Here is a 72,089-nt window from a genome sequence, read left to right as displayed (position 1 = left end):
CTTTAAATCCATGTGCGCACTGAGCAGCTTTACACTAACTTCCGTAAATACTTTGCAACATGAAGTCTTATCAGATGATAAGAAGTTAGTTAGCCTGAAGTTTATTCAGTAAACGCGGTGCTATTGTGACGTTGTCAGTGCCGAGGAATAGTCACGGTTGTCAAGTGTATTGTGTAAATTTATCGCCTCTTCCGCAAAATTCAACACGGCGGGAAAAAAACTTTAAGACGTAAATTTGTAAATACTGTTTTTTAACATATATTACATGGCTGAGGGATACATATTGCAGTTTTTGATTGAGTTTAACAGGTTCAAAACGTCATTCACTGTCTTACGACACAATCATTTATTTATTTAGACAATAAATTATAGACGGTGGCCAGATACCTCGTCATACGGGACATTTTACATTGACACATTGTATCTTTGACACATTCCATCTATGACTCATTTCATCACAAAACAATAATTTCATTAGCAAACTTTTCGTCTCTATGGAAATTCATCAGTGACCATTCCGCACTATAACATTTCATCATTGCATCAAGAGCATTTTGAGTATATACCTGAATGAATAAGGTTACATAAGTAGCTGTAGGTTACACCATACATCACATATGGTCACACTACAGCACAACAAACCTTCTTCTAACAGTGTGCCAACGTTCCACTTTCATTAAAAGCCAATGTAATGCCATCTGACAGCATATATGGAAAACCCTTAACATGTTTTGAATTATTCAATAATTTTTCATCAATGCGTATGAGATATCGATATTAAATGTGTTTTATCTTGACATGAGCCCGTCATAAAAAGAGATCTAGTCACTTTGATATTAAAACAGAAGTATAAATTTGTTTGTTTATGAGCTACTAGGTCCATCACAAGCGTGTGCTATATACAATTCAAATCATGTACTTACCACTTCCGGCGCCTCTCTCAGATCCTCGTGAAAGAAGAATGATGCTTCAGTTGAGGGACTCTCGTTGCCAAATAAACATCATATCAATAACGTTTTTACTTTGTTTAATGGTCACGGTGATTTCACCAGCGACTGCTTGTTCCGACACCGGAAGTAAGTAGTATTATTATATTTATTACATTGCAAATTTCAAAAATTAATTATTGATTTGTGGTTATAATGGCTGGCTTATAGGAAGATAGTGTGAATGCTGATCTAACAAGCCTCACAAAATTATGTTTATTTGCGAACCTAAAACCAACCTTCAATCAATAAATTTAAAAAATAACGAGATTATTTAAATTTTATCTAAGGGCTTCGATTTTTTTCGCACAGGCTTGGATATCAGGACAAAATCTGGAAGCATTGCGTGGCCAAGCGTGAACGTTACTATAGGACGACAAATCGAGCTGTATTGCTCCATTTTAGGTGACGTTTGAATTCAATCTCAAAGATTCTAACAGTGGAATATTTTTGCACTGATAATTTGAAATTTGGCTTCTCACTAATTCTTTGATGAATCGGATATCGTTGACGTGAATGAATAAGTAAAACTGTTTATATTATAGAAAATGTCGATTATATCAAATAATATCTGTACTTAACACAAGACATTTACGTTCGTTTTTGATGTAAATGTCTTCGACCCTAATCGAAGTTCCTACCCATGTGCAGGTTATGATCCATCAAAAGATTTAGAATGGACGTTCCGCATAAAGCTGAAATCGGAGTCAGTTCCGAAAAAAAGGAACTTGCAGCAACGAAAACTACCATTTACCCCCGAAGCGACACACTGCAGCAACCAGCTTGTCTGCAGATATAACGGCACTAAGGAAATAAGTACGACCATGAATTGCCAAGGTAAGACCGCGCGGGGCAAAATTCGGATAATATCATTGTAGAAATATGCAATGAAACTTCTCCAAAATTCTATGAGAAAAGTGGATTGGGGTTCAATCTTTCTCCTTGTCAATCAATAAATATCTTATTGATGAAGCTTTCCTGTGTAGAAGATCACCAATACAGATGTCGCATACTTGTGAGTAATGTCGCAATTTGATTATGATTAAAAATAAATAACACTTTCAAGAATAGTGATAGTCCTTTCAGTGAATCAATAAATACAAAATTCAATGGCACGTGCTTTTTAATGCAGGAAACCCAAAAGCCATGCAAGATGCGTGTGGGCTGAACTCTGGATGTACACTCAATAAATCTCAACAAGTCAGTCAAGGTGAGACATTTTAAGAAAGTATTATCTTATCGTGATTAAGAAATTATCGTTGAATCGTAAATTTTCTTGTGTGATTTTATCACGCAATGAAATTTCAGTAAAATCACAGAGATAATTTTACAGACTACAATTATTCTGCAGAAACGATATTGGAACTACTAATATACGTAGCTACATTTAACTGTTGTCAACACGTTGTCAGCACTCAATTAAAAACGTAACTCGAACAGAGCATACTTTTCTCTAAATTTTAGGTAAACTAATGTGCGTTTTTGTACCTTTTAACTTTTACGGCGATTAATGGCGAATCTGAAAAATACGTTGGTATTACTAATCCCGTATACAATTTACTGTGAAGACCAGATGATTTAATGATTCGCTGATCTATGTCGAGTATGACGAGTTTTTTTTTTTTTTTGAGCTCCTAAAATGGCATCCTATGATTATTTGTAAGTTAGGAACAGCCGTGCTCTGAATCCTGCCGTTCACTGCCAAGCCTTGAGCTCGCCCAGCGCGTAAATTAGCGGCTCTATATGTCCACTTTACGCTCTGTTGTACGAGTGAAATAAACATCTGATTAGAATCCGGTCATAGACCGAGCGACCTTGGGGCAATCGTGTGGCGCGCGTATTTGGCACCTGATAGCTTTAATTGGCGTAGAAACGGCCGAATTTGAATAGTGCGTTAAAAATGCCCTCTCCCCTGATATAATGGGGGAAAGGGAGGGGCATTTGAATGGCTGTACGCTAGGCTATATACAGTATATACTGGTAGAAGCAGACTAGGCGGAAACAAATGCAAAATTCTCCCACATTGCCCGAACAAAACAATCTCTAATATTCAACAGCATTCGACATTCTCACACATTGCCCACAACCAAACATTCTTCAACATTCACGAGCATTCAACAATCAACATTCCCCAATATTAAACACCGCTCAATATTATCCCACATTTTCCTTGTACGAAACATTCTACCCCATTCACCCGTACCAAACACTCCTACCTATTACGGGGGCCAAACATTTTCCACATACGGCAGAGAAAAAGATTCTTCTTCCTTTACCAGAATTAAACCTTCTCTCATATTCGCCATCACCGAACAGTCACATATACTGTTAAGCATTCTTCTGCAATAACCACTTAAATCAACCACAAAGTTTTCACAAAATATTGCACAACAGCCTAGTGTATCTATAGGTCTCAATTTTAGCCATTTCAACATATAGCGCACATTCAATATGGTAGCTAATGCAGCGAGCTTGCTGTCCTCCAGTGAACAAGGGCAAATTTGGGAGTTTAGTCGCTCATGAGCGAATTGTGGCGAGTGACACTTGATGAGTGCGTTGGATAGACAGGTAAGTGGATTACCCAAGGTTGCTTTTGTATGATCGTAGTCTGCATGAGGAGTTTCCCCTGATGCTGCCACTGAGCATGGAAGTGCGCTGCGATAAAGCGCAAAAGTTCGTGGTCTGAATATAATATTGTCACAGTGTGTGGTAGTGAAAGAGCTTCTCATGCTGCCTTATCTGCGAGTTCATTTCGTTTGATGCCCATGTGGGATAGGATCCATGCTAGGAGGAATTTTTTTATAATGTGGTGATATTAGCTGATTTGAGGAGGTTATTGTTGGCGCTGATGAAAATACTGGTTTTGGATCAGCAGCTTTCTCCTTGGGCATTTTTCCTGGTTGACTGTCTGTGGGTTTCGACCTCAGTTTGGGATTTTTATTTGGTTCATACATTATGATTTGTATAGTTTGGCAGAAGCTGTTCTTTAATGCAATAAGAAATACTCTCTGGTCTTCAATGAAACCTACATTATGATTTCTAGACTTTCATTTCAATAAGGATTTACAAGATGGTTTTTATCACCGGCACTTGTCGCACGCGACCGCAACCTCGAATCTCTTGAACACTTGGCCAAAATTTCAACGTGTACCGTCGTGTAATTATAAGTGTCTATACTCACTCCCTCCAGCTGCATCACGTTACACCGAAATAATATTTAAACATTAAACGAGTCTATCAACAAATTGTACCCTACGAACATAATAAAGTAACCACGAGGAACAAGAACCGTAAAGCATTGACCAGCTTATGTATGTCATCGATGTTGTTTGAACTAATGACTACATTTTTTCAATTCGTTCAATAAGTAGTCAGGTGCCTAAGCATAGTTTGATATTATGACACTCACACCGCGATAAGTGACGTCCAATATGGACAACTGCCATTGAACAGAACGATCATAATTGACTGAAGGAATTAAGTGAGCCTCACCTGAGAATATTGAAATTTTGTAGATCTTGTTTGTATAACCAATTCTTCAATGCCTGCCATAGGCAATGCATTGTCATACAACATCAAGCAGTTTCGTCCCAAAATCATAGTGACCTGACTGAACATTTAATAAAAAACTTGAAGGACCTGAATGCAAAACCGTACGTTCATCTTTTGCTTTTTCTGCCAATTAACAAACAGCCTGCATATTAGTTATGTATGTATTGATATGGATTTGAAATTTATCTCTTGGAGCTACAAGCATTAATTTTTTACAGCCACGTACTTATTAAGTGTTTTTCTCCGCTTGCACCCCTTAATCATATATATCCATATGCCTTCAAGCAGCCTGAGGTTTTAACTATGGTAAAATAAATTCAGATACTTTTGTCCTATAAATAATGAAATCTTTAGCTAACTACTACGTAAGCTAAAAAAATTTGTAAAGTCAATTATAATTTCGTTCCATCGTATGCCGTAACAAACGTAAACGTGTACATACATCGACGCCATTCCATGAGCGGGTGATTGTCATGGTTCGCGCAAATACTAGCGTCTGACATGAGACAGCCTGACCAGCTGCTCTTTTTGTTTTTTTTTTATTAAGTAGATACGGCCTATATCGTGCGTTCGACTCCCGCAATAAGCTCATAATTTCCAGCCCAAAAAGGTATATGGCCGATTTGCCCAAATAAAAATTTAAGGCGCATCTGATTCACCTCTAAACCCAGTCGATAGAGCCGGGGCGACCCTGAATGGAATCCGAAATTCGACTGGATACAAAAGTTAGGGAGAATCAAGTTTTGTTCCAATGAGTGTCTTAAAATTAAATTAGTTTTTCATTTCTTGTCATGTCTATAAGGTCAAATTAAAAACATCAAGAAACCTTGAGTTTTATTAAAACCGTTTTGTACATTTCCTGATTTTTTATGAGGGTTCATTGAGGGCATTTTCCTTCGTTCATCAAGACAAGCTTCTCCTACCAATCATGGTATATTTAAATGAGACGTTTTATTCATTTGCTAATACAATACTAAAATTTCCCTACTTAATTTCCCCGCACAGACATGAGAATCACGACGATATCTGGAAGCACTGCGTGGCCAAGCGTGAACGTTACTATAGGACGACATGCCGAGCTGTATTGCTCCATTTTAGGTGACGATTGAATTCAATTTAAAAAATTCCAGCAGTGGCACACTTTTGCACTGATAATTTGAAATTATGATTTACACTAATTTTATAACGAATCGGGTATTGCTGATTTGAATGAATAAACTGTTTATATTATAGAAACTGTTAATTCTATCAAATAAGATTTGAACTTAACCCAAAACATTTACGTTCGTTTTTGATGTCTACCTATACACGTCTTCAACCCTAATTAAAGTTCCTACCCATACGCAGGTCATTATCCATCAAAAGACATGGAATGGACTTTCCGCAAAAAGCTCGAATTAGATTCATCTCCAAAAAATGAGTATTTGCTGCAGCGAAAACTAACTTTTACCCCCGAAGCGACTCACTGCGGCCACCAGCTTGTTTGCAACTATGACGGCACCAAAGAAATCAGTACGACCATGAATTGTCAAGGTGAGACCGCACGAGGCAGGAATCGAATATTAGTGTATAGCATAAAATATAGAGAATATTTTTCCACACTCGTATACAGAATATATGTGTGTGTGTGCAACTTCTAAAAGAAAAAAAAACAGAGCGAAGGTATTTGGTTCTGTTTAGAGGGAATAGTAAACAATTCCTTCATCTCTGGAGATCTTAAATACAAAGATTTGTAAAGTTTTTTGCGACGTAATTGATCACCCAGACAGCGCATGGTCCATTTGCGTCATACAACGCGAAGGCCGTTCCCGACTCGCACAGAAACATCCAATCAATGATAGTTTCAATATAGGAAAATGATAGAATTCCGTACGTATAGGTTCGAGAGTATCATCAATATTCAATTCAACGTGCGTCATTTTGCTGTAAAGTAACAGTATGTAAAATAGGGAACCTGATACAAATCCATATCAGTAAAATGTAATGCTTGCAGTAGCATCAGATTTTTTTTTCAATGTGTTTCAGCTCGTTGGCTTTTATGTGAACTATTTACTGAGTATTGAATTTCGAATTCTGGTGAAGAAGGCTCAATAATAAATACTTACATATGTCAGGTGGAAATGTAAATGTGAATGAATGCATTTTTGGTTTGCTGCCCGACATAAGGAAAAATTTCTTTTTTGGATATGCTGCCTCAACATTGTAGCATAAACTTCTCCTGTTACTGTTATTTATGATTTTACAATCATGTCACTTTCGTTGAAAGAATCTGCTCCTGAATCTGCAAAGATTGGCCCAACACACGCTCCTTCAACCGCCCACAGGCCTCAAGTTCCCCATTTGAACCAAGTCGCCTATGCAATCCTGGTCTCTGCTACGATCATCCTGCTTGATTAATATTTCATGATTAATTTTAGTGACATTTGATTATTTAACAATATCTAAGTTATTTCCAATTCATGCGATCACAAATCAAAATTTGATTTATTTGTGAGAAATATCTATCATACACTGATTTAATGATGAACTTTTACGGGGCCCGACACAAATGAATTCGAATTTCGCGTCGCTCAAGAAGACGCTCGTCAATTCGGAAACCTTGTTAAATTTTTGGTATCTCATTATAATATATGGTTTGTCATATGCCAGTAATTGCTAATGTATGTTCTGGCAATAAGCTCTTCTCCAGTCTTAATTTTTGCAGTTCATCATAATTAACAAGGAGAGCATTTCAAAAACAAAACGAGATTGCATTCAAATTAGCAAACAAACTCAAATAATTTCAGCAGCCGTAGCTTTTGATGCAGACTTGTTTCGTCGGTCACTGAAGTGCCAGCGTTTGCCATTCATATAATATTGATCCTGGCAGGTGATGTCACGCGAATAGACTAGGCCTAAACTGATAAATATTCCAACATGATTTGTACGGTGGTACCGATTATTTATTGTAATAATCTTAATTCAATTAGTAATCATTAATTACACGCTATTACTTGTAAATTTAGGTTTTTAATTTCGTTCTGTGCTTTCACTGTATTAATTTGTGACTTCTGATTTGTGATTCTAGATTCTGCGAACTGACGCTGGAGCTGGTCTCCGAAACGTTTTCTATAAAGATATGAATTTTTGCGGACTATTCTTTGCTTTTAAATTCTTAGTAAATTTGCGATTTAAGGAAATAAGTGACATCAATTCCATTACACTTTTTTATATTAATGCACTTAATAAATTGTAAAATCTCAATGACGTTTTTGGTCAGTAGCGACAATTAAACTCCGAAATTCAGGATGCATAACTTCAGACCATCGTTGCATGGTGTTCAGCAACCGAATAATACAGGTAATTACAGCACTGCACCTAACATTATTATTAGCATTTTGAATCGATATTTTTTATGTCTGTAAATTAATTAATTTAATTCTATTTGGTGCATTTACTTCACTCTGAAGTCATAAAGATATTCTCTGAAAGCTCTTTTTGTTCGTTCTCTTTTGATTCTGAGAACGATGTGGAGTTAAGTTTTCTCAGCTGAATTCGGATATTAAATTCCATTGTATGAGTAACTGCACTTGAGCTGATGCATCCCACATCATGATATGGCGTTAAATCTATTCAAATATACGGTAACAGTTTCTTCATCTGATTTACTCGGGTTATTCAGTCGGTAGGGTAACATGGGGCAGCGTGCCCACTGCGGGTCATGGGCCCATAGCAGGTTTCTCGCTAAGTATGGCAGATATTGGTCCGTGTTCTCTACCGCCGGTCGACAGTTTCACTGGGATGAAGTGTACGGATTTACGTTTTGCTAAGTGTTTGCGTTATTAAGTAATTTGTGAATAACTGTTTTAGCCCAGATAAAATTTTTTTGCTGCTAAATAAAACTGTTTTCAATAAGTGTAGATGAAGCTTTTGAAATTACTGTGAATTATATTTTGAAAGTAATATTTATAGGGATAATTTTGAGATCAAGTTTAGACTATTAACTTTTAAAATAAAATGTTGACACGATATAAATTGAAATGATAACTAGTGGGGCTTTTGGATGACTATCTCTTATTAAACTGACGTCTCCCCGACACATAGCACGTGATCGTTCTTCAAGACTTTAATAAACCGTTCAGGGGCAAGGATTTTCTTCAATGAATAAACAGTTTCAAGTAAATATAATTAACAATGAATAAATAGAAACAAAACACAACAAACCTAACACCCTAATCCTAACCTCACTTTAACTTGACTTTAACCGTGCGTTCATTCACTTTCAATTCACTAATCACGTCCAAATATAGTTCATAACTTGAGCTCATATATCGAGTTCGAACATCGGGGCCTTCCTCCACGGCAAGAACACTAGACACAATGACAGGTAAAACGCAATGTTGCGGGAGGTCACGGCTAGGGTGATTGAAAACTGAAAATGAAAATAACAAATCCTAAACCTAATACATTGCAACTTAAAAATCAGCAATAAATCTATTTCCTCTACAGGGCAACGGGCCCACGCGTGTCACGGGGCAAAGCGCCCATGGTGAAGACTTGTGTTATACACCATTAGATTTGTCTCAATGACCTTTTCAAACTATGACTAGCTTTTTGAATTACAAATTACACTTCATATTGCATGATTTTTTTATTTCGCGTCAAAGCAGCAGGTTTAGTTTCTAGTTATGCGTATTTATGACCCCTTATCGAGTTATTGACTCTTGCCTTGCCAAAAGTTGATTTCAGTCAACACCAAGGAGCCAAAAGTTGATGAGTTTTCATGGTGTTCGCTGAAATCACGATTAGGTACGAATTCTCTGCACATAATATCTGGATTATGGACGAAACTGGAACGAACTTTTTTTCTGATCAACTAAATATATTTTTTCTAGTCAAGGATACATTTTTTCAGGGCCAATTTTTTATCGCAAGGATATATTTTTCAAGTCAAGGATATATATGTTATGTTAATGAAATATTTTTATTCACGTCAGTGATAGAATTTTTAAGCCAAAAGTATATTTTTTCAAGTTAAGGATATGCGTTTTTGAGTTTTTAATAAATGAATGAATGTCATATTTTGTATTACATTTTTCTTAATTTTTACCTGTAAAGTGATGTCTTATCATTTTTAAACGAAAAATATGCAATTGTGGTAAAGGGACCAAGGGTGCAGGGCGCCTTGCCCCAAGCCCATGGGCCTATTGCCCCAGGGGTGGGGCAATGGGCACATTTTGACTTGACACTACAAAATGGTGTTTCAATAAAAATTGAATAATTCTATAGGCGTCTAATTCACATCATACATTCCTCATTAGTTGTACCTTTAAACGAAACAAAGAAACACCTCGTATCAATTAAAATTTCATCAAATATATAGTTTAAAAAAAAGGGGGGCGCGCTGCCCCATATTGCCCTATTGCTGAAGAATAGTGAGAGGTAAAAATATTTATTTTTCTATTTTATCATAGTGGCTTATTAAGTTTTAGTCAGAAATGCGGAATTCATTTATATGGGGATGCAGATTCCAACTATTTGAATTGGATCTTAAAAATTAGTAATAGAACGCCAGATTGATAATTTCCAACAATAATTCTAAAGGATCCGCAGATTAAAATAAAAATGGCTAACAAATAGGAATAATTTCGAAATTTTTTGACGGAAAATAAATGAAATTCCATGCAGTCAAATGAGGCTGAAGCACGAATTACCTCCACAATTTGTTCATAATATAAGAACTAATTTTCCAAATGAAAAAATAAATAGTTTCCTCTGATATTTCCAACTTCATCAAGTTTATTATATGAGTAACAAAGTGATCTCTTCATTTCACATGTTCCGAAAAACATTCATTCACGTATATTATTAATCTATATTTTATTTGCCTTGCAAGATATAATAGTATGTCATATATTACAAGTTTAATTAAAAAACATTATAATTCCGAATGTTTCCAGATAAAAAGTTAAATGTTTTTACTCATCTTTGGCTGATAAAGGTGCTAGTATACTAAGCGTTAACCGAATCACTGGTTAAAATGTGCACTAAAGGCGAATAAAGGAGCTTACCAGCAAAATTTATAACCATGATCCGATATGAATTGAAATTCAAATTTATAAATTATCAGCGAATAATGCATGAAGATTCTGGATTTGTCGTTTAATAAAGAACGAAATTATTTTCTTAAAATTTATCTTGGAGCAGATTGATGAGAAAGAAATTAAATTTTATGTTATGCTTTCATGGGAAGATAATTTTTTCATAAATATGAGTGACGGCGCCCTGCACTACACTAAGAAAATACATGCAAGACTTCCAAGTGTGATAATAAACAAAACAACTGGAGCAAAAATAGGCAGCGGGAATGTATATATTTAAATTGGAAAACACATAGATTAATTCCAAGTCTAATAGTGGGCTCTAGGTGCTCCAACAGGATGCTGGAATGGTCTCAATTTTACTAGTAAAAGATATATATTAACTGAAAGTATAATATTAATTTCTAGGAGCACAAATATGAAGCTATGATTGTCTCTATTTCACTATTAAATCTATATATTAACCATATGAACTTGCTATCCAGAAATATATCTTCTGCTATCATTTTTATTGTGGACTCAAAATTGTTGAATAAATTATTTGAGATTATTTAAGAATTTATTTTACTTATTGTGTGACTAATACCTCCCTACAATTTAGTGCTAAACTCGTATTAGGCATGAAAAATTCTTTTTATCAGACCGTGGAAAATGGCTTCTGTTAAATCACATTAAATCATGAGTTATTTCAATGCAAATTAAACAGAACTTGAAATATGAATAATAAATAATGTTTATACTATTTCCTCAACTCGATGCCTAAAATTTCGCCAACTTTATTGACATAAATTGCAGGGAAGAGTTCCGCAGACATTTTGGGAATATGCTTCAAGAATATTTTCCTTGAGCTAATTGAGCGCCCATTATTGTTTGAAATGATAAATGAATATATGAAAAAATAATAAGCAAATAACATTTTTACCTACAATATGTGTTTGTTTACAACTGTAGAAGAAATCTAGAATCATCAATAATTACTTAGTGTTTGTTTATATATAAGACTTCGACGTTCTAATTCATCAGCGTATTATTACTATTATATTCAATGTTTTCACATTTTACATTTCTCTTGAGAATGTTTACATCAATTTTTCCATACCACAATTTCATATAAAAAACAATTCGTCATTTAATGTAAACTTGATTCTGTTGATGGTTTGAAAAATTCATCTAATCACAAAAATAAACTATTTCAACCTTTATTAATGCGATTGTATTAAGATGAGGAAAACTTTTTTGTGTGAATACATAAGCCAATATTTATTTCGGATATAAAAAAATTTAAAATAATTTAACATGGCCATAACAATTAATTACGCGAAATTGCCAAGCCGTCTTCTTTTGGTATAAAGCGCAATTTACAGCACATGATCTATAATTTTTATTACATAAATCTTGCACACTTCATCTGAATTGCGACTTTTGTTTCCATTGTCCTTTACATTTTGCTTTGAAATGGTCTCAATAGCAAGATTCCTTATCTTCCGTAAGCACAATAAAATAGATCGTTTTTTATTGTTGAACGCAAACAAAGACTGCATATTGTGAAATCCGTTCAATGAATTGAACTACAAAGTACAATATTATTCAATAGGGAATTCATTAATAAAGCTATTTAAATAGGTTAATAAGCGTTAGGGTGGAAAAAATAAATATTTTTTTAAGTCAGTCAAGAACCAAAATCATGTTGAACGAAAACAAAAAAATAGCAAAAATTCACACGACATAAATAACACGAGACACTGACAGGTTAGAAATCAAGCTAGTTTATCGCCAATTGAATTTCACAAATTCTGAGTCTTCGTATGCTTTGAAATGCATGCGCTGAGCCGTCGTATGCGATGAAGCAGTTGTTTGTTGCTGTCGTGCGCCTGAACCTAGAGTTTGGAAACGTTGTGTGGTCACCGAGATTTGAAAAGGACAAAAATTTAATAGAGAGTGTACGAAGACGTGCAAAAAGGATAATTCCAGGCTTGAAGGGCAAGTCCTATGAAGAAAGATTGAAGATTATGAAGCTTCCAAGCCTCAGTTATCGACGTCTGCGTGGGGACCTCATAGAAGTATACAAGTATACTCATGGTCTATACAAGGTCCCCGAAGGATTACTAGAATTTGAAACAAGAACCAACACCAGGGGCCACGGCTATAAGCTAAAAAAACTGCGCTGCAACTTATCCACGCGACAAAATTTCTTCTCGCTTCGAATCACCGACATGTGGAACAGCCTCCCCGATGACATCGTTGGCGCTCCAAGTATGAACGCGTTCAAGAACAGACTAGATGAAGCTTATGGAAAGATATATGTTCATATTTGAAATGATTATATATAGCACCATATCGAATCCGGTTAAGTTCCAGTAGCTATTTCAAATTATCGTCAGTGTGGTAGTGTGTTTGTTTATTTCGGGGGGCTGTTTTGAGTCTGTCTAGTGCTAGCCATCCCACTAGGTGAGTGATGCAGGGTTGTACCTATGTGGTGCATGTGTATGCATTGGTGTGTCTTAATTGATGTCATATCATATGAATAGGATGAGATGTGTATATTGTGTGGTGAGGCTGGAATGTTATATGCGTGGAATTATTTCAGTGTTATCACTCATGTAATGAGGTTGAATTGGTTATGGCCGGTTGACTGCGGTGACGGGAGATCTGGTCGTAATAATTTAGAGCATTAAGTAATAGGGAGGCGAACGCAGCCTCGTCCTCGATAATCACGTCGCGCTCATTTTTTGCAGCACCGATGAACGCTTCCAGCTGCTCTGTTGAGGAAAAATTATTCAATATTTCTGTTCTCTTATATTTTGTATTTCAGGCCTAATCTGAATTATTATTCAGTCATTTATATAAGCTCCCGAACTTCCGCTGTAAATTTTTCATTCTCAATTTTTGTTTCCGGTCGAAGGTAAATCTATGTTGTATGCCAAATATCGCGCCTCATGTCGGAAGCTTTTATTACTATTATGCCAAATATATTTCGTTGATTCAATGTCTATTGAATGAAACAGGTTATTGGTTGAAATATAATCGCAGATAAAATATGATAATGTGCTGTCATTGTCTTAATGATGATATTTGATGAATATACCATGCTTACCGCGCATGATCGAACGCATCTTCTGGAAATTCTCCTTCAAATCTCGACCTTCCTCGACTGTTATAGCTGAATAAGAAGAAAATGTGGGTAGTTTTACAGATTACATGCTGTATGTGGTATCTAAACTTATTGCTACTTGAATAAAGCTGGGGCTACGCTGCCGATGCAAGAAAAACCTATAATGGTTCACTCCACTATTTAGGTTCTCATGAATAAAATAGTTCTGAATTAATAAATTCAGTAATAAATTATTTATTATTATTATCAATTACCATGTAGCACTTGCCGGCTCCATTTTCTCCGAGCCTCTCCCCGGGCAAGGAAAGACCAGATTAGGGTTATTGCGAATATAGCTAAGCCATAGCTTGCAAGTCGCAGGACAACCGGCAGGCCTGAGACTACAAAATTGAAAGATTAAAATTAAATAATGCGTTACGTCTTTGGTTTCCTACTCCAGTTTTGAAATAGTACGCATTCGAAATGTCTTTAGTGAAACATCAAATTCAAGATTATTCAGACATCCACGGTAATGAATAATTTTTAGTGTTTTCGATTGAATAATGACATCTTTGTTTTTTCGAAACAAAATTCAGGCTTCTGGACGGTTTACGTATAAATTTCTCTTTTCGCTCAAAATCGATTTAGTGTAATGGAATTCAAGTTCAATCCTCATCAATACCATACCAACTCAGGGTCGTTTGGTAGGTTCGTGAAACATTTGCCACTGATGATCATTAAATTATTTGATTAAATCTTACCTGCTGATATGACCCAGGCCGCTAGTGTCACCACCGAAGCTTCCCAAAAAGCTGCCAGTGAGATATAGGTAACGAGTGCCACAATCGTCGCTGTTCCATAACCCATTTTGATTTTAGCGTTCAAAAAAAAGGGGATGGAATTAGTTCTGAAATCTGAAAGAGAATGAATTTAAGAAATTCTTGTAGAATAAAAAATGGCGATTCCTATGGTGAAATTTGAACTAATAATAATTGTTAAGTATTGTCTTGCAAAGATTCAAAATAATTAGAATTTTATTGATTGTAACACTATTTTGAACTCAGACATCAAATTGCCGTGCTGCGATTACGCTTAAAGTGACACGCAGTCGAGGTGGAGTTGCGCAGAGGTGTATGAGACTTCGCGGCAGTCGATCTCTTTATATAGAGGACCTCGCTTCTGATTGCGAGGAAGAGCTTAAGAAAAGTTTATTTAGCAATCCTCGATATAGGAGCTTTAGGGAGAAGATACTGCAGATTTTATCAATTAGCGTAAGTGAAACGTCAAAATTCGTTCGTTCGAAATGGCTAAATAAAGCCTGTGCTAAAGCGATAACAAGTCTCTGTCATATACATAATTACGACATGACTCATCAGGATCACGCGATCGATGTGAGTCAGCCTTGCAAATAGAGCTTTAAGAAAATGATCCTGTGGTTTATCATTGAGCGTATTGGAAAGATTTGAGTTTGTCCGAACACGCAGAGATAAGAAATAAGATCAAGAATATCATAGAACTTCAAACATAAGTGAATTATTAACTTCAGTTTATATTAATTATTCATGTTATCGATTATCAATTAACTTAGTGATTTCAACTTGGCATATTTATGGATTTTATGTCACAGAAATATTTTCATGGTTCAGTATATATCTCATGGATCAGTATATGTCTCATGAATCATTATATATCTCATGAATCAGTATATATCTCACGGATCATTATATATCTCATGGATCAGTATGTATCTCATGCATCAGTATATATCTCATGGCTCAGTATATATCTCATGGATCAGTATAAGTCTCATGGATCAGTATATATCTCACGGCTCAGTATATATCTCATGGATCAGTATATATCTCATGGATCAGTATAAGTCTCATGGATCAGTATATATCTCATGGCTCAGTATATATCTCATGCATCAGTATATATCTCATGGCTCAGTATATATCTCATGGTTCAGTATATGTCTCATGGATCAGTATGTATCTCATACATCAGTATATAGCTCATGGCTCAGTATGTATCTCATGGAACAGCCGTATGCGTTGAGTTGTCGTATCAGTTGAGTCGTCATAAACAGCATTTTTTCTGCACCGCAGGAAAACCGTGCATGAGACCGTGGTAGCGCTACGGAGCGGCTCTGAGAGTCTGTGAAGAGGAAGTCCTGGTGAAGTCGGAGAAGGCATTAGAGGTATGATTTTAATAAAACTTACATATATATGACTTAATTATGACGGGAGTATTGCGCTCAATCGAAATTTATTTGAATTTTTAATGCGAAAAAATTAGCATAGGCAGTAACTTTTGTCGAACTATTCATTTTTTTGAATATCTTTGTATTATATAATCAGAAAGTTAATAAACAGGAAGAGATTTGGGGAATAAAATCTTCTCACTTGCGCGTTTAAATTTTCAAACTTGTGAATGAGTCAAGGTATATAATAAACTGAGTCAATGACTTTGCTGCATCGAATGAGAAAATCAGTATATAATGTTCTGCTGCAGATATTGATTGCTCTCCAGTCAGGAAAATTTTTGGCCTACAATTTACCCACAGCACCCCATGTTGGTGATGGTGTCATAAGGAAACAATGGGCGTAAATAAGTAGCTGGAATGAAGCTGGGGCGCAGCTGGAATGGAATGGGCGCATAGTAGCTGGAATGAAGAAGGTAAAAAAAGAATGACATAAAGAGACGGAGATACGCGCTATATGAGCATAAATTATTTAGGACAGTTGCGCCCAATGTGTTTAAGGTTATTTAGAGGTAATTATGCGGGTGAGGGGGGAAGTAACCAGTTCGGACTTCGGTGGATTGTTACAGTGCAGTGAGAACTGATGCTGGTTAATTATGTATAACATGCACACCATCGGGGGCTTCTATAAATGAAGAATTTAAGTAAACTCTATTTCCCTCGTTTCAATCTTGCAATTTTCATGTTTTACTTGTAAACTTTGTACATAAACTGTTTGTCAGCGCCTCGAAATCCGCGAGATTTCCTTATCACAGACTATAAGTCGCACAGCCGTGGCAAGCTTTGTGGAAACCACTATCTGACTCTTATCGATCATTTTGTATAAGGATTCAGAAAATCTCAAGCTGTATATTAAATTTTATTGGATTGGTTTAGTGCGTTGTATGATAAACAGCGCAAATATTGTAACTCGACCTATTAAATGGAGGAATTTGATATTACATACTGAATGGATGACCTTTATTTCTTAAACACCACTCAAGTCCGAAAGTCATTCTACTACAGGAATAAGTAAATCTTTGCCGCATTACGTTCACATATAATTAAAAAAGCATAAATTGACTTTAATCCATGGAAAAGCCTTAAGATGAAGTTCCCTCAAATCTTCCCTTAGTACGCCTTGTAATTAATATAACTATCTTAAGATCCAGTTAATTGTTCCGTACTTCATTCGAAAGCCGATCGAGTCCTCATCAGCTTATAAATATATTTTTATACTAAATGTATATTTAGCGGCGATATTGAACGATAGACCAGCATTTCAATTTATAATTAGTGTATATTCCAAGAAAATTTATTTACAATCAACAAACCATTCATAATTTCCGCTGAATTCTTGACTTCTATACAAATTCTCAGTTGCATACTGTACGTGATGTACTGTGATCGTAGCAAGATCGCTGCGATCATATGCTATGTAGAAATGGTCATAAATTATTTCTGATCATGAAGCATTAGTAGTATGTAAAGACGGCGTATCAGCACACTTGATCATATCATGGACACCATGCTTGCTTACCTCTCTTTTCACCACAGCTAGGACAACAAGCCCGAATCGCATCAAAAATAAAACCATATTAACACCATAAGGACATAGAAATGTTAATACGGTGCAGCAGGTAGTAAAGGTTATGCGATTGTCAGGTGCTTGAGGGGTTCAGTTATATAGGGTTCAGTTATAACCGCGACAAAAAAATCAGTACGAACACGAACAATTGTCCAGGTGAGCGCAAATGACGGACGCTTGACAAAAAAGTTCGATATTTGAGAAAGTATTTCTATTTTTACGTTGATTGAATATTTTTGCCCGTAGAGATTTGTACTCCATTTAGTGTACGCTTATAATACCTGATAATTTAACAACACGACAGAAACAATTAAGTTTCATCATGTCAGAGATAAGCTATCGAAAAACTTGTGAGTAATTAGGATTGACTCACACAATCGGACAAATAAATAAAGAATAGTCAGCTGATATTTATTCAGATTAATTTAACGTGCAACTGGCGTTGATCGGGCTAGTTTTATGAGAAGCCGAATTGGATAATCCATATGCTGCAGTTAAAAAATCTTTGAAGAACGGGCGGTTCAATGAAGCGATATTGAAGGTAGAATTTCAAGTTCCCCAATGTAGTCCAGGAAACCTAGCGAAAAAAGGGGTCAACCTAGAACAAATTGCAAAAGAATTTTATCCATCACTATAACATGCAGAAAGGCCTCAGAAAAGACATATAAAAAATCCTCTGAAATATAATTGGTGGAAAGGCTTCAAATCAGTGATTTTCAAAATGGCCGCCAAAGTAAACTATATGTTGATATGCAGCGGTTTGAATTAGTAGACTGGAACAGTTTTGTTGCCAAAAACCAATTTTTTAGCTAATAAATAAAATTATATCTATATTATGAGCTAAATTATATAAATTAAGAAATATTGCAATATTTTGTAATAAAAATACCATTTTATCGATAATTTTATGCTTTTTAAAGTCCGATGAATTCTCAGCGTTTCTTTTTTTCTTCTTCTACTGATAAAATTTGGCATAAATGTATTTGTCTGATGTAAAATTAGTAGGGAACAAGTCATTATGCTCAGAAAATCATTAATTATGATGGTCAGCTTTGTAAAACTATTCCTAAGATTAAATAAGAGAACGTCAGCTGTGTAGACAAAAAGATAAAATATCAGACATATGAATGATGAATGGGATAGAAAAACCTTTTTTATTTCAGCTTGCACAATATTTTTTACTTATTTTGGACATAAAATAAAAATGAGAAATTATTATACTGAGATAATTAAGAAGTTATACTAAAAAAACTAGCTATGACGCTTAAGCTATAGAACTAGTAGGTTTTATTAACGTAAAGTTTAACTGTCCATAGTAGGGTAACATGGGGCAAACGGACCACTGCGGTTACCGGCCCTTAGCGGGTTTCTCGCTAAGTATGGCAGATATTGGTCCGTGATCTCTACCGCCGATCTACAGTTTCACTGGGATGAAGTGTACGGATTTATGTTTTGCTAAGAGTTTGCGTTGTTAAGTTATTTGTGAATAACTGTTTTAGCCCAGATAAATTTTTTTTTTTGCTGCTAAATAAAACTGTTTTCGATTACTGTAGATGAAGCTTCTGAAATTACTGAGAATTATATTTAGAAAGTAATATTTATAGGGATAATTTTGAGATCAAGTTTAGACTATTAGCTTATGCAATAAAATGTTGACACGATATAAATGGAAATGATACCTAGTGGGGCAACAGGCCCATGCGTTTCACGGGGCAAAGCACCCATGGTGCGCTCAAGACACCTCTGCGAAGTCTTGTGTTATACATCATTAGATTTGTCTCAATGAGCTTTTCTGCGCTCAAGACACCTCTGCGAAGTCTTGTGTTATACATCATTAGATTTGTCTCAATGAGCTTTTCAAAACTATGACTAGCTTTTTGAATTACAAATTACACTTCATATAGCATGATTTTTTTGATTTGCTGCTTCTAGGAAACAGGTTCTAGTTTCTAGTTATGCGTATTTGACCCCTTATCGAGTTTTTGACTCTTGCCTTGCCAAAAGTTGATTTCAGCTAACACCAATGAAGAGTTTTGATGTGTCGATGAGTTTGTATGGTGTTGGCTGAAATCACGATTAAGTACGAATTCTCTGCACATAATATTTGGATTATAGACGAAGCTGGAACGAAGTTTTTTTCTGATCAACTAAATATATTTTTTCTAGTCAACGATATATTTTTTCATGTCAAGGATGAATTTTTTATATCAAGGATATATTTTTACAGTCAAGAATATGTATATATTTACATATGTCAATGAAAGATTTTTCTTCAAGTCAGTGATAGATTTTTTAAGCCAAGAGTATATTTTTTTCAAGTTAAGGATATTATTTTTTAAGTTGTTAATAAATGAATGAATGTCATATTTTTCATTACATTTTTCTTATTTCTAACTGTAAAGTGTTGTATTATCATTTTTAGACGAAAAATATGCAATTGTGGTATAGGGACCAAGGGTGGGCGCCTTGCCCCAAGCCCATGGGCCCGTTGCCCCAGAGGTGGGGCAATGGGCCCATTTTGACACTTTTCATAAAAGTGTTTCATTAAAAATTGAATAACTTTATCGTACATTCCTCATTAGTTGTACCTTTAAACATAACAAAGAACACCTCGTATCAATTAAAATTTCATTAAAAATTTAGTTTAAGAAAGGGGGGGCGCGCTGCCTCATGTTACCCAAATGTGGTTTTTCTATCCAATATACCAAATTAGAATGATGTCACCCATCAGGAGTATCAGCATTGGCTACATGCTGCTGAACACTCCTATGTATCATATTCGCTCTTATACCATCACCATTACTGTCTTGAGGTCACTCATCGGAAGAGTTAGAATCACTGGCAAATACATGACTTGTGTTACTGCACACACCATGTCACTGGCCACATGCTGGTGAACATTCCATATCCTGTTTCCGACAGGCACACCTTGTTGAACAATCTGTTGAACAATTGCATCTCATCATTTCTAGTAGCTCAGCGAGGGCAAATTCTCGATCTGTGAGAACAGGCATGCATTGTCCATTTCTTATTTCCCATCCCCACTCATCAGGTTTCATTCTGTTGCCAAGCCACTCTTGCACTTGGCAAAATGTCCTCAAACTATGAAACTGGGCAGCTGCTGATGCATGTAGGTGGAAGCACCTGGGGGTCTACAAATGCTTTGCTAACTACAACTTTTCTGTGAAAGTTATTGAATCGAAGTTTGTCCAGAGACTCTCCGGTAGCACCCTTGTACAGAAAGACTAGTGCAATCTCTCCAGCCACAAACTGTGCCCTGGATTTCACCTTCAGGCCCCACTCATCTTCTCTCTCAGACCCCAGGATTGAGTTTTGAACACTGTATTCCCTGACAGGTGTCAGCACTAAGTCTTTCTTCTTACCACCATATCTTTCCCCTGTCCCGCAATAGATACAGTTACTTTTGTAATCAAAGCCGGTTCCAGTAGATCTCAGTTGGTGTGCTCCATCTTCAGAAGACTCATTTGCTCTTTTTCTGTTCTGGGCTTCAATACTGAATGACCTACAATGGTCCTTGTAATGGTGTTGCCCCAACGGGTCCCAGATACTGAAATGAAAATTAAATCACTTACTAAACAATTAACTGATCAGAAACTAGCTATGTAGCAGACAATTCCAAATTATGAATCAACCAATAATCAACAAATAACTGAATTGACAAACCTAAGATTTTGGTGCATCTTAGTGCTTAATGCTTTCAGTAAGAGGCAAATCAGAAATATAGATGAAATCAGTTAAAGGAAGGTACTCCAGACGGAAAAATAGAAAAGGACAGTTTGAGATTTTGACTTTGGAAAATTGAAGATAAAGTTATTAAATCGTGGGTCACAGCAAAGGAAACTAGTCCCTCTGCCAATATCAGAAACCACGTAGCTAATTTGAAATTTGAGGTATTAAGGATTGAATTGAATATTGATTTGTCCAGAGTACCATAGAAAAAAATTGTACATAGAGCGTAAATAATTAATATGAAAAAAAGCAACATTCACACCAATAAAATGATAGTGAAACAGTAATCAGGAAGATAATTAGAATCTGAAGGTCCTGTTGCTGTGCTGGCTGAAGTGATGGTAGGTGCAGAAATGAATAACTGAGAATTAGCTGAGTTGGAGTTAAGGCACGTAGCCAGATTGAACGTCTGAATGGTATGAATGCTTATGAAGGTGTCTCTAACCTAGCGGATACTGCTACCTACTTAAACTACGTAACTAAACTGAATACAACAAAACTGCGAACGCAACATGAACAGAAAACGACATATAGACAACAAATTTACAAATGATACAAAAATTATTAATGGTGGGAAAAATTTCCCACAAACTATCGTTATAAATTTCGCTTCCGATAATAATTAAAGCGCTCGTTTACGAGTAGATGGAAAAAAAATTTGATTCGACTTCATTTTATAATTTGCAAGCGACTCGTCCTCGTATTCTATACGACATTGATTTTCCATACAAACCATTAAACTAACCAAAACCAAAATTATTATTTTGTATGTTTTCGTTTAATTCAAACCTTTGATGAATGTAAATAAAACTTTCTTTGTTTTATTTACGCGTTGTTGTGCGTATAATTTATTTTTACTTTTTATTTTATCACATTATTGTCCAGTTTTGTTTTCGTATTGCGAGCATCTTTCAATTGAAAAGTTTGTTGTATTGGCCATCCAAAAATCATTTGCATAAACAATGAGACCAACGGCCGCGCACTGCCACATGCAGATGACTAACACTTTCCATGACTTATTCCATGGCTATTTATGATTTTTGATACCAACCATTTATCAACCGACGAATACATTTGATTTTAGTTGAATAACGTGATTTATGAATGCAACGTGAACAACGGTCATTTATGAGTGCAAGGAGCTGACGTTCGTCTGCACAAACGAGCGTTATGTTTCTGTTCAGTTTCAATTTAATTGTATATAGAATACAAACATTTATCCGTTCTATATTGGAATTCAGTGATTACCTGAAAATTTTCTTAAATATAGATCAGAGTTAATCCTGCCCTGATATTCGCACGACACCTTCTTTCTCACCGTCATTCCTGCTCTGATATACGCACGACACCTTCTTTCTCACCGTCATTCCTGCTCTGATATACGCACGACACCTTCTTTCTCAGCGCCATTCCTGCTCTGATATACGCACGACACCTTCTTTCTCACAGTCATTCCCTGTCTCTTATACACATCTAGATGTGTATAAGAGACAGAAGCTATATCTGCCCAAATCTACGAAGCTATATCTGCCCAAATCTACGAAGCTATATCTGCCCAAATCTACGAAGCTATATCTGCCCAAATCTACAAAGCTATATCTGTACAAATCTTCGAAGCTATATCTGCACAAATCTAAGAAGCTATATCTGCCCAAATCTACGAAGCTATATTTGCTCAAATCTACGAAGCTATATCTTCACAAATCTTCGAAGCTATATCTGCACAAATCTAAGAAGCTTTATCTGCCCAAATCTACGACGCTACATCTGCACAAATCTGCCTATAACTAGTGTCTAAGCCTCTCTGTTTCCAAACAAAAAAATTACTTACGCATTCATGCTCCGCTTGATCCTTGTCCTTCAGTCGAAAATTATATCATCCATGAGATTTATACTGTACTGATCCATGAAAATATTTCTGTGACATAGAATACATAAAGTTGAAATTACTAAATAATAGAAAATCGATAATATGAATAATTAATATTATCTGAAATGAATAATTCAGTTATGTTTGACGTTCTATGATATTCTTGATCTTATTTCTTCTATTTAAGCGTTCGGACAAACTCAAAGCCTTCCAATACGCTCATTGATTAACCTACAGGATCATTTTCTTGAAGCTCTAAGCAAGGCTTACTAACATCAATCGCGTGATCCTGATGAGTCATGTCGTAGATATAAGACAGAGGCTTGTTATCGTTTTAGCACAGGCTTTATTTAGCCTGGACGTACGAACGAATTTTGACATTTGACATACGCTAATTGATAACATCTACAGTATCTTTTCCCTGGAGCTCTTATCAAGGATTAGTATAATATTCTTTAGCTCTTCATCGCAATCAAAAGAGAGGTTATATATAAAGGGATCGACTGCAACGAAGTCTCACACACCTCTGCGCAACTTCACCTCTCTACTGTGGGTCATTATAAGCGTAATCGTAGCATGGTAATTTGATGTCTGAATTCAAAATAGTGTTGCATTCAATAATATTGTTTTTGTCTCGAATCTTTGCCAGATATTACTTCAAAAATTATTATTTCAAAATTTACCAAAGGAATCACCGTTTTTATTCTAACAGGATTTTGTAGATTCCTTCTATTTCAGATTTTTTAACATTTCCATCATAATTTTCTAAACGCGAAGAATAAAATGAGTTTTAGATCAACGGCGGTTGTTGTGCTCGTTGCCTCTGTCTTCCTGTCAGGTTCTTGGGAAGCTTCGATAGCTTCACTTGTGGCACTAGCAGCCTTGCTCAGGATAGCACGTAAGATTTATTTCAATAATTTAATGATCATTAGTGGCAAACGTTCCACGAAAGTAATACACTACATAAACTCTAGCAACATTGGCATTATAAGAACTGACAAAACCTGGGTGTTCCGAGATGGCTTTGTGATGGATATTGTTCCTGAATTTATAGTGACAATTTCAATACCTGATATGATGAAATTTGATATGATAGCAGAATTGGGATTAATTCTTGATAGTGAATCATATGTGTATGTTATTAGATATATTTTGTGAGGCATGATTATAGCATATTATTATATTTCTTGAAATTTTTTGTTCTCCCTTTGCAAGGGAAGTTACAAAAGTTACAACTTGCATGTTAATTTAATTTATTCAAAGCTCAGTTTGATCATTTTAAACGCTCTTGAAAACTCGCTATATGCGGCTACAAGTGCATTTAGGAGGCGGGCGCTCCAGATAGCGTGGCCTGGGACTGCTACGTCCTAAACACAACTGCGGATGATGAGGAACATGGAATTTCTACATGGAGTTCATGATTAAATTCATTATTATTTATGATAAAATAAAAACTGACTTATTTAAATAATTTAAATTTCAATTCGGTAATAATTTACTTATTATTAAATTTATTCATTCATGACCATATTTAATGAAAACCTAAATGGTGGTCTGAACGATCATCGTTTTTTTCTGTTTTGGATTGTAGCCACAACTTTATTCAAGTAGTAAGAGGTTTAGAGTCCACATGCAGCTTGTAATATTCAAAACTGCCCACATTTTCTTCCTACTCAGCTATAACAGACGAGGATTGGCAAGAGGTACGTGACTTCATACGGCTGTGACCTGAAGCCTGGTACATCCATGCACCAGCCAACCCGCCGTAACCAATTCAGCCTAATTACTTGAGTGATGACACTGAACTGATTCCACGCATGACATTCCAGCCTCACCACACAACATACACATCTAATTTATGCATATGATATGACATCATGACACACCGATGCAGACACATGCACCACACAGCTAGGTACAACCTTTTACATCACTCACCTATAGTGGGATGGCTCACGCAAGACAGACTCAAAACAGCCCTCACGAAATCAAGAAGCACTCTACCAAAAAATCAGACAAAGAAACATGAAAACAGACCTACAGTCCCACATCACCACCATGCAACATTCACATACACACGAAATTAAGATTTTTGGAGTCACTTCAATAGCTTTTGGTCTGCACATTCGCAACAACAAAACAAAAGGCAGATCTAAGATAAACACTTTAATAGCCCTAATAGGAACAACATTCGGATGAAAAAATTAAACCTTACAGTAGTATTGAAATAGTACCTACGCTCAGTGCTGGACCTGAGCACCTGCCATCTAACCAACGCTCCACAACCACATACAAACCATACAAAACACAGCACCCAGAATCGCATTATAGGCAGCACACAGACCTCACCGTACAGTGCCCCCACTGCCAAATACTCACCCACACAGCACCCACAACTATACAGTCATTCAGCTGTGTGGTCCGAGCGCCTCGGGTTGTGGTCTTTCTTTGCGACGCGGGCTTCCTGACGTCGCCGGACCCGAGCAACAATTAAAAACAGATTCAGCAAAGCAGCCAACAAACCCAACCAAGCAGCCAACAAACCCAACCAAGCAGCCAACCACCTCGGCCAACCAGTCAACCCCATTATCTATCTAAGCATCCAGCCAATTCAGACAAGCAGCCAACGACCTCGGCCAACCAGTCATACACAGCCAACCAATTCAGCCAAGCAGTCAACCATGCACCTTCGACAAGCGGCAATGCCATCACTGCCTCCATTGCTTGTTTAATGTTTTTTATCTCTAAATAATATTTGCGGACTAGGCTCATCAGCCAATCATGAAATTACGATTATCCTGGTTGAATATAATTTTATGAATAATTATCGGAACATTTTATTATTTAACAATATCTAACTTATATCCGATTCGCGTGATCAAAAATCAAAATTTGAATTATTTTTAAGAAATGTCTACCATGCATTAATATAATATTGATTTTTGGAGCCCGACACAAAAGAATTAACATGATTAACATGATTTGTTTTGTTGTCTAGATTATTTATTGTAATAATGATAATTCGAATAGTAATTATTAATTACGCTCTTTTCTATTAATGTGATTAATAAATTTTAAAATTTCAGCAACGTCTTTGATCAGCAGCAACAATTAAACCCTGAAATTCAGTATACATAACCTTAGACCATCGGTGCATGCATGGTGTCCAATATCGTTGCATGGATGGGGTAATTACAGCACTGCACCTAACATGTTATTGGCATTTTTAATCGGTATTTTTTTAGACTGTAAGCTAACAAATTTAATTTTACTTTGTTCATTTATTTCCCTCTGAAATCATAAAGATATTCTCTGAGAGATTGTTTTTTTATTCTGAAAATAACATGGAGATATAGGTCATCAGAAACAATGAATTTTTTGTAGTATGTTAAATGTATACTAAAGAGAGAGAATTTTTCGAATTCTGCCATTTACCACTAACTCGAACTCAAGAAGAATGATATGAACATCGAACGTTTAGAACCTAATTGTTCCATACAAAAAACAACGACTAGAATTATCGCAGGTTTTCAAAAATCAAGATTCATGAATCCAATTCCTGCATGAGAGTCTTAACAGCGTCGCTAATTTTTATACCGCTGCAACCCAGCGCTCTCCTTGAAAATGGTTTTCTCATCCAAATATATTGCTCAGAATTCTTGGAAGCAGATCTAGCATGCGAGTCTAAACAGCGTCGCTCATTTTTCTGTTGCCTCAAACCAGGAGTGTTGCGTTGTCGGTGGCGGGCGGCTAGCTAAACTTTACAGATACACTCAGTAAATGTATATGAGCCTTTGTCCAAATCGCGATGTACTTTTTGCCTTTGAGTGGGACAAACTAACCCAGTTTAAACTAGGAAATGTACTAGGTGCAATGACTGAGTCGCGATTTGAACAATGGGACTCATCAATTCTTCTGAGTTACCCTTAACAAAGCGCCGCTAAGTGGTTGTAAGGGGAGAGACACTGAGCACTCGAGAGGCTTCCGCTACTCCGTCATGATAATGAAGCTTTAAAAACAAACGCTTCACTCACTTCAGAATATCTTCTTGCTGCCGTGTGGCACTATTTCAGGAAATTATCTCAGCGGTTGTTTGCTAAACGAGGATCCAGCATTTTGCATCTCGTGTCTCCAATATCCATTACCGCTCCGAATTAAGCTTTTATTCTAAATGATCTTGGATTTGGTTGGGTAACGTTGACGATTCGCAAAATTATTCAAGCATGAAGACGAATTAAAAGAAAAACATCAAATATCTGGTTAAATTAAGGGCAAGGTGGGTGGTCTCTTGCAACTGGTGATGTTGCAGTGGTTGAACTTCAACTGCAGAAAGCCAGTCTCAACCAATGCCAACCCTCGCACGGAGCGAGGGAAGTGGGGAACCCTCAGCTGAGGGCCAATGAACAGTGAGGGGCTCAACCGCAAGCCATTCTTGACTGTGATTGGCTGCTCGTGCTGGGCAGACGTCGCTCATTGGCTGCGTGACTTTCCCTCAATTCAGGTCTCTCAGGTCGCGGGTTGGCGAGAGGGTAGAGAGTTGAGGCACGATGCCCGATGAGGGCATCAACTGTGATGTTTGGACAGAAAGTGTGATGTTGGTTATGGCAAGAGTATGCACTACAAAGTCAATATTGCGAAGGTGTGAAGTGCGATGTCGTTTAGAATATCAATTCATTATTGAGAAGATATTTTGTTTGAACTACACAATGCTTTAGTTCACGACATTTAATCGTGAACTAAAATGTCGAGGATTTAAATGAAAAATACGTTTAAATTTAATAAGGACGAGAACACACAGTGCTACTATACGATATATAGTAATCAGTGTGCCGAAAAAAATTGCATTTAAAGCTGGCTTGAGATTATTTAATGTTTGATTAATCACATAAAATAAAAAATTCTATTTGACCCTCGTTAGAAAGTTTGAAAAATTTACTATGTGCAGTTTTGAATTAACTAAATAGATACCAATTTATAAATTAAGTTCCACTTTTGGTCCAATATTGCCTGCCATCATCGCGATGACTTAATATTCTCCCACTAAGAATAAATTTCCTGGGTCAGGCAATGTCCCGACACGACGGGTATTCCTCATTAAATAATGGCGTTAAACACACGCCATCTAAATGTGAAAACATCTGCCAAATTTACACGGGATTTGACTACTTTCAAATATTATATAAAGACTGCGAACATATAATGTTTGCAACAATGGTTTGCGTGCGTTGTTAATTACAGCTTGCTTTACGAATAATGTTTCGCGGTATTTCCTGTGCATGAAAATGGTCGAGTATAACTAATGTATATGTTTTCGTTTACTACATAGCTCGGAAACTCTCGTGTATAGGGTAACTGACTCAGAGGTCAATGTCATATGATTAATAAAATTCGTGTACAAACTTTCTAACAGAATTGTGTCTATCGTGAGAAGATTTAAATGATCAAGCTTACTCGTGTAGTATTCAACATGTAATAATCATAATCGTAAAAAAATAAAAAACATTGATTATAGGAAAACTTACAATCAAGTAATATCAAAAATTTTCGAAATCCTGTGGAAAAATTTTCATGCAATTTGTGTGTAGGGAATCTATAAGGGAAAAACTTTAAGCCTGAAATTAAAAATTTCTACGGTCTTGTGTCACCTGACTCTAAAATTAATTGAAATTACTTTTTCACAGATCTCTTTGCTATACAGTGACGGGAACCATTTGCTAGTTACTATAGTGACGGTAATTAACCATCTATACGTCTTGGCAATTATTACTGCTCATATCTATTCATTATTAATTACTTTCCCTGCTTGCATCGCTGCTGCTATAGTGAACTTTGAGTATTACATGTATTTTAAATTATATTCTGGCACATAAATTGACGCCAACGTTATTTCTTCTAAATTTGATCTTCGGTGTGGCCGTTAATAACCATATTTAGTTAGTGTAGCCGCTCCTCACAATATTTATTTAGTGTAATCACAACTCATTATTATTAACCACTATTTTATCAGTCCAGCTATACTCATCACGACCTATTTCCCTGCCTATATCAATAACCCAATTGGGAGTTTCCATGTATTTTCCAAATGATCAACAATTTCTCACTGGCGAGAAAGCTGTTGTTATTTGCTGAGACTTCGTAAATTGTTTGTTTGGTAAATTATTGAGTTCGGTGAAAAGAGCGATATACAACGACGAAAGAGTTAGGTAAAGAGAGTGACATACAACGACTAAAGAGTTAAGTAAAGAGAGTGACATACAACGACTAAAGAGTTATAGGTAAAGAGACTGCATACAACGACTAAAGAGTTAAGTATAAGAGAGTGACATACAACGACTAAAGAGTTATATGTAAAGAGACTGCATACAACGACTGAAGAGTTAGGTAAAGAGAGTGACATGCACAGACTAAAGAGTTAGGTAAAGAGAGTGACATACAACGACTGAGGATTTAGGTAAAGAGAGTGACCTGCAACGACTAAAGAGTTATAGGTAAAGAGAGTGACATACAACGACTGAGGATTTAGGTGATGTTTGGACGGAGTTAAGTAAAGAGATTGACATGCAACGTAAAGAGAGTAAAGAGAGTGACATGCAACGACTGATGAGTTAGATATAAAGTGAGTGATAAACAACGACTACAGAGGTAAAAAAATCGAGTGACATACAACGACTGAAGAGTTAGGTAAAGAGCTAGAGTGCAACATGCAGCGACTGAAGAGACATACATTGAATTTCTGCACGCATTGCGAGTATCGATTGATGGTGAGTCAGTCCAGTAATGATTTTAGATGAGAAAATTTGATACCGCACGAAGGGCAATGAAGGAGCAGTGAGACACATTTTATGATGCAAGGAAGCCTCTTATGTTATATGAATCCGATGAAACTTTCCGTTAAAAATGTAGGGCGCATGCACTCAGGTTGACATTTTCCATGGATGCGAAATAATTTCAACTAGAAAATTATTCGCAAAGATAGATGAAAAATTACTTATGCGGCAGCAGTGTTATGTGTATTTACAGAACGTTTAAACGTTGTCAATTTATTATGTCGGTTTCGTTACTGCGCAGCTTAACAAACTTTCTTAACAAGATCGCATGATTAAAAACAAGATCCTCATGCAGGAACACATCAATATAGTCTATCAATATCATCTAGTGTCAATCCTTCAAATATGTTCTAGATTTTTGAATCCATAAATTGAAAAAATAAAGCAATTTTTACTTAATTAATTAAAACAAACAGAAGTGAAGAAGCATAATTAAACAGTTTGAGGGTGCCGCCCTAGCACGATGGTCAGCCGACGCGCCAGCAGGACGCCCAAATGTGCGCGGTGCCGCAACCACGGCGTCGTGTCGGGGCTGAAGGGCCACAAGCGGCTGTGTCGGTGGCGGGAGTGTGGCTGTGGCGGGTGTCGGCTCGTGGCGGAGCGGCAGCGGCTCATGGCGGCTCAGGTGGCGCTGCGCAGGTGGGAACATTTTTTATTATTATATTATTAGGTTATTATATTATTTTATTATTATTATTATTATTATTATTATTATTATTATTATTATTATTATTATTATTATTATTATTATTATTATTATTATTATTATTATTATTATTATTATTATTATTAGGATTATTAATTAATTTTATCAACGGTTATGAAAGAATCTGTGTGCCTGTAAATATCTATATGTTTTAAATAGTCTCTAAAGAGGAAATTTTTATGTGATTTTTCTAATTAGTTTTTAATTAATGCTCTGCTGGGTGAAATGGATGTATTGTTTGAGATGTCAGCTGAAGATTTTGTTAACTCGTACTATTATTATTATTCTTACTAATATTATTTTGTATGAAGTGATTATCGCGACGTCCGGAACAAAACGTATCAAGGGCACGCTACAAACATAGGAAACTATATAGTAACATGTTGTAAATAACTTCGTCTTCGTTAGTGGTGTACAGACTGTGATGAGCTTACCACTAGTGGTTGCGCGATGCTTTACGCCAGCAAATTTTGAGTCATGAGTGCTTTTTCGTTTTTTTTTTTTTGGAAAAATGTTGACTGCCTTTCACAGGATAATGTGGCAGCGATTGTTTCCTTGTCCCAGCGACCAAAAGTTAAATTTAAACATATAATTACTTTGTTAATTTTCAGCGCAGCAAGTGATGAATAATGCAAATAATGGAACATTTTGGAGGCCACTATGCACAGTAGGCGGTAAATGTACTAGACCTCAAAATACAATTAGTACTTAGTTCTAGCATCCACTGATTGATCTGATCACCACATGACGTGTATTCACCGATTTTTTAACAACAGAAAATAGATACATAATTGCGTGCAAAAGTCGCTTTGTCAGTTCTTATGAATTATTAATGAAAAGAAATCGTAAACATTTAAATGAGTTTGCGAAAATTTGTTTTAGAAAATTAACCATCGCTGCAATGAACCAGTTACGCATGCGCTCATAGAAGCTCGATACTGAAGATTATTTTTCAGGTATTCAAATTCATTAATATCAATTACATTGGTTAAAATTATCGCGGTATGTGGCTAATTAAGACGACGTCTCTGGTACCCTTTTTAGTTTAAAACATCATGCACAAACGTTATACTATATTAGTTTTGCTTATGCTTTGGCTCCGCACTAACTTTTACGAAACCATTAACGCAAATTAACCTCAACATTAGCGTAAAGGTCATGCAGAGGTGATATATGAACGCGAATGTCATTGCCGTCCATCAGCGGCATTATAACGCAAATTACCGAATTACCAGAAATCAAATGATTTTTCTATCATAAAGAAATTCTTCAATTCATGTTCAAGACTTCGATCAGGGCTTCCTGTTGTATATATAGATATTTAAGCTTGCGAGAATTGATGAAGCCTCAAATCCGAAGATTCACGGACACTGCCCTTGAATTCTTTTAAAATTATGAATCTTTTCTTCCTTTAAACCATCACTATAATTTAGTCATATCGAAACAGAAGCTCGATCAGAGTTAACCGAGTTATCCAGATTTTAGTGCATGTGCTCTAAACAGTTTCTTTCATCAGTTCAAATCACCACAAATGTCTTTCAGAGTGCATATTATTTTCTACAAATTCAATTCCAAAAATAGAACTCGCTTATCGTGAAATAGGAAAAAGAATAATAAATAAAATTATTGTATTTAAATTGCAAATTTCCACGTTCATATGAATTGATTTATCGTCCGCTTGAACTGCGGCCACTATTCTGGTAAGAATAGCATTGAATTGAACTGGCAAGCTTTACTGTATCAATTTATCTTAGATAAGGAATGAATGCATCAAGTGCACCACTTGAAGCTTTATCTATCATTGAGATTATAGCAATTCGTGTACTTGTAGATCATCTGATAAGATAAGAGAAAAATCAGTCTTATCAATCTATTTAATCGGTGTAGCTTATCAATTTGGTGTGATTTGCGATTAATTTTTTCAACACAAATTTAAATAAAATATGCAAAATCTTAATCTACAGGAAGATATTCTTTAAAGTAACTTTGAGTAAAACTCAACTAAATTCAAAAATTTCTCAGGTGTTCTGTAAGTCAATGCAGTAATTATAATGTGATAAATTCGCATTCGTAGGAAGATCTGACGATCAAAATACTTGTGAATACAAGATAAATAAATAACGCCAAGTAACATTTTAATAACTTGTGATACTTAAAATAATTGTGCTCCTTATCCACGGCACAGTCGAGACTTGGTCGATATATTATAAAGAAAATCCAGTATGATGCCACAACGGCAAACCGTCGAATATTTATCTTGTAAAAAAAGCTGCCGTTGCTTTTGGTTTTTTTTTGTGATTAAAAAACGTAGACACATCCAGCAATGTTGAGTGATGGAGCCAAAGCATAAGATGATGTGCATGTGCATGACAGGCCAAATGAAAACAATCCTAGAAATAAGGAACCTCGAAGATAAGGACTCTTTCAAATTTATTGCTTTTGCAGTATAATTACGCATGAAAGAATATTGACATCAACACTGGCAAGTATAAAGTAATGTACTACGTATGTTTTTCTTCCTCTATCGGGACATACCTTTACAGCTATAGTATTTATATATTAAAAAACACCGCGTTCTAATCGGTGTTTTTTTTAATGTGCTGAAAGTCGGAGCTATATTTTTTTGTAAATATATAATTATGATATAAAATCTACAAAAAATTGCTTGGCAGAACTTAAGAGTACTTAATCAAGTAAGCAATTTTGATCTCCTGTTTATTGTGTATTCATTTTGAGTTTTCACATATAATGACTACGTCGATCCAATATTTGACTGGTTAAAATTGTGATGAAATTGAAATAAACTTTGCATTTTCTGCGTTTGAACACGAAACGCATAACGCCTTAATTTGGCTACAATACAGAATTTAGTTTAGAACAGCCAGCCGAAATATGTGCTGCTGTGGTCCTGGCTGTTATTTCAAGTACTAAATTATTACATTTTCTTCTGTATGCATATTGTGTGATTTGCATGTGTACGTATATGCGGCGGTTCAAATTGTTGTTAACCAACAGTATCTAACAGCCTGTGCTGAGCAGCAGCTGTAGCGCAGCAGTATCAGTTCACCGTGTCTCCCAAGAGAACACAACTCGCTATATTTTTTCCTTCACTTCGTAGGTAAACAAGCACATCAATTCAACGCCTGACGACACACCACCAATCTTGGTGTCAGCGCCCCCTCGCTGCCTTGTCAGCTTCATTGTCAGCCTCGGGGATCTTTATCAGCTTTATCAGCTTCTCATTCTTGCATAGGCTCTTATCGGCACCTCAAGTGGCGATTGTTTTCGCGTGAGTGTCTTTTATGAGGACCAAAGCCCGAGGTGTTAAAATGATGTTATGTGCGGGCGCTGTGAAGCGTTAAATAAATGGTTGTGGTTGTCTCAGTTGTGCTACTTGTCAGGGCGATTTTTTTCCTGAAAACAAATAAGCCGATCAGCTACCGGGTCCATGAAACAAGTTATTCTTGCTTAAAGATGACAAAATTTCTTAAAAATAATAGAATGGTAAACATATGAACAGGAATTACAAGAAATTTTATTAGTGATTTTACTTCTTCACCCATTCATTATACTACTCGCGCAACTCGCGCACCACTCAGGCAACACTCGTGCAAAATGTTTATTTATATCATCGGTATCGATAAGGTTATTGAAAGTTTATACGAAAAAAAATTAGCTGCCAAATTTTCAGCACGTAGTCTGGCTTTGAAACGCAAACAAATTCTCCCGACATGTGGTGCTGCAATGTTCAGCGAGTAACGATCAGCATGCGAATCGTTTCACTGCAACGCTGTAACATAGCGAGCATGCGTGACGTTATATAAGCTTCATTATAATAGGCATTCGTAACGTTATATAGGCTTCATTATAACGAGCATCGGTGACGTTATGAGCATCATTAAAACGCGCGTCTGCGACGTTATAATCCTCACTATAACGCGCTTCCGCCGCTGGCTGCGCCACATGGCAGCCAAAAGTAACGTCGGCATTGTGGCTATGGCGCCAGGTGAGGGCCATCGCTCCATGTTTGCCGAGCGTCGCAACTCTTATGAGTGAGTCGTCGCACCTCATTAGTGCCGAGCCGCTCACAATCTTATGAGGGAATATTTTACTACCGCCGTAAAAAACTCACAATCTTATGAGGGAATATTTTACTACAACCGTAAAAATAAAGAGGAAGCTCAGACTTGTTTATGAAGAATATTCGGGGATATATAATTTACGGCAAGCGAACACATGATCTGCTCCAACGTACGAGAGCTGCGAAGAAATTCGTAAATAAATTCCTGCGAGGATTTTAGTTGGGAGCGACGATTGAGAGATGATCATGTTTCTGATTTGTTTGGTTTGTTCAGAATAGGAAGTTTATTGGCTCAAAGCAAACTATTGGCTGTCATAACATAGTTAATTTGTTCGCAATACTAATCAGTAGATTTGAAGAGAGGTTCTGTCGCTCCCGGCCTCCTACTGTCAGACGGCATTAATAATGGGGATTTAAATCGGAATTTTCCATTCCATCAAAGAAAGAATCAGAATTAATTAAGTAACCGAGAAAAAAATTCATCAGAAATTTTATTAAGATAAGAGCAGACAGGAATCAGGGATAACTTTGCCCAAATATCGGTTCAGAATTTTCAAATTTACTTCAACAGAAGTAACTACAAGATAATCTACCAGCTGCATTACAATCAACATTACATCTTTAAGTATATGTATTGAACATTCCACCCGTTACTGGTCTCATTTTGTGTGCACATGTAACAGTGACAAAATATGAGTCCAAATAATTTTTCGAGGAATCTGTCCATTATGTTGAACTTTTTGTATAGAAATGAGATCTGCTGGATTAAACATTAAATTACAATAATCGCTTATTGTAGTTAATTCGTTAATTAAAACAATACTAACGAGGATTGGTTCTCAGAAATCGCTAAAGCATTGCTCACTTTGTACTCAGGAAAATTAATAGGTTATAGTCTATAAATTGCACTTTTTCACCAACAGCTCGAGCTGAGTGCGGACATAGAACTGATACCTTCTGCCGAGCCAAACTGTATAAAAATTACCCAGACACGGGCTAAAAATGCATCGCTAACTTTACAAAGTCACTTTCATTTCTCTGTGCGTGTGTTAATGGAGTAACATTAACGAACATTCGTTACATTCGTTGTCATAAATTAATAACGAATTATTCGCGCTGTCTGCTGCGCAGGTATCACGCGACAGAGGCGACCGGCAGGCGGTCCGACAGCGCAGTCGCGGAGCAGGCGAATCCTGCTGAACTGCAACAAACTGCCTGCGAGTCTGCGGATGGCGGAGTGACGGAACACAAACATTCGGGTTCGTGAGTGTTGATTTTTTTTTAATTTCTGGTGTGGTTGAAGAAATCTAATGCGTTAAGTTATGTTATCAAATTGTCAAAAACAATTTAAGGGATCTGCCAAGGACGAATCTGGCGTGAAGGGACATAGCGCCGCATGAAAACGTTAGCGATGAGAAGTTTACAGTCATGTGATATTATTCTTTAATTGGAAAAAGCTTTTGGATTCTTCAAGATTTTAAATCAGGTATACGGTGATGTTTACATTCTTTTCAGCGTGACAAATCAAGCGAGTCTGGTTTCATTGCAAGGAAAAATGCTATTCCAATCTCTAGTACCGAGATTTTTAGATAAATTTACTATTCACGGCAGTCTAATCACGTTAATCTCAAGGAAGTAAATGTTTTCTCATACACAAGAAGCCATAATTAACTCATTTAGGAGCCTTTTAGTTGGGGACAAAATATGAACGATAGCCGATCGTCGTATAGATTTCAGTATATCTAAAAAGCTACCGACTTTGCTCGAAAAAAACTCGCTAACGTTCTTAAGTGGGAATGTAATTATTATAAAAAATATTCCTAAATTTTCTTAATTCTTAAATTTTCGTTTTCATTCCTGACCAGATCTTGCAGACGCCGAAGGAGGCAGCTCCTCTGCTGTAGGCGCTCTCAGCTGCCCTGCCGCACGCGGAGGGCAGACCAGCGCCACCCACAGTCGCTTCAGAGGTGCTTAGCATCTAATGATTTATAGATAAATATTATTTATGAAATAAACGACAGTGAACAATCAGTATAATTACATTGCATTCTGTGAACCAGTGTAGGGAATGCACAAATAAAATATTTACTGTATACCATATTCTGTCCCATATGAGGTGGAAGACCGCGCCCTCACCGCAGCGTCGAGCAGCTGATGGCGCAAAAGAAGTCTTATCAACGGCACCTGAAGCAGCTGCAGGCGACACAGCTGGCGAGGCAGCTGATAGGTGAGGAAAAGCAACTGCACCTTGTTGCTCCCCTTAAGGGCATCGTCTAGAACTATTCAAGATGACAGTAATTCTTTTTAATATAAATTCTTTTTTTTTTTAGAGGTTAATTGATTATATTGATTAGTTAATAATTGTGTATTGCAATGAATAACTTAGGTTAGGAGCGGAGATATAAGGATGTATGTTGTAGGTGCTTTTTGTTAACTCGCCTCCGATCTCAAACTGAAGTAATTATTTTTTCCTTTACACCATCCATTCAAAATACAGTAGGACTTCATAAAAAAAAGTTTATGGAGTATATATCAAGATAATATTGCCTCATTATTGTCTGTACATTTTTCGTACAATTTTTTGCTCAGCAGAGCGGCGTGAGCTGAGCAGCGGCCGCGCCCCGCCGCAGCTAAGCGAGCGGCAGCGCAAGCGACGAGCCTTCGCCGACAAGGAGCTCGAGACGATCATGTACCAGCGAGAGACCGCGGCCACCAACGGTGCAGTGATGGCCGAGCCACGTCCTTCTGGTTCTCTTCTTCTTTCTATGGTTGCCGAACCACTTCCAACTGCTTCTCTTCTTTCTATGGTTGCCGAACCACTTCCATCTGCTTCTCTTCTTTCTATGGACACTGAACCACTTCCTTCTGGTTCTTTTGCATCTGTGGTCAACGAACCACTTCCCTCTGGTTCTCTTGCCTCCAGGAACCACACCAGCGAAATTCTTGCTAGGCACTGCCAATTAAATGCCCGTGACTCTATTAAGAAAGAATCTCTGTTCAAAGCTCCCAAAAGTGAGCAAAATGATGAAGGATTTTCTTCGGTTGGAAACGTCTTGGGTGCAGCTACTCGACCCGTCCCGAACTCTACTGATGCCTCGCTTGGGTTGTCTCAGTTGTACCTCATGGCGCTGATCGCAAGAGGCAGTCCTTTCCTTCACCCATTAACCCCCTCCAGCCTAAGTTTTCAACAGCCAGACAACACAAGTCACTCGTTAATGACGTGCACGAACCCTAGTCCACTCCTGAGACCCTCGTTTGACCTCTTGCCACAAGCTTCCCTCGCCGACAGTCTGCAGTCGCTCCGCATGCCGGCCGTGAACGAGCCCGTGACGCCTAACACGTTGTCTCTGCATCATGCCATGACGCCTCAGTCACCCCACAAAGATGGTGTGAATTTGCCGGTGCGACTACACCAACTGTCATTAAATCAGGCGAAAATACCGCTGGAAAGCGCGATAATCCGCGACGATATTGAAAATCACGATGGTTGCCATTTTTCGCCTTCAACGGAGTCCTCACGTCTAGACAACAGCTACAACCGCTCGTCATCGACGATGGCGAATGCCCCAAATTTGTTTGCTCTGCCCTCGATGATGGGGTTCACTCCTGTGACTCGTGAAGAAGGCACTGCATTTAAATTACCTTCCCACGGTTTGGATGTGAGTCGACATGCAATTGATAAAGACCGTCTCTATTTTTCTCCATTCATGTCGGCTCAAAACAGATGCGATTCGCAGCCCGAGCTCCTCGAATCTAACAAAAGCTTCCAAAGCTCAATCTTCTTAAACTTTCCGAGTTTGCCCACCTCGTTTGAATTCCCGCATCAAACTTTACAGAACTTTCACCGCAAAGAAACGTCTTCAGCACAAAAATCAGGCGAACCGTTTAACCGAAAATCTACGGAGCAATTTTGTAAGTTTTCAAGTGACTCGAAAACAAACCCGCTTACCAGCCACACGGCAGATCAACAGGAGCGGGAAACTAACCCTGCCAAAATTTCCAGTCGAATTTTTGAATATCCTGGCGGAGAGTCATGTTTCCTGCCCGATTTTGACCCCAAAATTGGAGTAGGTCCCCTGACCCCTCCTCCAGACCAACCCAGCCAGCCCACCAAGAAGAATCGTATTTCTTTTTCTGTTGAATCCATCATCGGACGGTGAAGAAGGGATGCTGTCACCACAAATTTGCAATAAATTTAGCACAAATCCATCATCGGACGGTGAAATAAGGGATGAAGTCAACACAAATAGATCATCGGACGGTGAAATAAGGATGAAGTCAACACAAATCCATCATCGGACTGTGAACGGAGGGATGAAGTCACCACAAATTTCCGGGAACGATTGTTATTTATATCAACGCGTGATAGTAATAAGGCCTATATAATTATATTATTCCTAACATATTTTGTTAGGAGCAATTAAGTTTCTAATAAATCAGGTCGTGTCAGTAAAAAACATGCTTAGCATTGAAAAAATCCGTTCTCAATAACATATGTTCAACATAACAATAACTCTCCGTCTTTAAAGCAATTCTTGTTTCTATAATTTAATTATTGGATCAAATAAATTTCTGGTGTTCTTCTAATATAATGGTTTATGCTTTTAAATGTCAACAATCGTTGTTAATGACATGTGTTGCAATAAAAAACATTACGTTTTGTAGCAATATTTATGAAAATACCCGTTATTAATAGAACCACATTTCATTCAAAACATCACGAACTCTCAGTGAGGAATCTTTTTAATCATTAAAAGTGATCGAAACCGAAACTCTTATTTGAACATCAACCTGCATACGTTCCGAATGAGGATGCCAGTTATTAAATTCAACGATTACGATTGTTAAGTTGAAGAAGCAATGGTATTGATAGCAGGACATATTAATTCTCACTAATGCATTAGATTTATTTAATTTTATAAGGATCAACAAATGAATAATTGTTTTCAAGCGTGTTTTCCTTTTTACTTTAAATAATCAGACTGAAATTTATTACAATTCTCAATTCTTTTGATGTAAGACTTAATATTACATATATTTGTTCTCGTGCGAATGATTACTGATTTGAGTGTTCCATGATCAGCTTATGTAAATAATGCACATGGCTGAGAATGAGTATAGTATGCCGTATATATTGTACTTAATATAGTCTTGCAAACTTTTGCATGGTGTTTATATAGTCACCATGACGATCCTTCACTATTAATTTGACGACAATCATATTACCAGCCCTTGATCTTCATCACTAGAATTTTATTGCACTTATTTATCCACAATTCCAGTTTATTGTTTGAATGTAATTACATTAAGTGATTGAGATATTCTTTATATAGGGTTAATCCAGTCACAACAAAGGATTACTGCAGTCATAAAACTTATTTTAATATTGCATTTCTGAGTTTACATAGAATAGCAAAGAAAATGCCTAGAAATTTTGCAATATCTTCAATAGACAAGTATAAGTAAATAGAATTAAAAATGTTTGCCACAAAAGAGATACAAAACATGATTCAGATAAGTAACGATTTGTTTCGTCTTAAATTCTTGATGAACAAGAGATTTATAAAGTGTTTCCGAGAGTTTATCCTTTATATTATATTGAAGTTTTCTCTGCGCGCTTAATTTTTTCAGTAAACTAAACCCGAACAATCATGTCGTGCTACTAACTTGTTAACACTTAATTTAGAACTCAACAAAGCAATCAATCATATCGTTCTACTAAAATCTTTTACTCCTAAGCTTTTAAACGATTAATTCTTTAAGAAATATCTTCTCCTCCTCCTTTTCCTTTTCACCAAAATATGTTATAAATAAAACCAATTGGCTCAATGATCGGCAATAAAGCTCGAGCTCAGAGATCCGTTTACTTTCTACGCCCCCACACCCTAGTGAGTCATAGGCATAGCGGTCCGAGGTAGGCATTGCATTCACTCAATGGGGCATTGTCCAAATAGTGACCGACATTTTTACCTGTATCATAAGCAGAATTTAACACTCACATGTGATTTAATCGGGCCACAAACTTGGTCAGGATTGCCCATAAAAGGGCACTTGATGAGCATTGCTGTTTGGACAAATGACGCATAGAAGTGCAAAATGTCCATTGCTGTTTGAACAAAGTCTTGGTAATTTCATTAAGAGTAATATTACTGATACGTTATTCGGTCGGGCAGCCAAATTGGGTAAGGATGAACCACAAAAGGGCACAAAGTACATCGCTGTTTGGACAATGCCCGTCACAATTCTCTCAGTGACAGAGTCCCGGCCGCTGACCCCCAGCCACGCTAGAGGAGAGCGGCAGTTGGTGGCAGGGAAGCAGTGCAGGCGCAGTGCAGTGCAGTGCAGTGCAATGCAGTGTGGTGCAGTGCAGTGCAGTACAGTGCAGTGCAGTACAATGCAGTGTGGTGCAATGCATTGCAATGCATTGCAGTGCTCTCTGTGTGGCACCTACCACCAGGCACGTGTGAGGAGCAAAACAAGTCAGCTTGAACGTATATTGAACACGAGTGCTTCAGACGAGAAAACATGTTCTTCTATTTAAGTAGTGTCGTGATATATTTTAGTGAACGATTTATAAAGAAGTTCTGCGAATATGAATTACACGGAAACTTGAAGAATTTTCATGCCACGAGTAAAATTGTACATAAATTTTCTTGAAAAGAATAACAGGTTGGAGTGAATATAAGTAGCATCTATAGTGCGCCTAACTCGTGCGCAGTTCGCTGAAGGAATTCGCTTGCGGACAAAGGACTCGCATGTCCTGCGGTGAGAACATCTTGTGTTGAAGTCATCACTGGTTGGGATTTTCGTTTGAAAAATAATTAACACAGGAGTCACAGTAACACAGGAGTCACATTAACACATTAATACAGGAATCGCATTAACACAATAATAAAGGAGTCACATTAACACAGGAGTGACACTAACACAGGAGTCACATTAACACAGGAATTTTCGTTTGAAAAATAATTGTGTGGGACACGGCTTTTGCTTTCGAGAAATCAATTGAATGTTATTTGTGGTGAGTCGTCGGCTATTCGGTGGCCGCAGATACGCCTGCCAAGAATTCTAATAAGATTCTTTATTAACACACTAACAGAACAGTCCTGATCAACACGTACATCAACACAGGAGTCAATTAAAAGGAGACACATTAAGACAATAATACAAAAGTAACATTAACACATTAATACAAGAGTCACATTAACACTTTAATACAGGAGTCACATTATACATTAAAACNTAGGGATACAACAGGATCAAGCACAATGTGTTACGTAGGGATACAACAGGATCAAGCACAATGTGTTACGTAGGGATACAACAGGATCAAGCCCAATGTGTTACGTAGGGATACAACAGGATCAAGCCCAATGTGTTACGTAGGGATACAACAGGACCAAGCACAATGTGTTACGTAGGCACACAACAGGACCAAGCACAATGTGTTAGGTAGGGATACAACTGGACCAAGCATAATGTGTTACGTAGAGATACAGCAGGACCAAGTACAATGTGTTACGTAGGCACACAACAGGACCACGCACAATGTGCAAGGGTGATCAAATGTTATGATGTAATCCCTGCTTTCCTCAAGCTATAAGGCGATCAATTCCTCGTCATGCTAAGATGAGATCACATCTCCGCCACGATGAGCGGTGTAAGTGAAAGTGCTTCTCATGACCCGACGCATGAATGCTTTGTTCGCTGCTTGCTCCAGCCACGATAATCACTGCAGTGACTTCGGCAGACTCATAGGGAGACAACTTCGTCCGAGGGACAACAAAAATTAGGGGACAACAAATAAAGTACTAATTATTCCACATAAAATTGTATTAATTTCAGCCTCTTTGTAGAAAGTTTTGAAAAATCTAATCAAATCTCATTAAAATATAACAGGATTTCTTAGAATTTAAAAATGCATTAAACCCGTGAGTAATTTACGCCACGATGCAATTTATAATTTATGTGAGTATTGTGAGCATAGGCGACTGAAGACTTTTAGTGTTATTATTTAAGCACGTAAATGTCAGCATTTTTCAACGTGGATAGATACAGGTTGTGGCCTAAACCGAGGTGAGGCATGCGTCACCTCAGCTGCTGAGGTGCCTGGGCCGAGGTGCGGCCTGTGTCACCTCAGGTATTGAGGTGCTAGAGCCGAGGTGCGGCATGTGTCACCTCAGCTATTGAGGTGCCAGGGCCGAGGTGCGGCATGTGTCACCTCAGGTATTGAGGTGCCAGGGCCGAGGTCCGGCATGTGTCACCTCAGGTATTGAGGTGCCAGGGCCGAGGTCCGGCATGTGTCACCTCAGGTATTGAGGTGCCAGGGCCGAGGTCCGGCATGTGCCACCTCAGGTATTGAGGTGCCAGGGGCGAGGTATGGCAAGTGTCACCTAAGTTATTGAGGTGCCAGGGCCGAGGTGCGGCATGTGTCACCTCAGGTGTCCTAATGAGCCTCACTAGCGTCTCCTAACGAGCTCGTCTAGCGTCCCACGCACGGGACGGCGCCCGCGTCACGGGTCGCCGCCGCTGGAATGTTCCTGAGAGGCGAACGGACCCGGACCCACCGGGTATACGGGTCCGACTAATGAAGTTCGGGTCCAATGATCCAATCAGGGTCTAACTATAAACTAATGAAGTACTTTATCTAACTAATGAATGTAACTTAACTAATTAATTAATACATTTCTTCATGTCTAATGACTCAGGACATGCCAACGTCTTGAATGTAAATTCTATATACGATTTATATAGGTTATGACGATCTATGTGAATCAGACAAATTTTATTATTTTTGTTTCTTTAAACATATAGTGATCAGTGCAGCACTGAAATGAAACGAGACCCTCAGACATCAACTTTACCCTCGCTTTACCCTCACTGGAGTCCTAGTGGGAAATTCCCTGGGAGTTTGTGGGAAAATCAATATTGGCCTCTCGAATTCAGAAGCCTGGGGAACAACGAGTGCGTGGAAAACTATGTTGTGGTAATGCCGGGCACGCATTGTGGTGCATCTTATATACGCATGTACGCTTCGTGGAAAATATTTTATCAATTTTATTATTTTCAAGATTTTGTCAATATTTTTTGATAGGCAAATCTATTTTTTTGTATACGGTGAATCTGAACGATGCATTAAAACTCAATGTAATGTTAGTTTATCACAGCTGGCAAATATATTATTCTATTAGTTATGATTAATTTATGAGCCTTCCAATAACAAATGATGAATGATGTTGGCTTACTAATGTTGTTGACGTAGTTTTCGAATAGCTATTTATAGGTGCTATGAGATACTGCAGTAGCGCCATAGGCGGCGATTGGGCGCGCCATGTAAGATGATAAAGAGAAAATGAACTTAAGTTCCACTTAATGTTTATGCACTATAACTGTTACTGACCGATGGAGGTGGATAGAATTGGTCAATATGAGAGGTCATTATACGGGGGTGTGAGGACAATATGAGAAGGTGAGGGATCAAGGTAATTGGTGGAGTTGTCAAAATAAGTGGTCAAGTACTGTATTTTCCTTTTTTACAGGATGAAATAGTTGATTTAAATAAACACAGCTCTCATACAGCATCATTAAAGACCACATATAATAAATAAGAACTAGAGGTAATTCTGTGGAGATAACCACCGATAACAGATAATTAAAGCGGTGATAATTTGCCTGCTGCTAAACAGGATCTCCAGCTTCAGAGGTGAGCACGTCTCGGCAGCTTTCATTTCTCCGTCATATTTCCATATTATTTTTTATTTTTTAGATCCTTGCATATATTGTCAGAGAATTTTTGTTCATGAGGACTGAAAAAGACAACTAATGCCAGCGATTTTTTAACAATTCTAAACAACTGGTTCAGACAATACTCAACTTTTAGTTATTTACTAGTTACAGTTAGTTAGTAACTAGTTACAGTTAGTTAGTAACTAGTTACAATTTGTTTGTACCTAGTTACAGATAGTTTGTGACTAGTTACAGTTAGTTTGTGACTAGTTACAGTTAGTTTGTAACTAATTACAGTTAGTTATGTACTAGTTACAGTTAGTTATGTACTAGTTACAGTTAGTTAGTAACTAGTTACAGTTAGTTAGTAGCTAGTTACAGTTTGTTTGTACCTAGTTACAGTAAGTTTTTGACTAGTTACAGCTAGTTTGTGACTAGTTATAGTTAGTTTGCAACTAGTTACAGTTAAGTATGTACTAGTTCCAGTTAGTTATGTACTAGTTACAGTTAGTTAGTAACTAGTTACAGTTTGTTTGTACCTATTTACAGTTAGTTATGTACTAGTTCCAGTTAGTTATGTACTAGTTACAGTTAGTTAGTAACTAGTTACAGTTAGTTAGTAACTAGTTACAGTTAGTTATGTACTAGTTAAAGTTAGTTAGTAACTAGTTACAGTTAGTTAGTAAGTAGTTATAGTTTGTTTGTACCTAGTTACAGTTAGTTTGTGACTAGTTACAGTTTGTTTGTACCTAGTTACAGTTATTTTGTAACTAGTTACAGTTAGTTTGTGACTAGTTAAAGTTCGTCTGTGACTAGTTACAATTAGTTTGTACCTAGTTACAATTACTTTGTGACTAGTTACAGTTAGTTTGCGACAGTTACCGGTAGTTAGTAGTTACCGCTAGTTCGTAACTAGTTACAGTTACTTTGTAAAGGATAGAAATAGTTGGGTATTTTAATGTTATGTTGTTAATTCTGAGGATAGCAGTGATTCAGAGTTTGACTATGCATGTCCTATAGATGCGGTAATGTTAAGCGAGAGTAACCCCGATGAAAGTAATAACGAGTGTACATCTGTGTCAAATTGTACTGCCGTAGAACTTGAATTGTGTAGTGATTCATTGTTTGATGCTGATTTGGTCATTGAATTCAAGGAGTTGCGTGATAAATATTTGTATCATGTTGCGAGTCATGTCAGTGTTGATCAGGTTGCGGAGGCAATTAATGAGGCTGAACGTAGTGTCTTGAATTGGAGTTTCAGCAGCGAAGAGATTGATTTTGTTCTACCGGAAGAGAGTGCACCCAGATATTCAACGCGAGAACTGGATGACGACGATGCATCTATGCCGGATACGGTAGACAATGTTTCTCCAATCATTGCAGAGGACTCCAACAGTGGAAGTAGCAACGGTTCATTGAGTAGCTTTCTGCTGTGGTTAGAACAGTCGTTGCTTGTACATGGAGAACTTGTTGAAAGAATTACTAATGTGTCGCAAACGTTGAATGATGCGTGGTTAGAAGAGGTCACTGATATTTTATCATTAGGAGACTTACATGCGCGAGATGACCGAACGGATATATTAACCAGAATGAGCAGACATGTAATCATGTACGTGAATCTATAGCAGATTATAGACAAAATGAAGGTCTTTTATGGAGAACTCGTTTTGAACCTAATGATAATGATGAGGTTATTGATGAAGCGTCGGATAGGATTGAGGAGCTGCCCGTGGATAGCTCGAAATTGTGTCGAAGAGTAACGCGTTCGCAAGGACCTGTACAGGAATATCCGAATGTACAAAAATCTACCTTAGAATATAGAATTAAGTAAATCTTAATGTTTTGTCCATTTTAGCGTGTTGTTTTTTGAATAAAGTCTTAAGTGAATTTTAATGTGGTAGTTGAATAGATAGTTTCTAACGAGGTTTTGAATTGTGTTGATTCCTGTGATAAGTATTGAACGGATGCGATTTAGGATGGTATCGGTGTAAAAAAATTGTAAATATCTTTGTATAAAGTAGCGTTATTTTTAAGTGCAATGTGCCCATTACACTTGTTGGGGGGCAATATGTAAAGGATAGAAATAGTTTGTTATTTTAATGTTATGCGAGGCGATAATTTTTGTTCCAAAATGGTTTATTATTTTGAATTTGTCATTTTAGTTTAGAGTTTACGGAAGGCTATATATAAGTGCGGAAGGAGAAGGTGATAAGATTATTCTGTTGTGGAAAGCCGGAGCGGAGGTATGTGCTGCGTTAGGATGTGGACATGTAAATATATACGTGAATAGATTGATGTGAACAAATTGTGTAAATACTTAGGTTATATATGTATGAATACTTTAATGTTTGGGTTACTATTATTTATCTGCTTTGTTTGTTTCTTTTGTAGGAAAGCCTCGAATCTCGAATCTCGAACCTCAAATCTCAAATCTCAGAGTCAAGAGTTAGTCTCGAAAGCCATGCATCCAAGATGAAGTGTTAAAGTGTTAATGTGCCGAAGTTATTATATATTATTTATTGTGTTCATTGAAAGTGGAATAAACTGTTTTAATAAGTACTCGTTAATATCCAGAACCTATACGATCCTGTAGGCTAGTTGGGTGTTCAGAGAGCCCCAACAACTTACTAACTAGTCTCAGTTAGTTAGTAACTAGTTACAGTGTTCTCATTAAGAGACTTGTGCAGCCCCCCTCCCCCACTCCCCGCCCTCGAGATGCAGCGTCTGAGGCTCCCCCTGGCGTCGGTGTTGCTGCAGCTGCTATGCCTCGCTGCGGCTCAGGTGACCTCCTGACCCTTGACCTCCCTCACCCCCTATGGGTTGCATTGTTACCAGAGGTGGGCAGTAGCGCGCTACATGTAGCGGCCGCTACTGGCGGCCGCTACATTTTCAGTAGCAGTAGCGGCGCTACATTTAAGGCAATGATGCAATAGCGGTAGGCCCTCTACATTTAGAGCATGTAGCGGTAGCGGTAGCGGCCGCTACATTTCAAAGGAGCGCTGCCCAGCTCTGATTGTTATCATGTTATTATACTTACTTACTATACATAACTAACAAAGTCTTATTTAAATAAAAATTCATGAAATTCTAGTTATAATATCAAATTTTGTGTCACAGGAAGATCAATTTTTATGTGCGTTTTGGCGTGTGAGTTGATTTCGTGGAGTCGTGATCGTTCAATTGTTATCAGAACGCGCACCTGGTTTTATCCATTATAAAAAAAACACCATTTTGTTATACACCGACCAAAATGAGAACATAAATTCCATAATAATATATTCATACGAGCAGTGTTCAGTATAACATAAATGTTAATCAGTTTATTATGAGCATTCCTAAGTCAACCTAACCTGGGCGCTGGGCAGGAGGGCGCCGTGGCAGCGAGGTGTGGGCGCCGGTGCGTCAACAGATATGGCATGGAGATCTGCTGCGACGACACGCCGCTCAACTGTGAGTCCTATTCAAATAAAAACGCTCATAATAGTACTGGATTTATCTCATATATCTCAACAGTGGGTCATGTTGAAATAAAAACGCTCGTAATACTGAATTCATCTCAACAGTGAGTCATGTTCAAATATTAATGCTCGCAATAATAAATTTATTTTAACAGCGAGTCATGTTCTTATAAAAACGCTCGTAGTACTGAATTCATCTCAACAGTGAGTCCTGTTGAAATAAAAACGCTTGCAATACTCAATTTATGTGCACCATATTTTCAATGATATAATTCGATTGAATTTTAATATTTTTAAAAGTGCCAATAAAATGGCATCCAGGCAACAATTCGCAGTTTTATTGGTCAAAGGCCATTCACCTGCTTATGTCTCTTGGCTATGACATTCCTGAGGAACATTTGAACAGGTGAACGAGTACAAGTTCAAGATTTTGTGCTCTCTGAGTGCCTACTATTATTATAATTGAAATGTACGTCATTTGACGATTTTTACTATTTATAAACGATAGATAGAAGTATTCACAAGATATGAGAAATCAAACCTGAAGCAAATTGAACTATGAATAATATACGTTTAAAAGTTACTTTTTAAAGACAACACTTCCAAAGAATCCAGTGTCTCCAATCTTAAAGATGTACCATGAATTTCTCATTTAATTTTCGAATATTAAAAAAATTAATTTTTCAATTTTTTAATATATAAATTTTTTTTAATATTTAAATTTTTTTCAAAATTATTTATTCTATTAATTGATTCATGCATTGCTTCTGACTTCACACAAGTGTGCAAAATTTCAGATCAATTAGACAGGTAAAAGTGTGTCAAATATCAGTTTTAAGATTTGTAGCTGACAAAATTATTTTTTCAATTTTTTAATATTGAAAAAAAAATTTAATTTTTAAAATCATTTATTTTGACATTTGATTCATGCATTGTCTCTAACTATAAACAAGTATGCATAATTTCAGATCAATAGGATAAGTAGAAGTGTGTTAAATTTTTATTACAAGATTTGTAGCAGACAGACAGACAGACAGACAGACAGACAAACAAACAAACAAGAAGTGAAGTTAAAGAGAAGTGTTGTAAAATAGAGTCGATTCTGATTTTGAGATGCATAGTAAAACGTTGAACTCATCCTTAATGAAATTTTTCAACATCAAAGAAAATTTCATAGAATTTTTTGCACCATCAGAATGGTAATAATATGCGTCTAAAAATTAATTTGTACAGACATTACTTCTAAAAAATACAGTGTCTCCGATGTTACACATCTACAATGGATTCATAATTTTATTTCCATATATTAAAAAAATTAATTTTTAATTTCTTCTTTAATATATGAAAAAATTAAATCTTCAAATTATTTATTGTGTCAATTGATTCATGCATTGTCTCCGACTTCACCTAAGTGTGCAAAATTTCAAATCGATTTGGCAGGTAGAAGTGTGTTAAATATCGATTATAAGATTTGTAGAAGACAAAATTATTTTTCAATTTAAAAAAATTATTTTCAAAATTATATATTCTGTCAATTGATTCATACATTGTCTCCGACTTTATGCAAGTGTGCAAAATTTCAGATCGATTGGAGACGTTGAAGTGTGTTGAATATCGATTATAAGATTTGTAGCAGACAAACCAACAAACAAAAAGTGAAGTTGAAGAAAAGTGTTGTAATAATAATATACGTTTAAAAATTACTTTTTAAATACAGCACTTATAAAGAATCCAGTGTCTCCAATGTTAAATATGTACAATGAATTTCTCATCTTATTTTCGAATATTAAAAAAAATTAATTTTTCAATTTTTAAAAAATTTTTTTTAATTATATATTCCGTCAATTGATTCATGCATTGCCTCCGACTTAACACAAGTGTGAAAATTTTCAGATCAATTGGACAGGTAAAAGTGTGTCAAATATCAGTTATAAGATTTGTAGCTGACGAAATTATTTTTTTTAATTTTTTAATATTGAAACAAAAAATTTTTTAATCATTTTATTTTGTCATTTGATTCTTGCATTGTCTCCAACTTTACGCAAGTGTGCAAAATTTCAGATCGATAGGAAAAGTAGAAGTGTGTTAAATTTCGATTATAAGATTTGCAGCAGACAGACAGACAGACAAACAAGAAGTGAAGTTGAAGAGAAGTCTTGTAAAAAGAGGCGGTTTGCTAGCGATAAAGTTCCGGTGTCAGCAAGAATTCAGGGGCTAAACTAATTATCTGTACCATAATTAAGGTTATTATAAATTTAGAACCGGACAGAGCAGAAACATCTTTCATTGAATTAAATTTATTTTTCTATTCAATTTATGAATAGAAAAAATATAACAAGACTTAACGCAACCAAACCTGTAGCGGAGCTGAGGTGTCCACCCATGCCGCGCATCCTGCCGGACTGCAACGACCCCATCCTCGTGGTTAAGGACATCGGCCCAAAGGTGGGTCATCCTGACGGTGAGTGAGGTGGTCCTGGTGACGGTGGGTGAGGTGGTCCTGGTGACGGTGGGTGAGGTGGTCCTGGTGACGGTGGGTGAGGTGGTCCTGGTGACGGTGGGTGTGGTTGGTCCTGGAGACGGTGGGTGTGGTTGGTCCTGGAGACGGTGGGTGTGGTGGTCCTGGTGACGGTGGGTGTGGTGGTCCTGGTGACGGTGGGTGTGGTGGTCCTGGTGACGGTGGGTGTGGTGGTCCTGGTGACGGTGGGTGTGGTGGGTAGTGCTGGTTTTTAAATGGGGAGCCAGAAACTGTGACGCAAAAATGGACTACAAAAAAAAAAAGATGATGCATCCTTCTTACTGATATAAACAATGATGATCGTACTTTATGAATGTCAACATTATAATCATGGACAACAAAGATGATTGCTCTCCATGATCCTAAATTATTTACGAGTGAACAAGTGATGAAACTGCATGCAAGGAGCTCGTGTTCATGTATTAAGGCGTGTCCCAAGGCTCCTATTAGACGAGCCCAGATCACAATATCTTCCCAGCTTGTTGCATCAGTACCTATACATTGAAAATGAATTGCTCAACAAATAATAATATAATATAATAATTTACCATGCATCGTCCGTCCTGTACAGAAATGCCTGAGCGACAGGGATTGTAGTTCAGACCAGCGCTGTTGTCCCGACACCTGTGATCCCGACGCTACGATCTGCATGCCGGGCCAGCGCAACTTGCACTTCCTCTTCCCGTAGCGCTTGTTAAATCGTCTGAATGTACATCATATATTTACGCAAATTGTGCTCTTTTAGCCTCATTAGCCTTAACGCTTGTTAAATCGTGTGAATGTGCATCATATAATTACGTAAATTGTACTCTTTTAGCCTCATTAGCCTTAACGCTTGTTAAATCGTCTGAATGTACATCATATAATTACGTAAATTGTGCTCTTTTAGCCTCATTACTACGCACATTTGCTCGATAGTTTCATGTGTGATGTACTTTAGCAACAAAGCACGCAATTTCACGTGAAATTTCTAGCCCGAAATTTGATTCAGCGCAATTTTCTGTTATACGGTAAATTTTTTTCAGTTTTAAGGTATCAATTTACCTTTGTATTTCGTATGGGTTCTATATTCTACTGCCATTGAGTGAAACAATATTTCTACACGTTTATCCATCGAAATTGAGCTGCTTAATGCAAAAATGACGCAACCAAGTCGGTGCGTCATTGTGCTTCTGACCTAACCAAATTCGGAGACCGTCTAGGCTTTGACCGAATAGTAGCTACACTCGGCGCAAAATTATTCTGGGTCTGATTGGCCACCCGATCGAAATAAGTTTCTGGTCAGATCGAAATCAGTTTTCTTTATGATTTTATATTCGCCAGAGTGTATGACAAGGTTTTGCCGAGTCGAGTCATACCGAGCTAGTAAGCTGCCCAGATGCTGCCTTTGGAACCCTAAGCGGAAGCGGACATAGAGAAGCTGATTTACGTGCTCCCCGAATCCTAGGCGGCCCTAATGCAGGGTCGCGCACGCCTCTAAATTTTGTTAGGTTATTAAGAGAACGTTATAATTATTATTTTTATAATTATTGCAGTAACGTAAATTATTGCTCCTACAATTATGAATAAACTTGTCCTCATAAGAAAGAGGCGATGCTTTCAATAACCTTCGTAATCTTGCAGTAGAAGTGAAGATGTCAAGGAATTGTTGGGGTCTAAAAACATATCAGTCTCCCCATGTGTCAGCTGAGTACGTATATACTGCCGTGTTTTTGGTCTACAGATCAAGCTTTAATTTCATGGAATTTCATTAAAATTGTTTAATCATGACTTAATCAAATTACTTAATCTGGTGGAAGTTTGCGGTAACGATAATTCTATGCATTCCATTTAACAAATTAATTTTACTGTGTGTGGTGGATTGCGTCATTATATGGATCATCCTGTGTATTGTGCCAACAATGGTGCTCAATAGAAGTTTTTTCTGAAATTTAGTTTTAATCATCAAATTTATCGACATGCGATAGAATTGTTACCGAAATTCCACCCTCACAGATAGCACCAGAGATGGTCCCCGTAATTTGATGATCAATATAAAAATTAATAATAATTTTTTTTATTTTTTCGAATGCCTCAATCTCAAACTGACCATTGACGCTTATCAATTATTGCCAGGCAACCCTGATATATTCCTCCCGTGATATATTTCTCCCGTGATTCGTAAGTTGCGTGGCCACCGTAAGTTGCGTGGCCACCGTAAGTTGCGTGGCCACCGTAAGTTGCGTGGCCACCGTAAGTTGCGTGGGCCACCGTTAGTGCGGTGTTAGTCAGACATGACGAGAAATATTGCCGGGTCTGTTCCGGGTACAAATAAATCTTGGGATCGAAATTGCGTAAAATTTACGTCGCAAATTCCCGGCCAAAGTTTATTCAGAATTAAACGTATTTATCAAAGCCGTAAGAGAAAAAGAAGGAAGGAAGAGAAATAGAAGCTTACGATGAAACATATTTTTGTACAACAAACCAGTGTGTATTGCCGTGAAGCTGGCCGGTATAGGTTGAAATATTAGTATGGACACCTGAAAGCCCAAATTTGTGGTGGTTGCATCTTCTGCCTCTGCGGCGACAGTAGACGATCTATGTAAGTTGTCAGTTGCTAGAGTCATCACGTGTAAGCTGACATATGAACGTTTAGTCAGCACGCATCAGCTGTTTTGTGAACGTTTTGCCGGCACATGTCAGCTGACAAACGACATTTCTGCCAGCATGCGTCAGTTGTCATAAAAATTTTCTGCTAGCACACATCAGCTGACATCATAAAGTTCTACCTACACGTGCCTGCTGACACATGAACGCGTTCTATCCAGCACGTGTCGCTGTGTTGTGTTCAGCACATGTTGTGTCCAGCACGTGTCGTTGTCCAGCACATGTCGTTGTGTCCAGCACGTGTCGTTGTCCAGCACATGTCAGTAGGCTTGTCAAGAACTGCATACTCCGTTCAGATCAAGACGACTTCGCTCGTTAGTTTCCGGCCGTCATTACTGCAGGATTTGTTCCTGTATTTGACAGCTCGGTTAATAACCTCGCTGAGGTGCTGGCTGAGTGATGCGTTATCATTGAGCTGCAGGCCGCACGATGTTGTATCATCATTGAGCTGCAGGCCGTACGATGTTGTATCATCATTGAGCTGCAGGCCGTACGATGTTGTATCATCATTGAGCTGCAGGCCGTACGATCATACGATGTTGTATCATCATGGAGCTGCAGGCCGCATATTATCAATGCCTACCCCCAAGTGCGCAGGTCAAGTGGAGGCTCCTCAGGTCGCACATCCGCTGACAAATTGGAAGCGGAAGTCGCTGTGGAAGACACGGCGGGGTCATTGGGTACGTGGGGTGTCGGGGTCACCGGGTACGCAGAATAGCTATGCTGTCGTCTCTAGCAGATGTATTCTATTAGATGCCCAGCGTGCCACCAGCTTGGCGATGATGCGTTCTGTCGTATGATAATTAGATTCACAATTGGGCTTAGCATCCCGAAAAGTTTGCATTTAAAACACATCATGGGAATGAAACGAAAACAAACTGAAGTACAATTATAATGATACTTCGGCAAGGTTAGAGTTGCTTAAGTTGTCAATATCTGAAACGTGAAACATCGTTCTGCAACAACGTTCGAGTGGCGTAAATTTCAGTTTAAACGAAATCTGGACTTTGATTTTTATTAGGTCTCAACTTCAGACAGATTAGGATTTCGAATTACATGAACGCAGTGTTTTACGCATTAAGCGATCCAGGAACACCAGCGAAAAACGAATTTCCGTGAAGTTTGAAATATAAATATTTAACGTGTATTTGCGCTCCTAGTGTGGAGCGTTAAAGTTGTCACTCAGTGACGCATGTGGAGCGTTGAAGTCGTCACTCAGTGACGCATGTGGAGCGTTGAAGTTGTCACTCAGTGACGCATTTGGAGCGTTGAAGTTGTCACTCAGTGACGCATTTGGAGCGTTGAAGTTGTCACTCAGTGACGCATTTGGAGCGTTGAAGTTGTCACTCAGTGACGCATTTGGAGCGTTGAAGTTGTCACTCAGTGACGCATTTGGAGCGTTGAAGTTGTCACTCAGTGACGCATTTGGAGCGTTGAAGTTGTCACTCAGTGACGCATTTGGAGCGTTGAAGTTGTCACTCAGTGACGCATTTGGAGCGTTGAAGTTGTCACTCAGTGACGCATTTGGAGCGTTGAAGTTGTCACTCAGTGACGCATTTGGAGCGTTGAAGTTGTCACTCAGTGACGCATTTGGAGCGTTGAAGTTGTCACTCAGTGACGCATTTGGAGCGTTGAAGTTGTCACTCAGTGACGCATTTGGAGCGTTGAAGTTGTCACTCAGTGACGCATTTGGAGCGTTGAAGTTGTCACTCAGTGACGCATTTGGAGCGTTGAAGTTGTCACTCAGTGACGCATTTGGAGCGTTGAAGTTGTCACTCAGTGACGCATTTGGAGCGTTGAAGTTGTCACTCAGTGACGCATTTGGAGCGTTGAAGTTGTCACTCAGTGACGCATTTGGAGCGTTGAAGTTGTCACTCAGTGACGCATGTGGAGCGTTGAAGTTGTCACTCAATGACGCATTTGGAGCGTTGAAGTTTTCACTCAGTGACGCATGTGGAGCGTTGAAGTTTTCACTCAGTGACGCCTGGTGGTAATGGAAAATTTCCGCTCCTCCGATATTTAAGTTTATTGATTCCTATCACGCTGTGTACTTTGTTCCCATCACGATGTGTACTTTGTTCCCATCACGATGTGTACTTTGTTCCCATCACAATGTGTATTTTGTTCCCATCACAATGTGTACTTTGTTCCCATCACAATGTGTACTTTGTTCCCATCACGATGTGTACTTTGTTCCCATCACGATGTGTACTTTGAACTGCAGCTAGTTTCTCACCTTATATGTTCATTTCGCTGGCCGCAGCAGAAGATCACGTCTCATATTGCCGGTAATTTTCCTTAGGCGTTATCAAAACTCTAGAAGTGATGATTCATTTTCAGTTTCATTCATTGTCTTTCATTCATTGTCATTAACTTCTTAGTTAAATAAGCAAAATACCAAGTTCATACAAATTTGTAATTGCGTAAGTTCTATGGCGGCTAGATGCTAGTGTCCATCAGTGTTGCAAAAACTTACGTAAAAAAATCTTCCTATTTCTTCAAAGCTTTTCTTTTAGGCGAAATTATTTCGAATTATTACTTTACTTTCCTTTAGGCGAAAAGGTCGAGAATTCGCCCCCACACGTCGATTGCTAGCACAGTGTTTGGGTCTAAAATAATACTGAATGTCATGGGGCCATGGACCACAAATTTACCTTTTTGTGGCGGATGAATATGAATTGGATTGAGAATGATTCAAAACCAGTTTTCATTAGTCGGCACAGTTATTTAAAATTTATTCGCAGATCATAAACATTGAAATAAATCATGTATAAATTGAAAAAAAATAAGAAAGGCGACTTGTATAGTTGATTCCGGTGCTGACGCCTTCTTGTGCATTACTGTCTGATAGAAGCAACACGTTATTTATGGATGTTATTTACGGCTATTTACTGATTACGGTATGTACCCGTATTTCAACGTTACAATTTTGCTTTTCGACACTCGTAACACTTGAATTTGCTTTTTGGAACTACATGAAATGAAATAAAGCTATTCAAGATATTTTAAGAAAAAGCCATTCAAAATTTCGTTGTAGAAGATAATAAATTGTTATTAATAGCATATAAATAGCAATTACAATAGGCCTCGTATCACCCCGGCTCCTGCAGTGCACACTGCACGCTGCAGAACCCTGCCTCTGCACTCGCGCAGACATCCGAAATACTCCCAGTCTGCCATAGAATGATGCCGTTTTCTGTTCACAACATAGAAATTGAAAATTTTCTAGCAGAAACTGCTTTATAATGAAAAATTATGATGCATTCGTGATCGCAGATATATTTTATTTACTTTCCTGTTACTGAAGTGCTTCTGCAGTTATGGCTGAATTATACAACATTTCTCGCAGTGGCCATCGAACGCAGGCAGCAAGAACGTAGTCACCTTCGAACGTAGCCAATTGATGTGTAATTAACCCAGGCATTGTCAGATTCTGCTTTCAAAACAATTTGATAGAAAAACATAAAATCATAACAGAGGATCAGTTCGTCCTGCTCCGGGGTTATAAGCAGGAAGCCTGCGGCGTCTAGTAAACTTTAAACCTGTGCCAGTTTCTGGAAAGTGCATTCCAGAAACTGGCACAAGCATTCTTATCTAAAAGTGAGCATTCGACTCATAGTCAAAACAATAAGCGATCAACCAACAACCATGGTCATGAACTTCACAATCCTCGATTTCAAAGCTAAGTGGTGTTCAACAGAATTAAAATCTGAATATATTTCCTAAAATGTTGCAGTGAAATCAAGCTAGTCAAGGAAAACTAAATTAAACATTAAAAAAATATGAATCTTGTTCACCCGAGGTATTTCGATTCGTTGCGTCGCCTACACCGAGTCCTAATAATATGCTCATTTCCCTATTTTTGTAATGAATGAAGTGTTAGAGAGTGAAGGTATTAGAGAACGAAGTGTTTCCGAAACAAACTTCAAAGTTTCTCTTGAACAACTCAACCATCAATATAATTATCCGAACCTACATAAGGCTCAAATAGCCATGAATATTCAAAGATCAAAACATAAATGAAGAATTTGAAATTTAATAACGAACGCAGTCACACTAAAATATTCTACGAGCGTTTTAAATGTGATTTACTTGGTTCAACTACGGTAAATATAGACTAGCTATGAAGCAAAAAAAATTTCGTAATGGATATGATGGTAATTTACGGACATGATTATAATGAATATAATAGAATAGAATAGAAGTGTCTGCGTTGAAGAAATAGGCCCATGGCCTGTTGCCGATTCTTGAGCTTTTCGTGACTTTATTCACAATGGACATTGTTATAATGGATATATTGGACATGGTTATAATGGATATAATGGACATGAATATAATGGATGTAATGAACATGAATATAATGGATTTAAATTTGATGGATATAATGGACTTGGTTCTTCGATATGACAGGAAAACGAAGCAAATGCGTAAAAAAAACTTGGATATTGCTTCTATTTCAACAAAATTGCATCATATCAACATAACAATTCTCGATGGGTTGGCTGGTTAAGTTTAACCGCGGAAGTCTCTGTATTTTATGAAGGTTAGAGGAATTATTGAACTTTTCACATACGATGAACTTGACCTACATAAAATCAAAGTTGTCCTAGCACAGATAGACTAGATCAAAATAAATCAGATGTAGACTATTTCAAAATCTTTCCTTATTGCATTTCATTCAAGTCATTAATTCAGATCTTTCATGAGAAATTTGAAAGTGAATGAATTCTCTTCTGTAAGCTATTAGCTTCAGGGTAAAACTCGTTTTCACAAGAGAACTTGATAAAATACTTATTATTCGCACTGATATCTTATATGATTTTTTCCAAAACTGGCATAATTTAGTGTAATCAATGTTAAGTCTTCTATAAAGTATGTACCACAATCTATTTATTCGTAGACGCCTACAACTGTATAAGTACCCGAAATATTCATGTTGATGATGCTTGACGGTGAAGCTCTAGCAAACTCTGTCCCAGCTTAAAAATTATCTTATGTTTCACCCTTAAGCTATCTATGTTTCTTCCGACGCTACTCTGTGTTTTCAGGAACTAACTATAGAAATCAACTGATGAATGTATGCACTGCGTAGTTATCGTCATTATTCATGCAGGCTCATTGCCTATATACATGCAGGGTGGGGCAGAACCGATTGAGCAGTTTTGAGGCATAATAAAAGAGTAATGGAGGTAAATAAAGAAGAAAGTTTATTTCCCTCGAGGTAAGCATAACATACCATTTGGAATACTTATGTTTTGAAAATAATATCAGAAAGATGGTGGCCGTTAGCTGCATCACACTGTTGGAGTCGTTCTCGGAAGTTTCCTACAGCACGTTCACACATATGGCAAGGTATGGCCATAACCTCTGCTACAATAATCCGTCCCCTTAGCTGTGGTAGGGTGTGAGGGCGACTTCTGAACACCCTTTCTTTTAGATGTCCCCAAAGAAAGATATCGCAAATGCTCAATTCAGGTGACCTCGCCGAGACCCCGAACGTCTGGTGTCTCTGAGGGGTGATTAGCAGTGGCATGCGAGGTCACCTGATTTGAGCATTTGCGATTTGATAATGCGATAACGGCCACCATCTTCCTGATATTCCTGACTTTCTTCATTATGAACCTCCACTACTCTTTTATTACGCCTCAAAACTGCTCTATCGGTTCTGCCCACCCTGTGTTTCCAATCCTCGTCTCGTGCTGTGGTCACGGAAGTATGTTATTCCGCTACCGCAGACGCACGCTCTTAAGCCCCTTTCACACAGGGCAGTAGATACTGCGCGCGTCAAAAATGCCGCGGCAGTATTTACATCGCAATCTTTCACACGAGGCGCTTTTTACTGCTGGGATCTATCAGTCTTGCAGTGCTTTATGCTTCATCAGTCAATCTCTATGTTTATGTAACAATATTTCTATATGGAAATCTATCTCTACGTGAGAATAGTGTAAATACATCTTTATGGAAATACCTATATATTTTATGGAAAATATATCTTATATGAAATATATCTCTATCACTTCAAGGATATATATATATATTTATCAATGTATATCTTTATGTTTATGTAACATTATTTGTGTTCCGATATTTATGTAATAATATTATGCTATAATCTATGTCATTCAGTGCTGTTTATTATGAACCTAAAATACGGCACCACTGTCTGCTAGGATGTGGCGTCAAAAACCACCCAGTGTGAAAGATTACATTGAATACCATTGCAAGCTAAACTGTCGCGGCAAATCTACTGCCGCAGTTTTAGCAGGACACACGCTGGCGTCAGGCGTCAGGTTCTACGCCGCGGTAAAAGCAGTCGTGTGTGAACAGCAGTGCACATTTCGTATGTCCGCTAAGATTCGGCAGTAAATACTGTCGGACGCTGGCAGTATTTACTGCCCTGTGTGAAAGGGGCCTTAGTCTATACAGAAGTTAACCTGCAACTAGTACTACTAGTGGATCTAACTAGTGGGTTGGGCGGCCGGCACGCAGTCCTAGTATATACATGACTCATACTATTCACATATTTCTTGACTCCTGTGACTGAGCACTTGCGGTCGATTTATATTATTCACATATTTCTCGACTCATGTGACTGAGCACCTGGGGTCGGTGCGGTCTTGGCTTTTTGAGACTATAGACGACCAACTGATTTTTTTTCTCTTCTGGGCCTGTTAGTGGGAGAATAGTTAGGCATTGCAAAACCCGGAGGAAAGGATTGAATTAAGAGCCGATGCTGTTTTTTTTTTAAGGTTTACATTAATTTACCTTCATAGTCACAAAATAGTTCATTTCATATTTTGAAAAATCAAATCTGAGTTTAGCTCAAAATGTGGGTTTGAACAGGTCTTTCTTTAAACGGCATACATTCATATAATATTATTAATGTCATTCATGATAACTGCATCAAAAAATTTGAGAGATTATTTATCAAGGGGAACACCGGGCTAATTTGTTAGTATGTTATTATTAATTCATTAAATCTTGTTTATTGCGTTAATACTGAACGCATCAAGTTCTTGTTATGCACGGTGGCCGCTGGGACCATGTTGCACATTTTTACCATGCACCATTGATCCATGTAACTCAATTTGAGAACCCCTGCGCTGGCGTTAAAACCATTAAGAAGCTGAACAATTACATCAGCAGGCGAATGTTCTAATGCACGAGGCGTGTTTTTAGAACAAATATTGTTTTTCGTTACACCGCCGCAACTGGACGGCCGCAGTTTAGTACAGGGTGCGGCGCGGGAACTTACTTATTTGAATTGCGCGCCACGTGGCGGCCATTAGTCCTAGGAAGGTGGCGCCATGTTGAAATCCTTAGTGTACACCAATCGTCCGAGGACCCTAGCTGAACTGCAGAACAACATTCGCGTTGCTATTGCTGACATTGGTCCAGACATGCTTGAGAAGGTGGAGCGAAACTTCCGATCTCGTCTGACAAAATGTATTGAACAGCATGGAGGTCACCTACAAGATGTAATATTCAAGAATTAAACTTGTAAGTAAACCCAACGAAACTTTAAATGTAGCTCTTTGTAAAAAAGAAAGAATTAAAACGCTATCTTTAATACTTTTTACTTTGTGATTTTTTTAAAAGAGTAAGTTCCCACGCCGCACCCTGTACATGTGCACCGTGTAGCTACATCTGTTGGAAAGCCACAGATGCTATATAACGAAACCGTCCAATCGTGTTTTAATTTTTATAGGTGATTTTAAAATGCCTCCACCTATTGAAAATCGCGCCCACTGTTAATTGCGTGCGTTTTTCTGTGCCCAAGGCTTCAAATCAGTTGAGATACGTAGCTAAACCAGTGAGGTGTATGGTGAAAACATTACGAGTGAAGGAATCTTGCAGAAATTGGTTAGGGTCCTTAAAGATGGCCGCACAACGTTATGATGAGTAACGAATTAAGTGGGAGGCATTCAGTCTTTACCGATGATCTTATTCAAAAAGTATACTATACAGTGAAAGAGAACAGACTCTTCACGATTTCGTCATTAGCTCAAAATTTGTCAGCTCTCCCAAACTGTGTTCGATACGAAATTGTCTAATCAGGCTGTCTTATCAGGCGGCAAGCTTCTTTGATGATGGCATACAGAAGCTGGTCTCAAGAGACGTTGAGAGCCACAATATTAATGGGAAGGACGTAGAAAAGTGGAGTAAAATATGGCCTTTCAAAAGGATAAATTATTTCTCGAGAAAATTGCCTTTATGTTTTTATGACAAGACGGTAATACTATGAAACACGCCTTGCAGTTTAGCAGTGGAAATTTCTATTCATTGCTTGATAATGAATAATGCAAATTCTAAACGTAGCATTCCACCAGAAAGTCTCTTGATAACTTGCTTTCTGATCTGCCTGCGCCAGCAAGACGTGTTGTTCGACTTCTTGAAGAAAACAAACAAATAAATTCTTAATAAAAAACATTCTCTGGTCTTCAGTGAAGCTCGCATAGATGCATACAAATTGCAGACTTGCGGACTTATCAATATTGATATCTTATCCTGAGGAGAGCTGGCTGATGAGAACATTCTACTGGCACCACATGAATCCTGTTCGTGTGTATATCAAACGCATTTCTCATATTATTAAAAATTAAGGTTTCAAAAAACATTATGAATAATTTATCGAAAGCTGAAAAAATTCACTTAGGATTTCATCATTAAGTTTATTTGGATAATGCATCTCGTGAAGCTTAATAACATTTCTTCTCGCTTCGAGTCACCGACATGTGGAACAGCCTCCCTGATAGTATACCGTTGACGCTCCGAGTATGAACGCCTTCAAGAACAGACTAGACGAAGCTATGCAGGAGCATATGTTCAGTCTTAAAATGCCTAGCAAATTACGGACCAGGCATACGAAAAATTCAAGAATCGGCAACAGGCCATGGGCCTATATCTTCAGTGCCGACACTTCTATTCTATTCTATTCTAATTCAAAGTCGATCGATGGACTATCATGTTGTACCTTCTTAAATTGAATCCGTACCAATATTGGGTGAAATAATAAAGAACACAATGCAGAGGAGAAGATATAACGCAGATGAAAAAGTACAGAACATAATTCTACGTGTGCTCCTCAACCGATTGATGACTACTATCGATTGCACGTAATTCATCTGTTCGCACTCCCACGCTTCAGTGGAGCTCTAAATTTGACTTGTTGATTATGCTGTCGGTACATTTCTTGGCATCACAAATTAGGGAATGTGGCTTTCCTCACTCTCCCCGCATGCCAAGGGTGGAAACAAAATAATCCTCCTGGCCAATTAGTACGTGGAAGACTGTATATATAGTGAAGAGTTTAATTTCGTCGTTATAACCATTATACGGCATGTTGATGTGAACCCACCTGATGTGACGTTGAAGTGAAGTCATCTCAATCAATTAGCTCACAATAAACATTCTCAATTTCTCACACCTAAACTGAAAAAGTGAATTCTTTCTAAATAGCACTACTGTTCTTTCTCGGACTCAATATGTCGGCAAGAATTTCCTTATCTGTAGTACCTTAATTTTTCGCATTGTCTCATTTCCTCTGCAGCTCATAACAAAAGCTTTTTTTATCAAGGAAACGATAGCCTCGCTCTCTGGGCCATTACACATTTCAGGCCATGTATTGGAAAACATTTAAAGTTATTGCAACGACGTTCGACGAATGTCATTACTGACAGAATGTCACAAAAAAAACCCTCACAATAAATTATGAGGCTGCTCTCAGCCTCATGTAATAAATACTATTCGATCAATGCGGTATTCGTGAATTGTGTCTCTTAGTCCTCAGAGTATGCCAGCTGCACTTGTGATATTTTATTAACTCGTTTTGATATTACCTAGTCTGAAACTCTGGCGTAGCTCAACTCTGGTTTACAAAAACTCTGCAGAAGTTTCTGTAGAGCAGAAACTCTGCTACAGAAACTCTACAGAAACTTGCAGAACTCTGGCTCTGCAGAAACTGAGTAGTTACTCTACAGAAACTTCTGGCACTGACTTAAGTCTCTTCCAAACCTCCATAGAAAGGTTAGGTGTAGACCATTAAATTCATATATGTACATCCTATAGCATCAACTTTGTAGAGTTTGACAGTTGGCAGAAAAGCCATGAAAACATTATGTAAAAGTTTTTTCGCTTACGACTGAGCATGGTAGGCTTTCTAAAGATATTATATACAAAATTTTAATTCTAAAACAAATTGAGCTACCTCTAATTTGGTACGAGATTATCATTCAATATCTAGTATTAAATCTAGCGGCATACAAGCATATAGTATACGCTGCCTAAGTTATTAAAAAACAGACAGAATATAAATTATTTCCGTTTTATTTGCAGAAAGGTAAGAAATTCATCCAAGGTCAAATTTAGATAAGATATTTTGGTCATAACCTTAGAGTTTTCTTCGTCCATTGGGAGCCGCCTCACTCGAAGTGCTCGTCGCTGATTGGCTGGCAGCTACCATGAAGATTGTCACACGTGTTCTCCGGCTGCCTGAAGAACTGATATAAGAAGCTCCGCATTCCCAATCGGCTATCAGTACCAAGAAAGCTATGGTACGGCTAACTTGTTAGTTTACCAGTCAGCTGCTGGATGCAATTAGCACGCTCGGAAATAGAGCGACGAACTCGTCAGCGAATATTAAAGAAGCTTTTGTTTCAACGTCAGACGGAGAGGCTTCACCATTTCCACCTGGAGGTGATTACATGAGGTATTTCAATTGCTGCAATTTCTGCTTTATCTCTGCAAACTCCTTTTTGTAGTGCAGGTAGCTTCCGTCAGCTCGAGTGAGGTGATTTAGTGAGGATTTACAAACTTTTCAAAATTGTTAAACTTAATAAACTTCTAAATACACAATAATAATTCGACAACAAATATTTTGGTTAGTTCAAAAAGTTTAAGTAGGCGAAAATATTTTTATTTTTGGCATATTAGTAGTGGAAGTGCATGTCATTTGTAGGAAGTTTCACTGACACGAAATTCCGTCTTACGATTTTTTCTTTGATGAGTTGCGTTTTGAATCTAAAGAGCTATCTCTTCGATGCTAATAATTATATGGGCAGATTATAATTCATACGTTTCACATAACTCCATTCATAATTTGATTTAACTTTCTGATATGCATCTTATGTTGGAGTAGATGGAGAAAGAAACAATAGTCATTCTTAGCCCACATGAATGTTGCATCCTGATGCAACATTCATGTGGCCAAGAATGACTTCTCCAACTAAGCCTGCACTATTGTTTCTTTCTCCATCTAGGTACTCCAACATTACTATTCTATTCTCCCCCTACTCCTTAATTAATGATTTTTCTTCACGTACTCCGGCATTGCGGCTTAATATCGACATGTTACTATATACAGGCTCATCAATATTTAGCGTTACAACTCTGGGTGGCTAGAACTATGAAATGAAACACAATTGTGAATGTTTGAAAATGTATTTATGTAGGCAGAGGTTCAGAGATACAATTCCCACAATTTCATTCAATATGTTCACCATCAGCATCAATAACGAGTTGTAGACGCTTAGAGAAAGCGTTACACGAGTCACGAATGACACTCTGCGGGATTTTGGCCCACTCCTTCAGTAGTTTGACCTCTAGGGCGTCCAGACTGCTATATGGTGAACGGTCGAGACCTTGCTCTCAAGGTATGACCAGATCCCAAAATCCAGATGATTCAGATCGGGTGACGATGAGGGCCATTCATCTTTGGTAATGAAGTGGGGAACATTCTCGGACAGCCACTCCTGAGTCGATTTGGCCCCATGGGATGGTGCAGAGTCCTGCTGGAACGACCAGGAGCGTTTTTTGAAGTGCTTTCGTGCCCAGGGCAACAATGCACCAACAAGGATGGCATCTCGATAGTTCTTCTGATTCAATTTTGCCCCTTCGTCAACAAAAAAGAGGGGACTCCTTGAGGACTCTGTTACGGCTGCCCAGACCATCACTGAGGTCGGGCATTGCTTCCTATAGTCACCACACGGGATCCTTCGTCTCATTCTTTGACCAAATTCGATCATTTTGGGAGTTGAAAAGGTGTTCAACATTGAATATCTTCTCATCACTGAAAACGAGGTTTGGCAACGTGCCATCATGAATGCGGGAAAGAAGAATCTTGGATCTTTGGAGGCGTTTGTCAACAACTTGAGCAGACAGTTGGAGTTTTTTGACATGCTTGAATGGGGACAACTTAAGGTCCTTCCGGAGATCAGTCGACATGGTTCCATACGACACATTTGACTGTTTTGCGAGTGTATTAATTTTGAAAAAACAATGTAACGCTAAATATTGATGACCCTGTACAGTACGGGTTCTTTTTCCAAGCAATCCTACAGTACTCTTTTTTCTCTACTTTCTTCTATACACTACTGTTTTTTCTTCACCTATTACTGCATTTACGTTCAATTAGCCACCTATTACATCACTAGTTTTTTTCCACCTATTCACTGGATTAACGTTCATTAATCCACCCACTCTTGCATTAATGTTCTACTGTTCTATTCTCTACGAAAGTGGGATATCTTTTCAGAGACTGAATTCTCAACCAAAATTTCGTCCACGATTGAGTAAAAGTTTTCCGAAAATTAATCAAAATAGGAGAATGAACGAGCCAAATCCTCAGTTCTGTAAAACAATTTTTTTAAACCTGACGCATAGGCGTCAGTCATCCTTCCATTGCTGGTATGAACACTAAGATGATAGGAATCCTCCTCAATAACACTGAAGACGGTGTCAGACAATACAGTCAGCGCCGTAAATAATCAAACTGCACGTAACACAACTTGAGAAATGGGAATACTCCACATCAAAGCAACACCAAAAATTCTAAGCTTGATGATAATTGTGTTCTGCATCGAGCATGAACTCTCGCTTCCGTTGCTTACAGTTAGGTTACTTCAAATGGCAATAGGAAAGAAAGTAGGTATAAAATTTAGTTATTAGTCACGCTCATAAGTCACGCCTCATTTCCCTTGTATTCGTTCCTCAGTATAGTAGGACGCACTCGATCTACACTTTAGCAAACACCTAAACGACTCTGCTTAATTAAAGGGACCGTCTTGGTCAAAAAGGCGATAAATTTATCTTTTCCTTTTTCTTGACTCATCAGCTGGTGGATGCTATTGGCACGCTCGGAAATAGGGCGTCAGTCACTATTAAATAAGAGTTTGTTTCAACGTCCGACGGAGAAGCTTCAACATTTCCACCTGGAGGTGATTACAAAAGGTTTTTCAATAACCGCCATTTCTGCTTTATCTCTGCAAACTCCTTTGTGTGTAGTATGTAGCTCTGTTAGCTTGAGTGCAAGTGATTTATTAAGGACAACTCTTACAAACTTTTGAAATTTGTTGAACTTTACAAACTTCTAAATACATATATAATTCGACAACAAATAAAATGATTAGTTCAAAAAGTTAAATAAGGTGAAAAGATTTTTATTTTTGGTACATTAGTAGATGAAGTACTTGCAATTTGTAGGTGCTAAAGTTTCACTGAAAATTCTGTCTTCTCAAAGTCATGTTTTTTTCTTTGATGAGTTACGTTTCGAATATAAAGAGATATCTCTTTGATGCTAATAATTGTGCGGACAAATTATCATTCATAAGTTTCACATAACTCCATTCAGAATTTGATTTAACTTTTTGATATGCATCTAAGGATTCAACATTCATGCGGTCTAAGAAAGACTTCTCCAGCTGCACTATATATATATATACTGTTTCTTTCACCGCCTATATAGTCGAACATTACTGTTCTTTTCTCCCCTACTCCTGAATTTGATGATTTTTCTTCACCTACTCCGGCATTGTTTTTATCCTCCTGTTACTACATTACTGTTCCTTAATTTCTCCAACCACTCCTATATAGTAATCTTTTTTTCTCCACTTTCTCCTAGACTACTGTTTTTTAATCCACCTGTTACTACATTACAGCTTCTTTCTCTACTTACTCCTACAGTACTCTTTTTTCTCCATTTTCTGCTACACTACTGTTTTTACTTCACCTATTACTGCATTTACGTTCGATTCGCCACCCCTTACATCATTAGATTTTCTTCACCAATTTACTAGATTTACGTTCTTTCGTTCACTTACTCCTGCATTACTGTTCTATTGTTTTTTTCCCTACCTATACATCTATACATTCTTGTTTCTCTCTCATTATTCGAAGGTCTAAGTACTCAGCGAATTTGTGAAAGATACCGTTAATTGAACTTCGACAGAAGTGAGATGTATTTCCAGAGACTGAATTCTCAAACTAAATTTCGTCTGCGATTGTGTAAAAATTGCCCGAAAATAGACCAAAATAGGAGAATGAACGAGCCAAATCCTCAGTTCTGTAAAACTTTACTTTTTAAACTTGACGCATTGGCTTCAGTCATCCATCCATCGATGGTATATGAGCATTAAGAAGATAGGAATAGTCCTCAATAACACTGAAAACTGTGTCAGGCATTGCAATCGGCGCCATAAATAATCAAACTGCAGGCACCTAACACAACACGAGAAAGGGGGAATGTTCCACAACAAAGAAAAAACAAAAATTCTAACATTGATGACAATTTTGTTCTGCATCGCGCCTGAACTCGTTTCCGTTGCTCGCAAAATTCAGAGATTGGTGACAGTTTTGATCTACATCGCGCCTGAACTCTCGTTTCCGTTGCTTAAAAGTTGTTTCATATGGCAATTGGAAAAAAAATCTGTATAAATTTAGTTATAAGTCACGTTCATAAGTCACTCCTCATTTCCCTTGTATTCGTTCCTCAATAGGAAGACGCACTCAACACTTTGGAAAACACTGAAACGTCTCTGCTTAATATTCGTTTCACTTTCCAACACTAAGATTTTTGCAGTTGGCCTTTATGGACTCCTTGACTCTCTCTAACATTATCTGTAGATGTTGTGCCTCTACATTCATGTAATGAATAATATTTTTAAAACAGTATTTAACAAATCCTAATTATGACTTTGACCTGAAGGTCTCACTGAGTGCTTATTAAGAGTGCGGGGATAAAACAAATTTCCCCTATTTATTTTCACGAATGCTGCGCCTTATTTTTTCAGTTTCATGAGACATTTTCTCACGATCTAGTTTCAAGGATTTATATTCAATGATTTATTTTCTCACGATTTCAAGTTTTATGATTTATTTTCTCACGATTTCAAGTTTCGTGATTTATTTTTTCACGATTTTAAGTTTCATGATTTATTTTCCGAAAAGTGTATTGGTGATTAATCTTGGCAAAAATTATTGGCCAGGTACAGACTGAGCAACCAGATTTCATTGCTGCAAATCAGTCAGGAAAATTGATCCCCTGGAGCATCATCGTTTGCATAGCATCAGTCCCGACTGGTATCTTTATCAAAAGAAGGTCCAAGCAGCGCCTTCAGTAATTTGAGGCCTGTAAGTAGAAATAATATGCTATATAACTGATATATTGATATGCATCCCATTTCGTAAAAATAATAGCTGGTTATAAGGTTATCGTTTAGGATTCCTTCCCAGGAGATTTTATTTATATTTAAACTTTATCATATATACCCTCAGATGTGGGCACCCCCATGAATAACCCGCGAACCGGTCGAGCGACGACGCTATACAAGCCATCGCCGTCTATATGACCATACTCGTAACTGAAGAAGGAACTCGTCCACAAACTAACACGTAAAGGAAAGAACTCATCAGCAAAATAACACGTAAAGAAAGAACTCGTCCACAAACTAACACGTAAAAGAAAGAACTCGTCCACAAACTAACACGTAAAAGAAAGAACTCGTCTGCATACTAAAACGTAAAAGAAAGAAGTCGTCCGAAAACTAACACGTAAAAGAAAGAACTCGTCCGAAAACTAACACGTAAAAGAAAGAACTCGTCCGAAAACTAACACATAAAAGAAAGAACTCATTCGCAAAAGAACTCGTAAATGAAAGAACTCGTCCACAAACTAACACGTAAAAGAAAGAACTCATCCACAAACTAACACGTAATAGAAAAGAGCGAAAGAAGATCTGCCTCCTCTTGATTTCTTTTTTAGTGCTTTCATCGAGACAGCATCAAGATGCAGAAGAGAGAAGTATCACGTGATATCGCTCAAAAACCACTGCTCATCGCATTTTTGGTTGCAGTTGCACTTTGCAAATTCAAGAAGCTAATCATCGACAAATACAAAGCATATCTTTCTTTCCACTTTGATAAACCAAGTGCATTAGTCGAGCTAAGGAGACTCAGCAGAAAATCGGATTTCTTCCCGCGACATCTCGCTAAGCTTGTTAACTTCATCCGTAGGTTCAATTTGTGCTTTGATGACTTAAAAGATATCCCCAGCTGTTGCCAAAAAGTTCATAGAGGCTCACACAATCTCGGGCAGGGATTGTTCCACCATCTGAAGCAGAGCAATGGCATTGGGAAAACTGATAATCAGAAGCATCTGCGTCTTTTGTGTTTAGCACTAAAACACCTAACCAAAAATAGCGCCAGCAGTGCAATGAGTCCCTTGGAAAGTTCTTCAATTATTGTTCTTGTCAAAAGTTGGAAGAATGTAACCATCAACAATGAACTTGTGATGTTGCTAGCTTGTTGGTTGGAAAAATCCCGTCATCTGCTCACAAATGATAACATAATCGAGTTGAAAAATTTTGTACATGATATGAAAAATCTTACGTCAGAAATGAAATTATTTTTTCTTGCTAAATTAGAGTGCAATGAAGACATTTACACATCGAGAGAAATTGGAAGTACAACCAAGCTAATAAAATCCACAATGGTGTCGAAAGTGAAGAAAAACAAGCAAATTGTGACCATGACCAAACAAACAGTCATTAGCATTCGATTAGCAAACAGTCAAACCGAATTAAAGCTCTTGGATCTGAGTGAACGCATCAAAAGCTTTAACCGACGAGTCAGAGTCACAATTGTTAAAAGCCCGATGGAAACTGAAGATAGTCAAAGTGGAAGTGACAGATCCATGTTTAGAGCCACCTGGGCAGAAACGGTCAACCTTTATACCATGGTGTCTCAGGGAAAGGTACTCAAAGATGATGACAAAGATAATTATTTGCCGGACAAATTTCTTGGCCATCACTATATTTGGTCTGTCAATGCCAACAAGAATACATTTTATTCGTTCTTTGTTAACAGGATGTGTGCCTCCGCACTATTAAAAGTGTCAAGGAAACAGCAGTTGAATGCCAAAGCAATTTCGAAATTGTTGCAGTGTGTCACTAATTTCGATGGTCTAGTTTCACTTTTGAACATCCCAGAAGGCATCTGTACTTTCTTTGTGGATGAGGTGCTGAATAATTACTGGGAGCTAAAAAAGATGACTGGTCCGGACATCCTTGTCATCTTTGTGAAAAAAATCGTGGAGAAAACAACTGAAGAGTATAAGAAAGGAAGTTGGTTGTACAAAACAACTGGAGTCAGAAAAAAGTCTTACGACAGAAATGAAGTCATGAATATTATCTTTGAGGAAATAAACCTCGCCAGACAAGATGCCGTCAAAGCACTTTACAACTGTGTTTACAGAAACAAGAAAACAGTTTTGACGAGTGAAGTTGTGAATAAAATCCTTAACTATAAGACAGAAAAAACATTTCCAGACGGTAAAGAATTTACAGACGGTAAAGAATTTGTAGACTTAATGTCCGAGCTATTTGAAGTTGCTGCAACAATGGATGAACGTAATTACGCCAAGATGTTCAACGAACAGCTCAGTAAATTACAGCCGAATTCACTGGATAATGTTGATAACATTCTTAAATTCATACGCAGGCAAGCCTGGGACGAACAACGGAGCAAAGAGTTGTTCGAGGAAAATGTCCTGGAAAGGCTAGTGGGATTAGTGGGAGTATCTTCTTTGTACTCAACAGACCAAAAGTTGGAAGTCCTGAAGATAATCAGCACCTACCTGCAACATGAGCACAACCTCGCCGTGAGTGACAGGAACTTGGAAAATTTGCTAAAATCCTGTTTTATGTCAAACGAAATTTCATTGAAAAATACAGGGTTAACAGTACTATTGTTGTCACTTGACAAAAAACAGTTGATGACCGAAGGCATTTTGAAAGAGCTCCGAGAAGAGTTGAAGAGACTTCAGAATGAAGAATACACCAGCTTCATGGTGTTCATTCTGAGTAGGATTTTTTGCAGTCAGGGAAATTCATGGCGGAGTTTTTACAATGACCCTTGCCTCATTGAATTAGTCTCAAGCAAGCTGTTGAGCAACCATGTGGTTGAGTTAAATCAATATGACGATGAACTGGTCAAAATTTCGGAACCAGAGGCAGGATTGGCAGGGCATAGTCCCAGCAACCAAATTTCGTTCTTGGCTGCAAATATAATTTTCACATCGGTAGAAAATAAGGTTATTGTGAGTTCTCAGACCCTTGATAATCTACTCCTAGTTTTGGAGTCTTCCTGCAAAAATGAAACCCAAAAGACACAAATCGTTGCTGCCAAAATCTTATACAGACTCACAGAATACACCATATTTGAAGATAGGATTTTAAATCAGTTGCTAGATTTCATGAGCTCTCCAACCTATGATGTGAGTGTGTATGTCCGAGCTGCGTACATGAAAGCATGTGCAAAAGTGGCTTCTGCTCCATCTCCTGTGCCTCTCCATCCAGCCCACTTGGAAAAACTAAGCGACCTTTATGTACCTGGAAGTCTGAAGCTAGGTGAAGTTGACTTTGAAAGTGAAATCAACACCAACCTCTTTGAAGTGCTTTTGTGTGAATCCGAGAAGCATGAATTCATTGATGATATCTTCACGCTTTTTGAAACTGTTCTTGAATTGAACCAAAAATATGTCTCTCAAATACTTGCCATACTCAATTCTTACTCATGTAAGTTCATAGTACCAGATACCGTTGTGAGAACAGTGGAGAAACTTCTTTCTGTTCCTGACTTTTTCGAAGAGGCTTTTTCGGTTACGCATCGAGTCATTGTCAATGGTAATTCTACAG

At 37.6% G+C, this 72,089-nt stretch overlaps 5 protein-coding genes and 1 long non-coding RNA gene across 7 annotated transcripts; 4 read left to right on the top strand and 2 right to left on the bottom strand.

Moving 5' to 3' along the window:
• Positions 1-178: 178 nt before the first annotated feature.
• On the top strand, positions 179-7,518 carry LOC108683472. Its single transcript, XM_047883111.1, has 8 exons — positions 179-229; positions 945-1,076; positions 1,299-1,391; positions 1,638-1,823; positions 2,119-2,196; positions 5,544-5,636; positions 5,886-6,071; positions 6,805-7,518. The coding sequence occupies exons 2-8, from the start codon at positions 962-964 to the stop codon at positions 6,933-6,935; spliced, it is 882 nt and encodes a 293-aa protein (XP_047739067.1). The 5' UTR covers positions 179-229; positions 945-961; the 3' UTR covers positions 6,936-7,518.
• A 5,380-nt stretch (positions 7,519-12,898) lies between these two features.
• LOC125178700 lies at positions 12,899-14,576 on the bottom strand. The gene is made up of 4 exons (XM_047883084.1): positions 14,471-14,576; positions 13,985-14,110; positions 13,713-13,778; positions 12,899-13,377 (listed from the first exon to the last, which is right to left on the bottom strand). The coding sequence occupies exons 1-4, from the start codon at positions 14,574-14,576 to the stop codon at positions 13,211-13,213; spliced, it is 465 nt and encodes a 154-aa protein (XP_047739040.1). The 3' UTR covers positions 12,899-13,210.
• Positions 14,577-30,449: 15,873 nt separating this feature from the next.
• On the top strand, positions 30,450-38,970 carry LOC125178698. Its single transcript, XM_047883080.1, has 5 exons — positions 30,450-30,625; positions 35,905-36,032; positions 36,639-36,740; positions 36,890-37,000; positions 37,363-38,970. The coding sequence occupies exons 1-5, from the start codon at positions 30,450-30,452 to the stop codon at positions 38,931-38,933; spliced, it is 2,088 nt and encodes a 695-aa protein (XP_047739036.1). The 3' UTR covers positions 38,934-38,970.
• A 2,465-nt stretch (positions 38,971-41,435) lies between these two features.
• Positions 41,436-51,929, top strand: LOC108683467. Of its 2 annotated transcripts, none has more exons than XM_018172781.2 (5): positions 41,436-41,538; positions 47,187-47,280; positions 47,865-47,949; positions 50,320-50,402; positions 51,047-51,929. In XM_018172781.2, the coding sequence occupies exons 2-5, from the start codon at positions 47,215-47,217 to the stop codon at positions 51,161-51,163; spliced, it is 351 nt and encodes a 116-aa protein (XP_018028270.1). In that variant the 5' UTR covers positions 41,436-41,538; positions 47,187-47,214; the 3' UTR covers positions 51,164-51,929. The 2 variants fall into 2 exon arrangements, with proteins under 2 accessions (XP_018028270.1, XP_047739047.1); XM_047883091.1 differs by lacking the exon at positions 41,436-41,538 and adding an exon at positions 44,289-44,476.
• Positions 51,930-54,277: 2,348 nt separating this feature from the next.
• LOC108683469 (dr1-associated corepressor homolog) lies at positions 54,278-56,301 on the bottom strand. The gene is made up of 2 exons (XM_047883076.1): positions 56,218-56,301; positions 54,278-55,105 (listed from the first exon to the last, which is right to left on the bottom strand). Exons 1-2 carry the CDS (start codon positions 56,299-56,301, stop codon positions 54,278-54,280), a joined length of 912 nt encoding a protein of 303 aa, XP_047739032.1.
• A 12,084-nt stretch (positions 56,302-68,385) lies between these two features.
• LOC108683475 lies at positions 68,386-68,905 on the top strand. Its single transcript, XR_001931616.2, has 2 exons — positions 68,386-68,526; positions 68,671-68,905. It is a non-coding gene; the product is annotated as an uncharacterized LOC108683475 (long non-coding RNA).
• The last annotated feature ends 3,184 nt before the right edge of the window (positions 68,906-72,089 follow it).

Source organism: Hyalella azteca, unplaced genomic scaffold, assembly GCF_000764305.2.
Source record: "Hyalella azteca isolate HAZT.00-mixed unplaced genomic scaffold, Hazt_2.0.2 contig1595, whole genome shotgun sequence".
In the NCBI taxonomy this organism is placed as follows: Eukaryota; Metazoa; Arthropoda; class Malacostraca; order Amphipoda; family Hyalellidae; genus Hyalella; species Hyalella azteca.
The sequence above is the reverse complement of the archived record's forward strand: the minus strand, read 5'-3'. Positions and strand labels throughout refer to the sequence as shown.

Bases quoted from the DNA above. Each gene is read 5' to 3' on its own strand.
- LOC108683472 (XM_047883111.1), top strand. From the start codon at position 962: ATGATGCTTCAGTTGAGGGACTCTCGTTGCCAAATAAACATCATATCA. The intron at 5,637-5,885 runs GTGACGATTGAA...ACCCATACGCAG, and splicing joins GCTGTATTGCTCCATTTTAG to GTCATTATCCATCAAAAGAC. The intron at 6,072-6,804 runs GTGAGACCGCAC...TTTCGTTGAAAG, and splicing joins TACGACCATGAATTGTCAAG to AATCTGCTCCTGAATCTGCA.
- LOC125178700 (XM_047883084.1), bottom strand. From the start codon at position 14,576: ATGGGTTATGGAACAGCGACGATTGTGGCACTCGTTACCTATATCTCA. The intron at 13,779-13,984 runs GTAATTGATAAT...CTTCTTATTCAG, and splicing joins GAGCCGGCAAGTGCTACATG to CTATAACAGTCGAGGAAGGT. The intron at 13,378-13,712 runs GTAAGCATGGTA...TTTCCTCAACAG, and splicing joins GATGCGTTCGATCATGCGCG to AGCAGCTGGAAGCGTTCATC.
- LOC125178698 (XM_047883080.1), top strand. From the start codon at position 30,450: ATGGTCAGCCGACGCGCCAGCAGGACGCCCAAATGTGCGCGGTGCCGC. The intron at 36,741-36,889 runs GTGCTTAGCATC...GTCCCATATGAG, and splicing joins CACCCACAGTCGCTTCAGAG to GTGGAAGACCGCGCCCTCAC. The intron at 37,001-37,362 runs GTGAGGAAAAGC...TTTTTTGCTCAG, and splicing joins GCTGGCGAGGCAGCTGATAG to CAGAGCGGCGTGAGCTGAGC.
- LOC108683467 (XM_018172781.2), top strand. From the start codon at position 47,215: ATGCAGCGTCTGAGGCTCCCCCTGGCGTCGGTGTTGCTGCAGCTGCTA. The intron at 47,950-50,319 runs GTGAGTCCTATT...CCAAACCTGTAG, and splicing joins CGACGACACGCCGCTCAACT to CGGAGCTGAGGTGTCCACCC. The intron at 50,403-51,046 runs GTGGGTCATCCT...CGTCCTGTACAG, and splicing joins TTAAGGACATCGGCCCAAAG to AAATGCCTGAGCGACAGGGA.
- LOC108683469 (XM_047883076.1), bottom strand. From the start codon at position 56,301: ATGGCAGACTGGGAGTATTTCGGATGTCTGCGCGAGTGCAGAGGCAGG. The intron at 55,106-56,217 runs GTGATACGAGGC...CATTACCACCAG, and splicing joins TGTGCACTGCAGGAGCCGGG to GCGTCACTGAGTGAAAACTT.